The sequence below is a fragment of the Mesoplodon densirostris genome, chromosome 9 (assembly GCF_025265405.1).
Source record: "Mesoplodon densirostris isolate mMesDen1 chromosome 9, mMesDen1 primary haplotype, whole genome shotgun sequence".
Taxonomy (NCBI): domain Eukaryota; kingdom Metazoa; phylum Chordata; class Mammalia; order Artiodactyla; family Ziphiidae; genus Mesoplodon; species Mesoplodon densirostris.
This window is the reverse complement of record NC_082669.1, coordinates 102,612,101-102,684,189: the sequence shown is the minus strand read 5'-3', so window position 1 is coordinate 102,684,189 and position 72,089 is coordinate 102,612,101. Positions and strand designations below refer to the sequence as shown.

Here is a 72,089-nt window from a genome sequence, read left to right as displayed (position 1 = left end):
ACAACATATTTTATATAATTTAATACAACTAATTAGTTCAATTTAGTCAGTTATGATTTTTTTTGTTTAAATAAAGAAAATGTGTCCATTTAAGCTTAAACCTATTTGACCTCTGTATTGGGATTCTAAACAGTCTTGGATGGGACAAGTGAAAGCCCTGAATAAAGAAGCAGAACACATAACTGTGGGTCCCACATATTTATATACCTGCAGATATGTTTCTTTCATGCTGATCAAAAGAAATTAGTCATACCTTTATAAAGCTGAACTGTCCATAGCAATGGCACTTTCAGTTAAAGAAAGAGTTCTCTGATTCATGACTCAAGATGTCTGATGTAGACAGACAGTGAGTGTATCCATCTTGAGAAGTAGTATTTGCATCATCCTCATGTACGGAAACAGAGAGCCCAGGGCCCTTTGGGTGGCTGATATCTCAAAGATGAGTTTGACATGCTGAAAGAACAATTAATTTTTTTTTCTCTTTGGGGTCTTGTTAACCTCTTTAGCCTGATATGATTACTTGAATTTTTACTTAATCAAGTCCAATTTTTTAAACTCAGTTTCTCAAACATGTGCAACCTAACATTCACTTTTGGTGACATTTTATTATGGTTTCATCCTGTGAATTCTCACCTTCTTTATATTTCTAGTCCCCTGTTACTAAGACTAGGGTTTTCTTTTGCAGTAAAATTCCCTCTGTCTGGCAAGTCTCCACAGTGCAGTCCCTACAGCCAATTCTAGAGGAACCAACCCTGGGATGAGAGGAGACATAGATCCTAACTCCAATTCACTCCCTAAGTGCTGAAGGTCTTTGCATAAACCATGAATTGCCTTACATCTTAATTTATCTGTTATTAAAAGGAAAAGCATAGTAGGTGTAGCAAACCCTTCAGAAGTAATTGAGACAGATGGCTTTAAAGCAATTAATAATTTATCTTTTCTTGTCTGGAAATGTAATACGTTAATACTCCCACCATCTGTTGGTTAATACTAATACCTAACTAAAGATTTTATAATTCTGGGCTTTTTCCTTTAGTGTCTTTGTCTCTTTATATCAGTACTAAACCTGGGAGAAGTCTGTTGAAAAATATTATACCCAAGCCTCATGCTTTCTGCAAAGCAGACTTATTTTACTATATAATTTGCTATGATACTTAGAATAAGAAGATTTCACCAGTCATGTTTCATATCCCTAATCCAAAGTCCCTAATAAGTCACATAATTTCACACTCCCACATGCTGTTGATGCCTCTCAAATATTAATCCGTGTCTAACCAAATAAACATCTCTGTTACCATCTATGTCTAAGTGGATCTAAAGAGTTTTCCCTTCCAACAAAGGGATGGACCATGTAGAACAGAAACTCCCAAATTCCTTGGGCTCCAGGCTCCTAAGTCATCTGGGACTAACTGTGATCATGAGGAACACTACTGGGAGGAAGCTGACAAGAGCTCCAAAAACAGCTCCAACACAGACCTGACGAGCTTTGGCAGCAGTTGCGCTGGCCAACGTCGGGCCAACAGACTCCCCTCAGGAGCCCCACGCATTAGAATGTTAACTGCTGCCCCCATTCCCAATTCACAAGAGCAGAGCCTCCATGCTGCCTTCTCCCCGTGGAAGGCTGTTCTCCATCCTTCTCCCACCAACATCTTCGTTATAGCCTTAAGTCACTCTAAAAAGAGACGCAGCTTACTGAGGCTTTAGTATGTTCTCCTATAACCCAAATCAAACTTCAGCCTTCAATGCCCCAATCTAGGGAGAAGTGACGCGGCTGCATCTAATTCTAGTGTAAATACCATTTCTCCCCTTTTGGATCCAGATGCCCTTATTTCTTCTCCTAGAGACAGGAGAGATGTACCTCAGTCCCCTGATGTACGTGCAGTCTCATGGGCTTCTGTGAGCATTGGGAGTATAATGGACATCCTAGTACATTTCTCATAGTACTACGAGCTCAGAAAATAGACATCAGCATTAAATAGACAGATTTTAAAATCCAGCTCTACAGAAAGTTGATAAAGGGAGCTTCAGCAACTACTGAAAAAAAAATGGAAAAGCAATAAGGTCACCCAAAATCCTTAACACAGAAGGGTGAAACTTACACCTCTTTAAACATTTTTTCAGGTTTATTGATGTATAATTAACAAAATTGTAAAATATTTGATGTGCATAAAGTAATTATTTGATATATGTATACATTGTGAAGTGATTCATACTTATTTTTTAAATTAAATTTTGTATTTTAAAATCACTGTGTATTAAATAATACAGAAGTATCACTTGTACCCTTTTCTAGTTTCCCCCAATGGTAATATCTTGTAATTTATAAATTTATAGCTTTACATTTAAGTCCATGGCCCATTTAGGTTAATTTTTTAAATAAGCTGTAAGACCTATGGAGCTGCTTTTTTTTTCTTTTGTCTATGGATGGATGGCCAATTGCTCCAGTACCATTTGTAGTAAAGTCTATCTTTCTCCATTAAATTGCTTTGGACCATTGTCAAAAATTAGTAGGGTACATACATGTATTTATTTCTGGGTCCCCTATTGTGTTCCACTGATCTATGCATCTATCCCACATAGATGGGATACCACATAGTCTTTATTACTGTCGATATATAATAAACCTTAAAACTGGATAGATTGATTCCCCCCTAATTTTATATTCCTTTTTCAAAATTGTTTCACTATTCTACTTCCTTTGCCCTTCTATATAAATTTTAAAACAGTCTTCTGTATACGTACAAAAAAAACTTGGGCTTTTGATAGGAATTGTGTTAAGCCTGTATATAAATTTGTGGAGAATTCAAATCTTTACTGAGTCTCCCAATCTGTGAACAAAGTATCTCTCCATTTATTTAAATCATTTTTATTTCTTTTATTTGCAACATGTAGCTTTAAGCATATAAATTCTGTATATTTTGTCAGATTTACATAAAATTATTTCATTTTTGAGCTCTTGTAATTGGTATTGTATTTTTAATTTCAGTGTTCACATATTTATTGTTAGTATATAGAAATACAATGGATTTTTGCTTATCTTATATCCTGTGGCCTTGAAGAATTTACTTACTCTAGGAGATTTTCATAGATTTCTTGGGATTTTCTAGGTAGACAATAGAAACTGTCTATTAGGGACAGTTTTATTTCATCGTTTCCAATCTGCATGCCTTCATTTTCTTTCTTACTTTACTGTATGGCTGGAGTGCCTAGCACTATGTTGAATAAGAATGTTGAGAGCAGATATTACCACCCTATTCCTGATCTTAGGAGGAAATCATTCATTTATTATTTAGTATAGTGTTAGCTGTGGGCTTTTTGTAAATGCTGTTTGTCAAGTTGAGGAAGTTCCCCTCTATTCCTATTTTTTGAGGATTTCTATTATGAATATATGTTGAGTTTCATCAAATGTTTTTCTGCATTAGTTGATGATTATGTAATTTTTCTTTCTTAGTCTATAAATATTGTCTATACATCGATTTATTTTCAAATATTGAACCAGACTTACATTCCTGAAGTAAACTCCACTATGCTGTATATTTCTTTTTATATATTGATGTATGCTATTTGCTAATACATTGTTAAGAATGTTTACATCTATTTTCAAGAGATATATTGGTTTGTGGTTTTATGTGTCATCTTTTTTATGGTTTTGGTATCAGGATAATACTAGCTTCATAAAATGAATTTGGAAGTGCTTCTTTCTTCTAATTCTGGAAACTATCAGGCAGAATTCGTGTTAATTCTTCTCTGTCTGGTAGAATTTTCCAGTAAAACCATATGGGCCTGGAGAGTTATTTGGGGGGAGTTTTTACATTATGAATTCAATTTTCTTAACAATAAGAAGATTAAAAGGAGGAGGGTACCTCACTACAGCCAGGTAGGGGTGAAAGTCTAGGCTCTCCACATAGCTTCCACTGATGCCCAGGTGGAGAGGTGGCTCACTGCTGGCTGGCATGGAGGAAAATCTTGGCACCCTACTTGGTCATCTCTACTACAACCCCAACGGGAGCTCTGCAGAAGGCCCTTGCCTGAGACTTGGGAACAAAGGATGAGCCTAAGACTGAGAATCAGAACGAGAGAAAAGAAACCTCTACCCCCATCAAAACTATGTGCTGGGGCTTCCCTGGTGGCGCAGTGGTTGAGAGTCCGCCTGCCGATGCAGGGGACACAGGTTCGTGCCCCGGTCCGGGAAGATCCCACATGCCGCGGAGCGGCTGGGCTCGTGAGCCATGGCTGCTGAGCCTGCGCATCTGGAGCCTGTCCTCTGCAACGGGAGAGGCCACAACAGAGAGAGGCCCGCGTACAGCAAAAAATTTAAAAAATAATAATAAAAACAACTATGTGCTGGAAGGCAATGGAGTGGCAATTGTAAAGTGCTGACAAAAAAAGAAAAGCTGTCAACCCAAATTTCAGAGAAAATATCTTTCAAAGATCAAGAAGAAATAGAAGTTCATCAGAAAAAACAAAAACAGAACTTATGGCTAGAAAACCCACACTACAAAAACGTTCTTGGAAATTTGTCAGACAAAGGGAACATAATACCAGACAGAAATTTGGATACACACAAAGACAAGAAAAGTGCTAAAATGATAAAATTGAGGATAAACATTAAACTAATTTTTAGAAAGTTTTAACAGACGACTGTATAGTAGAGAGTCTAAAGCAGAGTCCACTCAGTGTTATCTCATGCGAAGGAACAGGAGCAGCATGTGGTCTTCAGCCTCTACAGACCAGACCACCGCAGTCAGATCCAGACTGGAGATTCAGTGTGCTTCTAATATAGTTTGCTTTTAATTTGGTGTATCCCTGACCTAATACCTAAATGGTACAAAGAATATTTTTAAAAATTAGGATGCAAGTGGGAGAAAAGTAGTCGTATGAACGTTTAATGGATAATTGATGATTTAAGGAACTATTGTTAAATTTTATTAAGTGTAATAATAGTATTTTCGTAATAAATTTAACAAGTCTCTATCTTTTAGAGGTACATAAGGAAATAGTGCTTCAGAATAATTGAAGGAAGGAAAAATGGTGGTGTTATATATAAAACAAGATTGGCCATGATTTGATCATTGTTGAAGCTGACTGTTGTACACACATAAACACAGAGATTCATTACTATTTCTTCTCTTTCATAGATTTTTTAAATTTTGTATTTAAAATTTCTTTAATCCTATCAAGAGCCAATCATTTTAATGTAAAAATAATGAGTAACTCCTTATATATTAATGACATAAAATGGATTCCAAGATACATTGAAGAGTAAAAAAAAGTAAGATATAAAGCAGTTTGTATATGTACAAATTGTGTTAAAAGGGCTATTTGTATATACATACATACATACAAACTGTGTTCGCTTTGGAAGAAGACTACAGTGAATGTGTAGAAAAGATTTATGTTTTATAATATACCCTTTTGTACTATCAGAAAATTTTGTCAGCCCCAAGTAATTCAAAAGAAAATAATATGTTCTAAAAATCAATTTTCAAAATCGTGGCTCTATCCCCTACTAGCAGTGTGGCATTAAGGACGTTTCTTAACCTCTCTGGGCCTCAGGTGCCTCTTCTATAAAGTAGGGATAATAAAAGTGTTTTCCCCAAAAGGCAATGTACTAAATGAGTTAACAGTGAAAAGTGCTTCCAACCACGGCTCATAAGAACTCAAAACTCATCATTTTACTTATATTCTTCAGAAAAATAAATAAGGAAATGGTCTAATGCTTAAGAGATACAGAAGTTTCACCATGTAGCCCATTACCCAGGTAGAAGAGTCTATTGAAAAATTAAGATATTTCCAGCTGGGAAACAATATTTTGTGAGGGTTTTTGGTTGTATACACTGTAATCCAATGGCTCTCAACTGGGGGTGATTTTGCTCCCCAAAGGGCTTGCTTTGCGGACAACCTTCAAGGATGCCTTTATGGTTATTAAATTCTGAATCTGATTTTTATCCTCAAACATTTTTAGCGTCCAACTTTAAAAAACAAGTTTTTTCTTAATGGTTTTATTGTTTAGAATTTCCTCTTCTGTTGCTCCTGTATTGACAGCTCTCTCTCTCCTCTCGCCTACAGACCCAGAATGTCTTTCATACGCAGCTACTAATTAGGAATGCCTGTAGCCTCCAGGTGGCCAGGAGGAATTTAATTTATTGGCACTGGCTGAGAAAATACCTCCCTGAAAAAACATAATGTCTGCAAAATGAAAAAGAGAAAAACAGAAGTCAACAGATAGACTCTGTGGTACTCTGTGGTACGTGGTATTATGTTTCTACATAGGTAATGCCCACTCTCAACATTTCTGTTTTCTCAGAACGAACATTGGTTGACCCTCTGAGTGAAGTGAAACAAGCAGTGAAGCTGGGTAAGGGTAAAGATATCATGGGACAGATGGTGGACAAAAGTCACAAGTACTGTGACCACAATACCAGTCACAGAAATAAGGATTTAGCATCTTCACATACTTTCTTCCTGGATGTGTCCTGTGTGCATCTGTATATTTGACTCATCTTCTTCTTTCATCTCCCTCCCCCTCTCTTACATACAGCGTGTGCTCATGGTGCCGCATTTTCCACATTATCCCACCAATTACAGAATATCCAGAGAGGATTTTTACATTCTAGAGAATGTGAAAACTTGGTAAATAACAGGAGTGGTACAATGACTGGGTTTTTTTCTTCTTTCCAATTATCTGTTTAAATGCCATAAGAGAAGAAAGAAAAAGAGCAAGTTTCCTTTTTTGTTTGCCCATCTGATTTTTCTTTAAAAAGCTTGGGCCCAGGCTATAACCACAGGGAGGAGACCGTCAAAGAAATGTTACAAAGATTAACCCTTGAAACTTCAAGGCACCAATCTCAGTTCACTGTCTTGCGGTGACCTGAATGCACCAACAGGACAGCTTTGCCCTATAAATGGATGACTCACCACAGATAATCACGAAAGTGACTTCAAGCTACGTCAGCAACTGCCTCTCGGATAGTTTTCAATGCCTGCCTTCTGTCCCCGCCAGAGTCAATCTCCTAGCTTAAGCAGCGAGGGCTAATTGAAAAGATACATTTGGTGTGTTTTTCTATCTACCTTCATTATCTGGAAAAACCTTCAGTATTTCCTGCTCTCAATCTCCTCAATCTTTTTGTCCCATCCACCTGAAACCCAGAACACAGCTTTAGATTCACAGAGGCGTGCCTTTCCTAAAATCATGAAAACACCCATGACTAGTTCTTTCCAGTCCTAAAAGCCTTTTGATTTTTTTTTCTACAGGCAGACCTCATTTTACTGAGCTTCCCAGTTACTGCATTTTTTACAAATGTAAGTTTTGGTGGCAGCCCTGCATCAAGCAAATCTATTGACGCCATTCTTCCAACAGCAATTGCTCACTTTGTGTCTCTGTGTCACATTTTGGTAATTCTTGCAGTATTTCAAAATTGTTCACTATTACTGTATTTGTTATGGGGATCAGTGATCAGTGATCTTTGATGTTCCTATTGCAAAAGATTATGACTCGCTGAAGACTCAGATGATGGTGAGCAATTTTTAAGCAATAAAGTATTTTTTAATTAAGGTATGTAATTTTTTTAGACATAGTGCTATTGCACACTTAATAGACTACAGTATAGGGTAAACATTATCTTTTATGTGCACTGGAAACCAAAAAATTCATGTGACTTCCTTTATTTCAATGTTCACTTTATTGTGGTGGTCTGGAGCTGAACATGCAATATTCCCAAGATATGCCTGTATTCATTTTTTTTAATTGTTTATTTTCTGTCTCTTCTCAATAGAGCAGGGACTTTTGCTTGTTCAATAATGTTTTTCTAGGGCCATAACAGTGAAACTGTGCAAAAATCAAAATTGTTGTTAGGGTGCATGTGGCTGTAAAGGGGTGGCATGAGGAAGCTTTGTGGTGATGGAACAGTTCTGTACCTTGATTGTGGTGGTTACACAAATGTACACATGTGATACAAACAGCACAGAGGGCTTCCTGGTGGCGCAGTGGTTAAGAATCTGCCTGCCAATGCGGGAGACACGGGTTTGAGCCCTGGTCTGGGAAGATCCCACATGCCGCGGAGCAACTAAGCCTCCACTCTAGAGCCCGCAAGCCACAACTACTGAGCCCATGTGCCACAACTACTGAAGCCCACGCGCCTAGAGCCCAGTGCTCCGCAACAAGACAAGCCACCACAATGAGAAGTCCTCGCACCACAACAAAGAGTAGCCCCCCTCACCACAACTAGAGAAAGCCCGTGCGCAGCAACAAAGACCCAACACAGCCAAAAAAAAAGCACAGAATTACTTATACTGTACATACACACAAATAAGTGAATATAAAACCGGTGAAATCTGAACAAGCTCAGTGGATTGTACCAATGTCTGTTTCCTGGCTGTGATACTGTAATATAATTATACAAGATGTTACCATTAGGGAAAACTAGGTGAAGGGTACACAGAAACTCTCTGTACATCTTTTTACAACTTCCTATGAATCTACAATTATTTCAAAAAATTTTTTTTAATAATTGTTGAACGATTTAATTAATTAATTAAACCCGATTTGCAACTATGCTTTTAAAAATAGGAAAAGGAAGAAAATATTTAAGGTTAAGAGTAGCTTTCTTTGGATCTTGTAATGATGGGAGGTTTATTTTTATCTTTCTACCTATCAGTTTAAATTCTTAATGGAAATATTTCACTTTCGGCTTTCATTTTTGGTCCACACCTTTATTTTTCCTTTAGATATTCTTTCAGTCTCCTACCACAGAAGGAGGCCTTTAAATAATCTTTGAAATTTAAAGATATCAACCTTCCCTCACCCACAGCCCCTAAACTGAGCCCCAAATTTGCACTAAGGTGAAAGACCATCCACGGAACATGGTGAACCACATGGATAATTAGGGAAGCTGTTAACTATCATCTCTTTAGACAGCCTTTTTAAACTGTTTTCCTTCCTCTGCCACTGCAGTCATCGATTTGTCTTGTTGGTATTTGAAGATCACTGAAAGAACAGGTTTGATTTTGTGTTAGTGTGACTGAAGGAAATATTTTCTGCTTGCCCCATCCCTGAAACAGAGAAATTCTGAGGGCAGGTAGAAGCACGGTGTTCCTAATGCCCTTGGAGAGCCCACGCCCGTGACTAATCCTTTCCATTCCTAGAAGGCAGCTCAGCTTTTTCATTGTATGTATGTATTTTAATGCAAAACAACCTTCTTCCTTCTCCTGTATGCTCCTTTACCTCAAAGCCCCTTGGTGATAATTTTCAAAACCCTGTTGGAACTCGCCACCTCCAGCTGTGCAGAATGTGTCTGACAGCACTTCTTGATCCGTTAAAAGAAGAGAAATCACAGTTTAATAAGATTAAAATATTTTTAATAGTTTTGTAATTTCTTTGCACCCAGGTTTATGAGTTTCTTTAAGCACAGGAGCCCCATGAGCTGTGTCCATAAATCTTGTTGAATCAGAAGTGTCTCCACAGAGAACGCCGGCTCCTCGGGCCTCCAGTGAAGCCCGGCGGGAACAAAAGAGGCTTCTATGGATAATAACTCTCCTTTTTAACTCTCTTTTCCTACTTTTTAAAACTGCAGGCTGTTTATCTATCTCTTCATCACTTCTTTGACAATGAACCTCCTTCTAAGCACATTCTGAGTGGGAAGAGTAAGAACAAAAGAGGGAGCTTTTACCTCTAAGAGTTTCAGGAATACGGCAATTTAGCTTAACAGGTGTCAAGGACGAGAGGACAGATGGAAAGTTCCTTGGGTGGGGGTGGGGAGGAAGGCAGTCTTTGAGCACTCACGTGGTTGGAATCTCGGATCTTTGTAAATGTGTGGAACGTAGGAAGGTGTGTCTCTGGGTTAGAGGCTGCGAGCCCAAAGTGGGCAAAAGTTTTCTTGATGATTATGTTTCTACTGTACTCCACTTGTGTTACTCTTGTGCCTTATTTCTCATCTCAGAATTTCACAGTCCTGACATAACCCTTTTTTCCCCCTAAGGCATGAAAACTGAGGTCCAGAGAAGAAAATGGACAGCACCACATAAGGAATTAAGGATGGAGCACAGGCAGGCGTTCCCAAGTTTGCTCCCTTCCATCTGCTCTTTCTGCTACATAACCCCTGGAGCTGAGTATACCCACCCCCCTGTTTACACATGTTGGAGGCACTGGAGATGGCAATCCGCCACCCAGCACTAATACACGTGGCACCCAGACCCGGGTGCAGCCTCCACTCATGATGGTGGATGTGGACACAGCTTTCCCCTCCCGCCTACTTTTGCCATCTCACTTTCTTCCTATCCTCCCGTCAAGTCCTTCTCCTCTTTTGAAAATCAAAATTGCATTTTACGTATGATTCCCTAACAACCTAATTTAGACAAATAATTCTAACACATATATTTTGTTTTTTATACAATAAAAGGATTTATCTAATTAGACTTCCTTATAAAGCGTATAAACTTGAAGAAATATACTATCTGCACATTAATTTGTATGTTCAAAGTGAGATATTAGAAACCAACGGTACAATGTTTCTACATATGAACTGTTCTAGACTGAAGCAGACTAAAGAGATAATGACAGTTAAATGCAACATCTGTTGCCATTTTACATATTCCTTTGTCTTTTATATTTCTAATAAAATGATAGGTGGTTTTCTCTACATTTTAAAGTACCCAATATCAAAAGAACGTACCGTCTTCTAGGCAGAGGAGTGAATCGTGATGGAGACATTATTGCCTGGGCATATGTAAATTTAACCATCTGAAATACAGGCCTTAATTGTCTTGCCATCTTTGTTGAGTTTTTCACATAGGTAATAACACAAGCAGTTGAATTTTAAATTTAATTTGGAAGCCTAACTGTAGTTAAATTTTCTTCAGAGATATTGCTCTGAAATTCAACTTTCAATAAAAAGTTTAATTGAAATGAAGTGTTTGTATATAGAATAACACTTAAGTAAAGGTGTGGAGTATAAATTGATCATAAATGAAGCAAGTGTTCATAACAAGAAAAACTCACAAACTCCCACATTTTCTTGTAAAGCAACAACCAAGTGCTTTACAGGACCTAATACAGGTAGATTTGCACAGATAGAGATGCATTTCATTTTGTCATCAAGATGCACGCAAAACCATTTCCAGCCACACATTCTAGGTAATTCCATTTAGAAGCATAGGTAGTGCCAAATCCTTCAGAGGAGATAGTGGAATCTCCAAAGGTCAGGGAGGTTTGTGATCAATAATGAATTGGGCCGGTCTCTGATCCAAATGCCCGACATCTATTTAACAAAATCATCCAACTGACTATTAAGACACTTTGTTTAACTTCAGTACTAAAGTGAAATCCCTACAGGAGAGTAAAGTTTGTGATCTCATGCCCATCCATTCTTCATGAATAACAAAAATTGAGATGTCCTTTCCACCTGAATCCTCCCCCAGCCAAGGTGGGGTTTGCTGCATCTCAGTCCTCTCTACCTTTAGAAGCAAAGAGCCACCATCAGTTCAACCTGTCACCTTGTCCATCATACTCCGAGACTTAAACTTGGGTCTAAGATGCAGTCTCAGCTGTTCTATCTTGAGTCTCATACTTCTCCCTGGCTTTGGCTTCCTCCTCTTCCATTTCAATTACACATTAGCAAAAAGAACCCCAAATGGCTCTGTGCCTGGTTACGCCAGTGAGTCAGTCAGTTGTTTGACTCTAAATGCCTCCTGTCTGTGCCTTAGCTGAACCAGGTCACATTTTTAGGGACTTTATTATTGCCTTACAGAAAACTCTATATAATCTCATTGCATAATTAAATTTTTTTGCCTATTGCCTGATAGACAGTTAGAAATCTGGTATACATTTTCTCAGTCCTCTCTATTTTACAGATCTGTAGTCTGACTTACATACGATCTCATTTGCTTAGCATTTCTTCTTAGAACACTTCTGTGGAGAGTGGGAATTCTGAAATTTTGCTGGATTGTGACTTTGTTTCTGGGATCTTTGAGTAAAGAGTATTCACAGAATTGTAGATCTTAGCACTGAGGGGCCTTCAGAGATGATGTGGTCCTGCCCCTGACTTCAGGTAAGATCTTACTAGCCTCACCTGAAGCCAAGAGAGCTCAAGAGACCTGCCTAGGGTCTCATAGAACAGATGGGGGATCAAAGGCAGAAGGAAGTTAGGATTTACCCAATAAAATTAGGACATTTGGGGGACTTCTCTGGTGGCGCAGTGGTTAAGAATCCGCCTGCCAATGCAGGGGACATGGGTTCGAGCCCTGGTCCGGGAAGATCCCACATGCCGCAGAGCAACTAAGCCCGTGTGCCACAACTACTGAGCCTATGCTCTAGAGCTGGCAAGCTCTACTTGAAGCCCGCACGCCTAGAGCCCGTGCTCTGCAACAAAGAGTAGCCCCTGCTTGCCGCACAACTAGAGAAAGCCCGAGCACAGCAACGAAGGCCCAAACACAGCCAAAACTAACTAACTAAATAAAAATTTCAAAAAATTAGGACACTTGGTCACTTCCATTGTATGCAAGTGTCCATGGTTCTTGGTATCAAACCCTCAACTTCCTAAGAACCAAGGGCATTTCTATACAAAAACTATGCTTGCTCACTGCTGTCCCCCAAAGCCAGTTACAATTAGATGCTTCCTCAAGACTTAGCTATAAAAGGAACAATAATTATGATAATAACAGGTTGATGCCATTTTTCTATTTTCCTACTGGTTTTCTTTCTAGTTCTGAGAATTGCAAAATGACAGCGAGGGATGTATTTCAAGCTGGAAAAGTGACGAAGAGGGAACAGAAACAAATCCTCACCAGGAAATAAAAGACAAGTAAAGGACAGGGCTTCCCTGGTGGCGCAGTGGTTGAGAGTCCGCCTGCCGATGCAGGGGATGCGGGTTCATGCCCCGGTCCGGGAAGATCCCCCATGCCACGGAGCGGCTGGGCCCGTGAGCCATGGCCGCTGAGCCTGCGCGTCCTGCGCGTCCGGAGCCTGTGCTCCGCAACGGGAGAGGCCACAACAGTGAGAGGCCCGCGTACCGCAAAAAAAAAAAAAAAAAAAAAAGACAAGTAAAGGACAAAGTGAGCTTCGGTGCCTCTCGGGACAAATCCCCGCTTTGGGCAGAAGGCCAGGCCCACGGGGAGGATGCTGAAGACCCGGCCCGAGGGAGCGAGCTGAGGGCAAAGGGGCGGGAAAGGGTGACCTTCATTTTCAATCCCGCTGGACTGCCGGGAGGCAGAAGCAAAACCTCCGTCGCAGAGCAGCAGCAGGAACCGGACACATTAGACAGAGGACATATCACTGTGTGCTTGGAATTTCCATTCGCTTCATTCTCCTACCAGGCGCCCAGCAACACGGCAAACAGACTGGCCTGCTCACGGGTAACTGTCCTCGGCACCGGCACCCGCTCCTCCCAAGAAAACCGAGGTCTGAATCCAGAGCCCCACACCATGACTTCGTTTGCACAGAGCCTCTCCGGGGAGACAGAGGCGGCGGCTACATCCCCCATCACACCTCACTGCACAGCTTCACAAATGTCCCCTTCAAGTATCTGGGCCGTTTTTAAGCAATGTTCTGCCCCAGAAGTGTCACCAGGGAAGCCCATTAACTATTTCCTGGCAATAAAAATAAAATCTGGGTAATAAAATAAAGCCTAACCTTTTTTTTTTCCTTGTGCTTAGTCGGGTTTCACTTGCACACAGAGGGGCTACGTGCTAAGGCCCCGCACCCGGCTCTTCCGACCGGAGTTCCTAGGGCAGAACGGCTGCCGCTGGAACCTCGCCTCAGGCGGGCGTGTGCAGAAGAGAGGCGAACGACACTGGATCCAAGATGGCGACCGGGGCCCGTGTGCAGAGAGGCTGCACGTGACGGTGCAATCCAAGATGGCGACCGGGGCCCGTGTGCAGAGAGGCTGCACGTGACGGTGCAATCCAAGATGGCGACCGGGGCCCGTGTGCAGAGAGGCTGCACAGGACACTGCAATTCAAGATGGCTGCAGCGGGCGTGTGCAGAGATTGCCGTGCCCGGCACTGTCATTTGCAGTCGTGAGCAGCAGATATATCAACTGCAAATCTGATTTTAAGCTAGTAAATCTTCCTAACGTCCCCATACACTAGCTGATATTTCAAAATATGCCTCTCTCTCATTTTAGGCTCCACATGTGTTGGACTCCGGGAAGGAGAGAAAGTAGAGAAAAGCCCATTAGGCCACACATGTTTCAAACTATACCAAAACGGATTTCAGTCAACATGTGGAAATACTACATAATGTTTAGAAAAGAAGATATTCAGTCCATTGGAAGTCCAGATGGGTACATTTATGTTGAGCTGAAATACATAAAACGTTTCTAGAGGATAATTTGGCACTATGTATCAAAAATCTTCTAAAGCCTATGTCTTTTGGCTCATTACTTCTGCTTCAAGGAATCCATCCTATAATCAGAATGCAGATCAAGATGTAAGTAAAACAGATGTTTTTAACTAGACTATTTTGACTAGCAAATTTCTGGAATAACGTAATTTCAAAATGGAAAATAATTAAGTATAATTTCAGTAAATGAGTTGAACTGTTATACAGCTATTAAAAGAATATGTTTAAAGAATATTTAATGACATGGTAAAATGTCCGAAATATAAATCATGGCGAAAAGAATACAACACAGAACTGTATACAATACACACGATAATTTCAATTTTATAAATATCTGAATATACATAAATCTAAGATAGATACCTATATAGATATAGATAAATTAAAATTGATTAGAATGTTAACCACAATTATCTCTAATATTGGGAATACATATAGGTAAATATTTTTGTTCTCTGATTTTTGGTATTTTCCCAATTTTCTGTAATGAACATGTGGTAGTTTTATAATCATGAAAAATATGTTATTTTAGTATTTTATAAATAAACAAAAATATTGACAAAGCTTTATTCATGTCTAGATTCTATAAAGTTAACATAGCTTTGGTAGTAAACCTGGCAAAGTTAGAACAAGACCAATTTGTCCCCAATTGGTATTCCACAGAACTCTGTCCCTAGATATCCCAGAAAAAAAGAGTTTCATTTCTAAATAAATATAAACAGCTTAATAAATGTATAACAGCTTAATGAAAACAGAATTTACTATAACCAAGTACATACATTCCTCCAATGTAAGAAGTTAAAATCTAGAAATCTACTGGATCACTAAGAAAAAAAAAAGAAGAAATTCAATAAGATGCTTCACCCATTCCAGATTTTATATATTTGGGTACACTAAGAAATAAAAAGATATTTCCTCAACCTGATAAATATTATATCAATTTTAAATCAATAACTAATATCATTCTTGATAGTTTCTTTTAAAAAAATCAGTAGCATTCCTTCAGACTAGCAATGACCAGTCAGAAAATGTAATGAAAACACACACACACACACACACACACACACACACACACACACACACAAAATTTTAGTTGGAAAAAAAGCAGGATATAAATAGGATTTATACCCTGAAGCCAAACCCTCACATAATCACAGTGTTTGCATACCCAGGTTTGGGTTTGACCTCTTCAGCCCTGCTGCACCTGCCATTGGAAATGCATCAGTCACGTTGGTAGGTTGCACCATTTCTAAGGGACGTTTTTTAGTTAATCCAGATGGGTATCTAACTTAGTGAGCATGTTAATTTTTCTATCCATAAGCAAATAAAAACATAGAGGTTTGGGGTTTTGTTTTGTTTTTGGCAACAGGAGAGGTTGAGGGCAGAGGATACCTTCTAGATAAAGAGGGTCACTGTGAACATGGATTGACCATTACTAGACCAGACATGGAGACCCTAGAGTGTGATGGGTTCGGGGAAGAACTTGCAGTTAGCTTAAGGGATGTGGGTGGGTTGAGAAAACAGGCTTCCCTTACATCCAAGGGTCTGTTTGAGTCTCCTGCCTTTCAGAACACACAAGTCTAGGTCAGCTTCCAGCCCCTCTAGGACTTGCTGGCCTAGTATTCAGGCCCTGGTTTAAAGGGATGTGGGTAGAGCAGCTGGCTGGCTCAAGATGGATGGATGGGTTGGGAGGCTTCCCCTGCCCCAAGCTCTGTTGAGGCAGACCCCTAGTGTCTTCAGGATCTGGGAACTTTCTCCAGGAATGGCCAGCCTAAATCTGACTTGCCCAGGGTCACATGCCTAAAATCCAGGCCCTAAATCTGAGGGAATGGGGGCCTGGGAAGAAGCTAGCTAGAGGAAAATGAGTGGATTTGGAGGCTCCCATGCCCCCAGGCTCTGGTAGTGCCATCATCAGTAACTTCTATAAGCCAAGGAATGTCTGAGAGTGCCTCTCCAAGCATATCCCAGCCTGAGCCTGGACCAAAAAGTGTCAAGACTTTTTTTTTTTTTTTTTTTTTTGATTCTGCTTTAAAATAGATTGTTTTTCTTCCCTTAGAAGGATGTTAGGTTATTTTTTTTCTTTCTTCAAAACACCTTATTTGAATTTCTAAATGGGATTTAAAGAGAGACAGACAGAGAGCAAAAGAAAGAGACTGCAGATTTAGGGTAGAGAGACTATTTGAGAGACTAGGAGAAAAATGACCCATAAAACTTTTTTAAGTTAATGTAAAAAGTGTGATCACTTGAGAATTCTATTAAAGAAAGTAGATGAAATCCTTCCAGAAATGTGGTGCTTAGCATAAATGCTTACTTCTGTTAGATGGCAGCTGTAGGAATTTCCAAGTAAAGATGGCAGGAGGCCAGATCACAACATTCCCTTCCATCAATATGTAATGAAATTAATTTAAAGAAAGGTGTAAGAGCACAAAAGAAATATTTCTTATCATACAGCACAGAAGGAATGGGGGCACAACCTCATTTCATAAACTTCTGAAAGTGAATATAATTTAATAATAAATGCATGGCCCTTGCTATATACCAGGCTCTCTCTAGCCATGTCTTATATAAAAATGGGTATTTGAAGCCAGCTTCCAGATCCTGCCTCTACAAAAAATTAGATTTTGGTTCAGCCTGGAATAATGTTTAAACACTACCCTCACTCATGTTGCTAACAGCCCCAGCAGAGGCTGAGAAATTGTGCTGAGGGAAGGTGAGTGTATAAAATGCTAAGAATTCTCACTGCTATCATCCAGTCCTGAGACAGTGGAATGACATGGTGCATAGCCCTGGAAAAAGTCAGAGTACAATCTTTCAGGTGTAGAAACTTCTCTCTTCATCACGGTCTTGGCAGAGAACAGGGAAACCTGCAGCACTCATGGTTTCCCAGGGTTCAACAGTATCATGCCATGAGTAGAGGACACACCCAGTCCAGTGGAGAAAACCCTGGCACAGAACACTTAACATTATTTCAGATGTTCTTGTTGTAGATAAACATTTACCTGAGCAATTCTTCATCTTCTTTGTTGAATTCAAGTTAGCTTAAAAGTAATACTGTTATGGAATGAACGTGTCCCCCAGAATTCATATGTTGAAATCTTAAACCCTAATGTAATGGAGGTCATTAGGTCATGAGGTTGAAGCCCTCAAGAATGGGATTAGTGCCCTAGGAAGGGGATGAAGAAATCTGAGCTCTCTTTCTCTGCCATGTGAGAACATCAAGAAGACACCATCTATGAACCAGGAAGAGGGTTCTTGCCAGACATCAAATCTGCTGGCAACTTGATCTTGGATTTCCCAGCCTCCAGTACTATGAGAGATAAATATTTCTTGTTTAATTTACCCAGTCTATATTTTTGTTATAACAGCCCAAACTATCAAGACAGATACCTTTTAAATTAAAAATAGTATGTACAGTATGATCCTCTTTATGTTTTTCCTTTTTTCCCCATCGATTTATGCATTGTATTGCTTTCATAAAAATGAGGAAGTCATTATCCTAAAAAAAAAAAGATAGCACTTAACCTTTCATTTAAAAAAAATTCTTCAGCTTAATCAGTCTTCCTCCAGTTTTCTCCCATCCTCCCACTGTTCCTAATTTGATTATATTTATTTCTCAGTGAAGTTCCTACTTAAGACTGAGCAAACTTGATTTCCAAACACAAAATCTTCCAAACTTGAGCTTTAAAAATTTTCTTCTTTGCGTTGGTGTTTGTAATAATTCCATTTTAAACATCTATTTTAGTCCCTATAAAGGTCCACAGGGAGGGACGTATGAGGAGATGAGGAAGAAAATGGGGAGAGAAGGAAGCAACCATAAAGACTCTCCTGTAGCAGATTCCCTTGGGGTTTTATCCCAGACTAGGGTGAAGAGTTACAATCAGTGTACTGAAATCTCCCTCTTCCACACTGGAAGTCCGTTTGCTGTACAACATAGATCTCTAATGGGTGGTGAGGAGAAAAAAAGCAGGAGGAAACACATGGAGTAAGGCCTGTCCTGAGTTCACCCTTCGCTTCTGTGAATAAAGAGGAGCCCCTGTGAGCGGCTTGTATTCACGAGTTAACAGGAGTGACCAGCAGCAGAGCCATGTAGAGGCTGGGAGCAGTGCGGAGGGCATAGGGGGTGTACATAGTGCTGGTCAGCAAGTTCCAAGTGAATAACCCAGGAGAAGGTGGGGGCCGTATTAGTCAGAGTTCTCCAGAGAAACAGAACCAACAGGATAGATGGATGAATAGATAGATAGATAGATAGGGAGAGATTTATTGATATTATCAGGAATTGGCTCCCACAGTTTTGGAGGCTGGCAAGTCTCAAAATCTGCAGGGTGAGTCTGCAAGCTGCAGGCCCAGGACAGCAGATGGTGTAACTCCAGTCTGAAGGTCAACAGGCACACCACTCAGGAAGAGCCCATGGTTCAGCTGGAGTTTGCAGGCGGGACAAAAGGCCACGTCCCAGTTTGAAGGCAGGAAGAATTCCCTCTTACTCAGGGGAGGGTTAGCCTTCGTGTTCATAGCACGACCTCTGCTCCCTTCTCCCACACCTCCTTTCGTCGAAACCCCAGCATGTCATGGGTCCCCTCACTTCCCTGCAAAGTCTGATCTCCCTCAGAGCTACCGTACCAGGCCTGACCTGGGATTGGAGGGCAGACAACGGGGTTCACTTCTCAGAGGTTTCCGGAAGTGAGCAACCCGGCAACCCAGGCACAGAGGGGTAGGTTCTGACTACAAAGTCCTGAAGGTGAAAGGAAAAGCCAGTGTTTGTGCAGTTGAGTGGGGCATCCTGGGGGACCCGGTGGATGCAGATGGGTGTCGAGGGATTACAGACTGAGTGTTGCTAAAAGACCCGGATTCCTTGGCCTTGAGCCTTCTCTCTTTCTCGTTCTCTCCGCCAAGACAGCTGCATTTCTCTCTTGCCATATCCCTCCTCCTCTCAAAAACTGACCGTCAGAAGGCAAGCACATGCCTGCGCGCCCACACTCTCTTCCCAGACACAGCAGCAGAGCCCACCATTTTCAGCTGGGGTTGTTTTTGCTGTGCAACTGGTCACAGAGTTTCAGAGCTAAAACATCTCCTCCAGTCTCCATCTTTATCAAAAAAGGAATACTGAAACACAGGCAGCAGAAAGGGTGAGCACAGGTGGAGATGCAGCATGCCCTTGACATTCAGATGTCTAATTAGGCTCCAGTGGTTTCAGTACAAAATCCCTGAGGCCAAGATCACCGGCCCAGTCCTTTAGGCTTTGCTGGGAGAGAGAGAGAGAGAGAGAGAGAGAGAGAGAGAGAGAGAGAGAGAGAGAGAGAGTGTGTGTGTGTGTGTGTGTGTGTGTGTGTGTGTGTGTGTGTGTGTGTGTGTGTGTGTGTGTGTGTGTGTGTGTGTGTGTGTGTGTGTGTGTGTTGGGGGCTGGCAGGAGACAAGGCCAGTGCAGCCTGTGAACCTCCTCCAGCCTGCAAACACAAGCAGACCACGTGGACTTCAGCCAGCAAATTCCCTGCCAGTGGGGACAGTTCCTCTCCTCCCCCCCGCTGCCTCCCCCCACCCCCGGGCCCCTCTCCCCTCCTCCTCTGACGTCAGTCTGCTCTTTGCAGAATGGCTCTGGGCCTGGGGAGGAAAGGAGGGAGAGAGGAGCCCACGAAGACTGGGAACTTGCCTGACAGCCCCTGGGAGTTTAGAACGTCCTTCTCACACATGTCACATGTATGTCAACAACTCTGAGAAGCAGCAGACTTTTCAGCAGCAGTAGATCAACGCAAGTGTTCTGGTGGTAAGATGTTCTACCCACAACACTTTCTACCCGTAAAAAACTAAATTATCTGGGGGACAAAGATGAACAATGTAAAAGGGAGAAGAGGAACAGAAAGACCAAAGGAAATGAGCATAAAAAGGGCAGTAGATGGGCTTCCCTGGTGGCGCAGTGGTTGAGAGTCCCCCTGCTGATGCAGGGGACACGGGTTCGTGCCCCGGTCCGGGAGGATCCCGCGTGCCGCGGAGCGGCTGGGCCCGTGAGCCATGGCCGTTGATCCTGCGCGTCCAGAGTCTGTGCTCCGCGGCCGGAGAGGCCACAACAGTGAGAGGCCCACGTACCGCTAAAAAAAAAAAAAAAAAAAGGGCAGTGGATTTAGAACTGAGGGAGGCCTGCTGGGTCCAGGACACAAAGGAACTAACAGGTCAAACTCACTCAGAAACAAATGAAAGAGGAGAAGCGGAGAATGGGATGTGATGACAGAAACAGAGATCCAAGGGATGAGATTGTTGGCTTTGAAGATGGAGCAAGGGGCCCAAGCCAAAGAATTCGGGCAGCCTCTTGAAGCTGGAAAAGGCAAGGAAATGGATTCTCCCCTAGAGCCTCCAGAAGGAACTGGGAGCCCTGCTTACACCCTGATGTACCCAGTGACATGCTCACTCGCTGGACTTCTGACCTACAGAGCTGCAAGATAGCAAATGTGATGTTTCAAGGCACCAAGTTCGTGGTCACTTGTTAGGGCACCCATAGGAAAGGAATGCACTCCCCAAGCTGGTAAGTAGAAGATGTGGCAGTGGCTTCAGAGTCCAGGCTTTCAACAGCTACACCTTTCTGTCTCTCCCGCACACCCAATATCTGTCACTATTTGTTGGTCAGCAAAAAATTTTAACACCTTCCTGTTTTATTTGGTTTATAAAACAATACATGTGATATTTTTTTTTTTTTTTTTTTTTTTTTTTTTTTTTTTTTTTTTTTTTGCTGTACGCGGGCCTCTCACTGCTGTGGCCTCTCCCGTTGCGGAGCACAGGCTCCGGACACACAGGCCCCGCGGCCATGGCTCGCGGGCCCAGCCGCTCCGCGGCACGTGGGATCCTCCGGGATCGGGGCACGAACCCGCGTCCCCTGCATCGGCAGGCGGACTCCCAACCACTGCGCCACCAGGGAGGCCCACATGTGATATTTTTTTAAATTCAGTGGTTATGAAGATACGTATCAATAGCCAACTTCTTCATTCTTAGCCATTCGCCGTATATAAGCACCGTGAGATTGTTTTCTTCTTATATAAGCATGTAACCAAACCCTCCATTTTAAGGCAACTTCATTCTTTTAATTCAAAATATGTCTAGGACCCATAGACTTAACTCGTCCTTGGAAATAATTGTGCATTATACTATATGAAAATATATTACTATTTTCAACCGTTCACTTGTTCATAGTCTGACGGATTTCTTTTTCGATAAATTGCCCTCCTGCACTCCCGTCTGCATCCTGGATTTAAGGCTGCATCTTCGTGCAAAAACTGACACAAAGCGGGGCCTCTGCGATTGGGGCGGCCGGCCAGGCTCCGCCCCCACCAGCGCGGCCACCAATCAGATCCCGGGACCGCCCCCCTCTTAGCCACCCCCAACCGCCATCCTTTCTACATCCCAGTCCTCAGTCAGCTGCGCAGTCCCTTTTCGCCTGAGGAGCTCCTACCCGTTGGAACCGCCGCCGCCCCCTCCTAGCCGATGTTCTCTGCCCCAACCCGCGCTGCAGGGAATAGAGGGGCTAAGGGTGAGTGTGGGCCCGCGGTGGGTTCTGGACAGGAGAGGCCTGGCGGTGACACAGGCCACGGTCCGGAGCGCGGGTGGCCGGGCGGGGAGACGTGCGACGTGGGCAATGCGCATGCCCGGGACGTGCGGTTGTGAGGGGTCCGGGAGGCGTGAGGGCTGCCGTGGGGCCTCTGAGGTACCCAAGGGGAGGCAGCAAGGTGAGTGCCACAGAGGATTGCTTGCTGTTTATTTCTCGGCTCCTTGTCTGGTGTCTCCCGGCAGCTCCATCTCTGTTCCCTTCTTGCTTCGTTGTTACTCACCCTTGCTGGTCTGGAGGCGCGGGACCCCCTGTTTTCTTGTGCTTTTTTGTGCTCCGCAGGGAGCCGTCGAGATTTCAGCTGAAAGGAACCGTGGAGGCGATGTCATTTCACCTCCCAGGGACTTGCTCTTGAATTCTTTGGGGGTGGCTTGCTTCTGCAGAGCCCGAAGGGTGAAAGTGCTTTCCTCCCCAAGTGCTTTACGCGTCCTCCGGTTCTGAGTGTGTCTGCGGTGGGGGAGTGAGGGGCAAGGTGCGGGAGAGTGGGTGCGGGGCGTCGGGCGGACTCTTCAGTCTGCAGTGCCTTTGGCCTGAGGCAGTCAGGCTTGGATTGAACAGTTCCCAGGTAAACAGACCCGAGCTGGCCACTGACTTGGCTCAACCCGAAATGGAGGGAGAAGGCCTTATGTATAGGAGAAAAAAATTTACGTATCAGATAATCATGGAAACTTCTTGGAGGACGTGCAGGTCTAACTAGACATAAAGGACAGAACGTATGGCTAGATGACCATCCATCCATCCATCCATCCTTCTGTACCCCAAAATATTTATTTGTGAATTGACTTCAGTACTTTCTTTTTTTCTTTGATTTTTTAAAATTTATTAATAAAAGGTATATACGCTAATAAAGTGAGTGCCTGACCATCTCCTAGGTCAAGAAATAGGACATAGCAGTACCCTAGAAGCCCCTTTGTATCCTAGGTCATGCCCATCCTTCTCCCTTCCCTGAGAGAGAACATCTATCCTGATTTTTTGTATTAATCATGCCTTTGCTTTCCTTTAGAATTTTACCATTTGTGTGTGTATTCCAAAAACATATATATGTGTTGGCTTTCCCTATTTTTTACTTTAGTATTAATGGCATTGTACCATACGTATTAAGGGAGTTGTATTTTGTCAAATGCTTTTTCTGCATCTGCTGAGATGATTTTATCCTTCATTTTGTTAATGTGGTAGCACATTTATTGATTTGCAGATGTTGAACCATCCTTGCATCCCTGGAATAAATCCCACCTGTTCATGGTGTATGATTTTTTTAATGTACTGTTGAATTCACTTTGGTAATATTTTGTTGAGGATTTTTAAATCTATATTCATGAGGGATGTTGGTCTGTAATTTCCTTTCTTATAGTCTCCTTGTCTGACTTTGGTGTCAGGGTATGGGTAAGGCTCAAACAATGCAATAAATTTAAAACCATTTATCTTCATTAACCCCCATCTTGCAGCTGTGCTATTGTTATTGTATGTTTATTATGCTTTTATATCCCACAAGACGTATTTGTTTATTTAAATATCAATATTGATATTTGCCCAGGTATTTACTCTTTCCAGTTTCCAGTATTCTCAATTCCTTCCTATAGTTATGTACTCCCATCTGGGATCATTTTTCTTAATTTTGAGGTACTGCTTTTTATACTGTAATGCTAGCAGATTCTCTCAGCTTTTATCTAAAATTGTCTTTATTTTGCCTTCATTTTTTGAGGGACATTTTTGTTGTGCATAGAGTTTTAGGTTGGAAGATTGTCTTTTTTTTTTTTTTAAACCAATACCACTGTGTTCTGGTTTCTATCATTTTCTTTTGAAAAGCCAGATGTATTATTGTTCCTCTAAATGGAAAGTATCCTTTATTTCTCGCTGACTTTTAGATTTCCTCTCTGAATTTGTTTCTTAGCATTTGACTATAATGTGCCTAGGTGTAGTTTTCTTTGTATTCATTCTGCTTAGGGAATGAGGAGGGTTTTTTTGTTTGTTTGTTTGTTTTTTGTGGTACGCGGGCCTCTCTCTGCTGTGGCCTCTCCCGTTGCGGAGCACAGGCTCCGGACACGCAGGCTCAGCAGCCATGGCTCACGGGCCCAGCTGCTCCGCGGCATGTGGGATCTTCCCGGACCGGGGCATGAACCCGTGTCCCCTGCATCGGCAGGCGGACTCTCAACCACTGTGCCACCAGAGAAGCCCGAGGGTTTTTTTTTTTAATTTGAGTTTTGATGTTTTTCATCTCTTGAGAATTTTCAATAATTAATTATTAGCATATTGCTCCTGTTTCACTGTCTCTCCTCTTCTTCTGGGAGTCTAATTACACATATGTCAAGACGTTTTACTATGTCTCATAATTCTTATTATAGTTTTACTGTATCCTTTCATCTCCTTATGCATCCTTTCTTTCCTCTGTGTGTTACTTTTAGATACTTTCTACTGATTCTTGTTGCAGCTTATCAATTCTTCGGTCATTTGTGTCTAATATGGTATTACAACCAACTATTGAATTCCTGATTTCAAGGATTATGTTTTATTTCTAAAATTTCCATTTTAATATTTTATGTTTGAATTCTATACTGGAATTCTCCAGCCTGTTTCTGTTATTTTTGAACACATTAATCACTGTTATTTTAAAATCAATCCCTGTCTAAGAATTCAAATGTCTGAACCACTTGTCTGTTTCTATTTTTTGTTGTTCTTCTTGAGTTCTTGATAATTCATCCTTATTTTTAAGCCTCCTTCTAAATTTTTGATTGGATGCAGGACATCATGAATGAAAAATCAGAAAGTTCTGGTTGATGTTAGTGTTTATCAAAGAGGATTTTTCTGGTGTGGGGGACAGATAAAGTACCAGAAGATTACTTTAATACTATCAGAGATTAGCTTTAAGCTTTCTTAGAATTGGCCCCTTTCAGGTTTTTCCTTTATCCAAGAGCATAGACCTTACTTCTCAGGCATTATTTTTATTCATATGCCATGGTTTTTCTCATGTCTCAACTGAAAGCAGATGGTGTTGATAAAAATCAGTTACTTTGGTGGGACTTGACCTCCATATTTCCATAATAGTACAGCTACTGAAATGACTGCTCAATTGATTGGCATTTTAGCCATTATTTTCTGCAAGTTTTTTCGGTCTCTCCCTGTGCATGCATAGTTTAGGAGTCAGCCATTGACTTAAGGGGAATTTGTACATAGATTTTTAGATTCACTTCTCTGAGATTTCTTCTTGTCTGAAATTTCACTCCTTTGAGTTTTAACTGGTTTGGTAATCTTGAAACAGTAAGGCTGACACTTCCTGCTTGGCCTCAGTTATCCTGCATTGTGAACTGGAAAATGCCCTAAAAGAAGAAGCCACAGGGAATGAGCAGTTCATGTCCTGTGTTTTCCTTCCCTCAGGATTGTAGCTTCTCTCATCCTGCTTATATTGTTTGCTCTTGGAAGTCTTCCCTTGTTTCCTACATTTTATCCAACTTTTATTGCTGTTTTTAGTGGAAGCATTGTTCTAAAAAAGGTATTTTCTCAATGACAGAATTGGAAGTCTCTCACCATTTTGTCTTACATCTCAGATTATTTATCTAAGATTATTTTATTTCTTCTTGAGATATATCCTTTAGAATTTCTGTTAAAGCAGACCTTTTGGTAATAAATTCTCAATATTTGTGGGTCTGAAAGTAACATTGAAGACTCTTATAATAGAAAGTAGGGGACTTCCCTGGCAGTCCAGTGGTTAAGACTCTGTGCTTCCAATGCAGGGGACGCAGCTTCCATCCCTGGTGGGGGAGCTAAGATCCCACATGCCTCGGTGCAACCAAAAAGTAAAAAGTAGTTTAAAGAAGGTAGTGCTGCGGTGGCGCTAGGGATGAGAAAGCAGTGAGGGTAGCTTTTGGGTCATTTCCAGACTATTAAGGGTGGTGCTGCTTTGAACATTCTAGTACATGTCTTTTGGTGACATGTGTATGCATTTCTGTTGGATATATACTTAAGAGTGGTATTACTGAATAGTCTTATTTTTTATTTCAAAATAATTTTTGTAACATTTTAAAAATACAAAATATCTAAAGAAAAAATTACTGGTCAACCCTTCCCACTTCCTGAGGTAGCCAAATATATCCTTATTTTTCCTGTTAGATAAACAGAAACATACAAAAGTAGGATCATTAATTTTTCACTGAAAATATATGTTGAGAGCATTCCTCAAGGTTTGACTTGAGCTCATCTTAAAAACTGCATAACATTTTGGCGTATGGACTGTTAATAACTTCTTCATTCATTCCTATGTTGCTGAGTATCTACAGAACTTAATATCTCAAAACTTATTTCAGTGCTTTCAGGATTTCATGGCAGTCTCTATTACTCAGGGCAGAAACTGGAAAGTAAAACAGAACCTCTAGGGGAAGTAGAAATAAGAAAGGATACAGGGGGCTTCCCTGGTGGTGCAGTGGTTGAGGGTCCGTCTGCCGATGCAGGGGACACGGGTTCGTGCCCCGGTCCGGGAAGATCCCACATGCCTCGGAGCGGCTGGGCCCGTGAGCCATGGCCGCTGAGCCTGCGCATCCGGAGCACAGCAACGGGAGAGGCCACAACAGTGAGAGGCCCGTGTACCGCAAGAAAAAAAAAAAAGAAAGGATACAGGATTTATAATTGAGCTAGTAAGGTAGAGTCTGAAACAGAGAAAGAGAGGATAGAACCAGTTGAAATTTTGGGAGACACAGAAAACAAAAGGCCTAAGGGAGAAAATTAAAAGAGCACGAAGATGAGGAGAAAACTTACAATACAGAAAATTTGTAATTTGGTCAGTTTTCTATGTCACGGTCCTATTTGTTTCATAGAGGAGTGATCCTAGGATTGCTTTCCTCACCCCACAATCATCTGTCTTGTCCATTCAACCATCAGTTGGACATCATGGAGCACCTGTTTACGGCCACATTAAGTGGAGAATCTGGAAAAGAATGAAAGAGTTCTTGGCTTGTGCTTGCTCTAGTTTGGGGAGTTGTAATGAAACCCTGAAGTAGTACAAGGTGTGGTACTCTATCCACTTTATCTTGAATCCACATTCCTTTGGAAGGTCCAGCCTGGACACTGTTTTGTGCTAGGGGAGAAAGCGTTAAAATTGCCTCTTCCTGAGGATAGTTTGGTCTGGGGACATCTTCTTCTTAGGTACCCAGTGTATAGGGACCAGGGTGGTGATGAGTGAGGGGTGAGGAAACAGGACAGTATACAGAGGTCCCACAGATCTTGTAGGCCTTTGGGGCCAGCCGTAAAAAGGGGCTGTGGTTTTCACCCTGGTTTCTAATGTTGAGCTCACCAAGCTAGATGAGCAGACACCTGGTTCAAGACAATATGTGGTCAGGCATAAAGCCAGATCCTGGCTCAAAAGTCAAGCGTTGCATCCCACTCTTTCTTGATTAAAATGAGTCAGGACTAGGAACGAAATTCAAGAAACCCATACACAGGGAGAAATCATATTTATAGAAGGGTCACTACCGGCTGCTTGAGCAAGGAGATTTTATCTATTCTTAGTTGATTAAATCTATTTTTATCACAAAATAATATATATTACCGTTGAAACGTTAATGAGGTGTGTGAAGAAAAAATACAAGTAATCTTCTCTTTATTGTCCGATTCTTATAGTTTGATGTATGTCTTCCATAAACTTTGTGTTTATATAAGCAGATAAAAATATTTTCAAATTTATATGTACAAAAATGCAAAATCTCCGTCTTACTACCACGTTAAATGTTTATTAAAATATATATATATAGTAAGACAGGAATAAAGACACAGACCTACTAGAGAATGGACTTGAGGATATGGGGAGGGGGAAGGGTAAGCTGTGACAAAGTGAGAGAGAGGCATGGACATTATATACACTACCAAACGTAAAATAGATAGCTAAGGGGAAGCAGCCGCATAGCACAGGGAGATCAGCTCGGTGCTTTGTGACCACCTAGAGGGGTGGGATAGGGAGGGTGGGAGGGAGGGAGACGCAAGAGGGAAGAGATATGGGAACATATGTATACGTATAACTGATTCACTTTGTTATAAAGCAGAAACTAACACCATTGTAAAGCAATTATACTCCAATAGGTGTAAAAAAAATAATAAAAAATAAACACCTTTAATAGCTGTGATAAAAATAAGTAAGTAAATAAATAAATATAGCCAAACTCCTGGCAAATATATGTAGATTTAACACATCCTTAGAAATAGTTGTATTATTTTATATAAAGAACTATCACTATCCACCAACTCGTTTGCTCGTAAATAGTCTCATGGATTTCTTTTTCCGCAAACTGCCCTGCAGCACTGCCGGGGCGGGGGCGGGGGTTCTCCGTCCTGGATTTGCTGGGGGCATCTGCGGGCAGAAACTGACACAAAGCGGGGCCTCTGCGGTTTGGGGGCTGCCGGCCAGGCTCCGCCCCCACCGCTGCGTCAGCCAATCAGCTCCCGGGACGGCCGCCTTCTCCCTCCCCCACCCCCGCCGCCGCTCACCTCTACCCGCAGCGTCCACCAACCACCTCCACCAATTTTCAAATCCCGGGCTGTGTGCTCCTTCTCCCTGTCACGTCTCTGCAGAGGAGTCCCTTCCCCCTTTGAAGTAGTGGGTGTGCATATTGCTGGACCACGGGTGAGTCTTGTACAAAGGTGGTTTCTGGGACCAGAGCAGGCTACGGAGCACCAACCGAGTTCCCTGCGGCCGGGCTGGGAGAGGGAGGGACGCGGCCAGGGTCCCAGGGGAGTGGGCCCAGCGGGACTGAGAAAGTGGTCGGGTTTTGGGTCTGAGACCAATTGGGCCTAAGGAGGCAGATATCTCTCAAAGAGGATTCCCTGAGGTTTCTCCATGTCTGTTTCTGGCTCTGCTTTTTTTTCCTACCACTCTGGCTTTTATTTCTTTAGTTCTTTATTTCTTCTCCTCCAGGAAGGTAACCATCAAAAGTCTAATGCATTCTTTCCCTTTCTAAACATTTTTCATAATAAAATCTGTCAAAGCTACAGATAAGTACAGAAAATAATACAACATTTATCAGGTGTTGACATTTTATCACCTTTCCTTCAGCTCCCTCTTTCTCTCTCAACGTCACTCCCCCTCTCTCCCTCTGTGTGTGTGTCTCCTTCTTTTTAAGAAACAAAATCTGACATTTAAAACCTTTTCTCCACCAAGTCTCATGCCACCGTCCTGAGAGGTAAGTTAGGTTGTATCCCTCCCATGTATATTTTTGTCCTATTTTTTATTTTTATGTATGCAGTATATGCATTTTTGTTTTGAATTTTAAATTTTTCATGAAACAGTGTTTCAGGTTTTACCTTGGTGCTACTAGTCTTGGCATTTCAGACCCAAAAGGGTCTTAGCAAGCAAGTCACCAGCCCTCTTTGTTTAGAAGAGGACCCTGACCCCTGGAGAAGATAAAAGACATCTTCACCATCACTCCTTCACCGGGCAGGATCCTGAATTCAGGTCCTCTTGATTTCTGTTCTTGGCATTTCCTCTATGTAAACCCTGCCAGTGAGCTCACCTGCCCACATGCTTCTATTGAATTATTGTTCATATGATTCAATTTGGGGAAAGAGGATTGAAGGGAGATGGAGAAAGGAAATATGACTTGGGTTTGGACCAAAATCCTAGTCAAGATGAAAAAGTATGCATTTTCTTGAAACATATTTATTAAATCTTAGGATGACCGGAATATTTATTTTATTTAACAAGCAGTCATACAGTCTTACGGTACATGCCAGACATTGATCTAAGAACTTTGTATTCACTCACCAGCTTAATCTGAAGAACAGAGGAATTAAGTAACTTGTGCAAAGTCACTCAGCCCATAACGTATAGCACTAAGATCTGAATCCAGGTTATCTGGTAACAGTCTGAGTTCCTAACCATTATCCTACATTATACTACCGTAGCACCTGAGCTAGGTGAAATCACCACACAAAGTAGGAACTTGCAATTCAGAGAAGGGAGGAGCATCTGTCAACTGGTCATCAGAAAGGACTTTAGGAAAGAAAGAGGATTTGAAAAGTACACAGAAGAATAAGTTTTAGCCACCTATTGTTTGCTTGAAATATAATATATTCTTAATTTACAAAACAACACAAATAACAGTGCAAATAATGCAGCGCTATATAAAAGTTGCCCTGCGCTATTCCTCAAATTAAACAATATTAGCAGGTAGAGTAGAGATGTAGCTATCCTTTCACCCACCATAATACAAATATATGGAGGGATGCTTTTTATTATAAAAATGAAAGCGTATTCAACAATTTCTTCAATTTTTATTTTCCCCTAGGCAATATGTCAAGTACATTCCTCCAACGAAATGGAGATCTAACCTCTTCCTTAGAATGGAATAATAGTCTGTAGACTGTGTCCTATGGTTTGTTCAGCCATTTCCTTTACTAATGACTAGTCAGAGAAGTTTTGTCTTGAATTAGACGGCCGTCCCCACTGCCAGAATGGGGGCCAGCGCAATGCCGAGCCGACAGGGCCGGCGACACAAAGAAGTGCTGTCCCCTGCCAAGCGCCGCCCCTTGGGGTCGCGGTCCCGCCCAGGAGGAAGCGGGGAGGAGGAGACTAGTCCGGAACCCCACCCCCACCCCCGCTCCGTCTCCGCCCAGCTCGCTCGCCCTGCGCCGCTTGCAGGGACGCCCCTTCCCCGCAGAACCTTGCGTCTCCCTCTGGCCCCAGCCCTCCTTCTTCCAGCTGCCGCCTTGGAAGTTGCAGGGCAGCCTGGTGAGTGGCCCTCTCCGAATGCCCCGCAGGCTGGACCAGGGGCGGGTGGCCGTGGACTGAGCTCGGGTAGGGAGAGGGCGGTGCCGGAGGCCGAGGGGGCGCGAGGGGGGCGCGGGCGGACCTGCGGGCCCCGGCGAGTGGCAGGGTTGCCGGTTCCCAGATAGGGGCACAGTCCCTCGCTGTTGTGTCCGCCTTCCTTTGAGAGACTGTTCTGTGTTCTCCGGCTCTGCATCCCTCCCGCCGCATTGCTCCTCCTCTTGGGGTTCTAACCTCTGTTTGTTTAATTGCTTTGTGTTGTCGAGTTACGCACAAACATGGCCTAGAGAAACAGCATCTAATGCGCAGCTTTCTCGGGTGAGACTACCGTAGCCCAGGGAGGTGTCAGGGCTTGCTCAGGGGCGCACAGGGAGCTGGTGATAGAGCATCACTTCTGTCCTACTGCCCTTTGATCTTTGCAAACACTCTCTGGGACTGAGATCCCTCGCCCACTTGCATTGCCCCCACGGAGACTAGGGGATGTGTGTGTGTGTCTAAGAGGGGCCGATGGTCTGTGTACCTCCAACCCACCCAGACCTCCGTGCCAGCGGGCCTGGAGAATTCCCTGCCAACGCACGCAAGCTTTTCCGCTGTCTTCCCTCCTCTCACCCCTCCCTCTGCTGCTTCCCCCCACCTCAGCCCCCTCTCCGCTCCTCTGACGTCACCGACATGCTCTTTGCAGACTGGCTCTGGGCCTGGGGAGGAAAGTCTGGCCTGGTGAGGGCCTGGAGAGGAAAGGAGGGAGGGGGATCCCACACCAGCACTTAGTCCTGACAGCCCCTCGGAGTCAAGGCCGGCCCTCTCCCACATTGTCCATTTGATAGGACACCCTCTGAAGCCGGATGATCAACAGCGAGGAAGAGGCAACACCTGGCTTTTTTTTTTTTTTTTTTTTAACTCAAGTCTCACTCATGGGCTCATACTCCTACATTATGCTATCTTCTTGGGATTTACCTAGTGAGAAAAGTGAGCAAATATGAGTGAGAGAAAGACAGAGAGCCCAAGGGGAAGTTAGGAATTAAGAAGGGAGCGCATCAAGATTAAACTAGAGGAATAGAAAAAGCAAAGTTCTGAATCATGCGTATTTTTATGGGGATGGGGGGAGGAATTGATTCTGGAGGGCCACAAGAGGGCCTTCAAAGATGTTAGTAACGGTCTGTTTTTTAATCTGGGTGATTGGTGTATGGAAGTTTGTTTAATTTTTTAATTGTTTTATTATTTTACCATCCAAATTCTTCCACGTGCATTACATATTCTTTTAAATGTATGAATTAAACCATTTTAAGTGAAAAATAAATAAGATTGGGCTGGTATGAACCCACCCCAATTCTGGCTACTATTAACAGAAGATGGTGGACACTGGAAAAGATACTGGACGTATAAGGAAAAATAAACAAAGCGTTCGTGGAAAAAAATGCATGAAGACGAGAAGACCTATAGGATTGGGTGTCTGTGGTATGGATCATTTTTCAAGGCCCGAGTAGCTATAGGCTGAAGAATTGATCCCAGGTTTGCCCTAACATCCACATCCATGATTCAGTCGTCCATCCGTGGAGCACCTCCTCATTCTTGTGGGGAATCCAGATATATAAAACACGTCCCCTGACCTCAGATACTTACTCTACTTTGGGGATTTCAAACCAAGCTACAGTGCAGGATGTGGTGCCATATCCAAGGCAGGCCCACTACCCTTCTTCCCTTCTAGATTCGTCTCTTAAAGGGAGACCCCGTTTAGGTACCATGGGGCCTCTTTGTGGAAGGGGTAAGGGATCTGTAAAGCTCTCTCCCTGAGTTACAGGTCGTGCCTGAGGTGCCTTCTACTCCCAAAGTGCCTTGGGTTCCATTAGTTAGTGGGCCTGGGGAGAGAAAGCAGGATCCACAGAAGGAGAACCAAGGATGAAGAACTTAAGGGGAGAAATAAGAGATGACCCCAGGCTATGTCCATCTGTGCTCACCAAGCTAGGAGGGCAAACAGGGTTTCAGGCACAAAGAAGAAGCATTTGGTTGAAAAATCAAGTGTGGGAGTCATTGATAGCTGGTTAAAGTGGGGACAGAGCCAGCTACAAAGTTCAGGGAACCTCCACAGAGGAGGAATTCACATTTACTGGTGGACAAATGCACAACTTGGGAGATGAAGGAAGACATTTTAAAATGAGTGAGACAGGATCAGTTGATGAATCCAGCCATGTATATATTTAATCATTTAATGTGTTTACTTGATTGAATTTATATTACCTGTGCTTTTTTTTTTTTTTTTTTTTTTTGCGGTACACGGGCCTCTCACTGCTGTGGCCTCTCCCGTTGCAGAGCACAGGCTCCGGACGCGCAGGCTCAGCGGCCATGGCTCACGGGCCCAGCCGCTCCGAGGCATGTGGGATCTTCCCGGACCGGGGCATGAACCCGTGTCCCCTGCATCGGCAGGCGGACTCTCAACCACTGGGCCACCAGGGAAGCCCAACCTGTGCTATTTTTAATTGTAATAGAAATATATGCAACAATTCAAAGGATTGTTGTGCAGACTTATATAAAGAGAAAGAATACTGGTCACCTCTTCCTTTCCTATGCAGTCAGTGTTAGCTTGTTGAAATGTGGCCTCCATAGTATTCTGTTTATATAAAATCCTAGTAACAGGCTTATGTATCAGTGCTAGATTTCCTGGGTTTGAATGAAGGATCCACTTACCAACTATGTGACTTAAGCAAATAACAAATTCTCTGGCCATCTGGTTTTTTGTTTTGTTTGTTTTTTGGTCTTGCACATTTTTAAAATTGGGATAGTGACAGTACATACCTCATAGGTTTATTGTCAGGATTAAATAATGTATGTAAAGCGCTTATAATGATGCCTGCAACCTGGTAAGCACTATATTGTCGTCACTACTACTAAAATTACTAGTACTACTGTTGTTAGTATCTTCATCCATACAAAGGTGGGTTTTTGTCCTACATATTATAGCAGTTTGAAATTTTCACTTCAGATATATCTAGGGCATTCTTCTAGGTAGAAGAAAAATAGATCTAACACTGTTCTTTATAAAAGCCTCGTGATATTCTATAATACAGATTATCATGCTTTTCTCAAGCATTCTCCTTCTCAAAGCTTGTCTTGCCACACTCAGAGCCTTGCTATCAGACTAAGGCTGACAGGGCAGCCTCACTCACGGTGCAGGAACAAGGAAAACCGGCAGAGAGAAGGGCGCTCAGGTGGTTCCACCCAAACCCCACTCACCTCAGGCCACCCGTCAAGCCCAGGAACCAGGTGGGAGACTCAGCAGAAAAAGCACCCCTCGTGTGGAAAAAAGGGAACACTCTTGCACTGCTGGTGGGAATGTGAATTGGCACAGCCATTATGGAGAACGGTATGGAGGTTCCTTAAAAAACTACAAATAGAACTACCATATGACCCAGCAATCCCACTACTGGGCATATACCCTGAGAACACCATAATTCAAAAAGAGACATGTACCAAAATGTTCATAGCAGCCCTATTTACAATAGCCCGGAGATGGAAACAACCTAAATGTCCATCATCGGATGAATGGATAAAGAAGATGTGGCACATGTATACAATGGAATATTACTCAGCCATAAAAAGAAACGAAACTGAGCTATTTGTAATGAGGTGGATGGACCTAGAGTCTGTCATACAGAGTGAAGTAAGTCAGAAAGAGAAAGACAAATACTGTATGCTGACACATATATATGGAATTTAAGAAAAAAAAAATGTCATGAAGAACATAGGGGTAAGACAGGAATAAAGACACAGACCTACTAGAGAATGGACTTGAGGATATGGGGAGGGGGAAGGGTAAGCTGTGACAAAGCGAAAGAGCGGCATGGACATATATACACTACCAAACGTAAGGTAGATAGCTAGTGGGAAGCAGCCGCATAGCACAGGGAGATCAGCTCGGTGCTTTGTGACCGCCTGGAGGGGTGGGATAGGGAGGGTGGGAGGGAGACGCAAAAGGGAGGGGATATGGGAACATATGTATATGTATAACTGATTAAATTTGTTATAAAGCAGAAAAAAAATTAAAAATAAATAAAAAGAAAAAGCACCCCTCTTCTCCCTTGTCCCCTACTTTTCAAATCTCCAGGCCACCTGTCCATCCCTTTGTCACTTCTCTACAGATATTTCTTCTCCCATGAACTAGCTCAGAGTACAGCTAGTGAGACAGAACTACGAGTTCCCTGCTCTAGGTGTGTTTGGAGAATCAACGCGGGGGGCAGCATGGCAGTTGTTTACAGCATGTGTATGGGTGGCCGCCTGGGGGCTGTGCCCCAGGGTCTCAGGTTCGGTGCCATGGCGTATCCGGGGAATACATGGAAGTTGGGTAGCTGTGACTTTGGGTTAGAGATCCTGTACCCACGGGAGTCAAAAATGGTTCTAGGAAATATTGTTTGTCATCTGTCTTATCTCCCTGCCTAGGTTTTCACGTATCTATCTCCATTTGTAGTTTTGTTTGGCAGTGACCATCCTTGTGCATGTATCTTTAATACTGCTGTTCTTATTTTTGTAAGAAAGGTTATTAGTAGGCTTGCTCATCTTAAGGTGGGCACACCTTTGAAACTGAGTTGCCACTGTCAGATTGCTTTCAGATTCTCAGTCCTTCTAACAGATTGTGCTAGTGTTTCCAAGCCTTGGGACATTGGACATTATTATCTTTACCTTCCTCTCCTCCTCTTCCTCCTCCTCCTCTTCCTATTTCTTTTTTGCCCCCTTCTTTCTGGACGATCTTACGGGCAACGTACATTGTATTTAAATTGCCTGATTAGTGAGATTGAGCCTATTTTCATAGATTAATTAAGTTTCCTTTTCTGTGAATATTTTCTCTTAGAAAGGTGGGATTTCAGTGGCTTGAAAGATGTGGGAGAGGGAACAGGAAGAAAGAGAATGTAAAGAGAATCTAAAATGAAAGGAGGGCATGTCCAAGAAGGCCAAGTATCCTGGAAGCTGCAAGAGATATGCTGGAAAGTAAGAAGCAGCCAGCCCTGGAGGCCTTAAACCCCAAGAGGAAGCTCAGATTTTCCCCTGTGGGCAAAGGCGAAGCTCTGGGCGGTTCTTTTCTGGGAAATAATACAATCAGTGGCTGTAGAAGAATAAAGGCGAGAACAGATGCTGGTGACTTAGAAGCTGGGTCCATTTAGTCCAGGAATGAATCACTGAGGACCCAAACTAGGTTAACGGCAGTGTGACTGGAAACCATGAAGGACGAACGACACTGTGACCAGCTGGATATGGATCAGAGAGAGGAGGGACACAACTGTGACTCCTTGCCATTTGCTGTCCTGGCTATTTGTGGACCCCAGGAGGAGCCAGGGACGTGACAGATTCTTATTAACCAACTGTCTACTGATTGTATCTTCTCAGTAGTTCTCTGGGGTGGAGGTTACCCTCTTTAACAACTAGGGACCTCGAGCTTATGTTTTTACCCAAGAGGAGCTAATTTGGAGGGAAAAGAATAACTTTAAGACTTTTTAGTTTTAGAGACAGTTACAAATGGCAGAGTGTGCTTTCAGTAAGGGTCTTGAGTTTATTACTTACGTCAGGACCAGGGCCTTTGCATCTGTGGCCTGGGGAAGGCACAGAGAAGGCCTCTGCCAAGGGCCCATAGAAATCCTTGAGAACTAAATAATCATCAGTATTAGTACTGGCTCCAAAATATGAAACCTGTAAAATCAGAGTCAATAAATGCTTAATCCAGTGGTGGTAAAATCTAACATTAGGTTAGATTTGTTTTCACTTTATAATAATTCCCTATCTTGCACATACTTAAATAGCTTATTCTTAACCTAGTAATTTTAAGCAAAGATATATATATAATAATTGAACATGTATATGTATCTACATATCTATAGATCCATATATAATACATAATGGAAAGGCACTTAACCTATGCTACTCCTTTAATCTTCAGAACAATCCTATGTGGTAGATAGTATTATCCCTACTTAATGAACGAGGAAGCTAAGCTCAGCCTAACTCCAGAGCCTAAGCTCATAATTGCTTTGCTGTAATACCTTGAGTGAGCATATTCTTTCACAGGGAAAAAAGCAGTAAGGGCCAGAGATAAACATTTTCAGAAGAGGGAATAGAAGGATAGGAATGAAGTGGTTTGAGAGGTTACACATGATGAGGTTGGCTCAGGCCATAAGGTTAGAGGTGGTAATAGCCTCAAGGACCAGGAGAGCAGCATTGTCCAGACCCACTGAGTGGTCAGTGAGGCCTGGATGTCCTGACTGTTAAACACGTCTGTCCTTGAGGGAAGTGCTTCAGTGAAGTGCATATAGAGCAGTTCAGACTGCAGAGAGACCTTAAGCGGGGAGCTCGTGGTGAAGAAGCAGAGGCCTTTTGTGAGTACGCATCCACAGACATGCGCACCGTTCTCTGCTATGTCCAGGTGCAAGTGAGAATCTGCCGTAAGTTCATAAATTGTTACCTCTGCTTCTGATTGTCTGGGACCTGGACTCAAGCCAGAGGACTTCTGCTTTCCTCTTACCCAGCCTATGACTGTGACCAAAGAACCCTCTATGAGGACCCAGACTTTTCAGACTGAAATTCTGGCCCCAAGCTGAGATTAATACGATCAGTGTGGAAGCCGAATGGGGAGAAGTGGGGGTGGGGAGATAGCGTGCTACACCACTGCGTTGGTTTCCACTGGTTACCACAGCAAAGTACCACAAACTGGGTAGCTTACAACAACAGAAATGTATTCTCTAACACAACGGTCCCCAGCCTTTTTGGCACCAGGGACCGGTTTCGTGGAAGACAATTTTTCCACGGACGGGTGGCGGGGGTGGCGGGGATGGTTCAGGCGGTGATTGGAGAGATGGGGAGCAATGGGGAGCGGGAGATGAAGCTTCACCGCCGCTCACCTCCTGCTGTGCGGCTCAGTTCCTTACAGGCTGCAGACCAGTAATGGTCCACGGCCCAGGGGTTGGGGACCCCTGCTCTAACAGTTCTGGAGGCTTAGAAGTGTGAAATCCAAGTGTTGACAGGTTTGGTTGTTTCTGGAAGTTCTGAAGGAGAATGTGTTCCCTGCCTCTCTCCTGCCTTCTGGTGTGGGCCAGCAATCCTTGGCATTCCTCGGGCTCATAGAGACATCACCCCAGTCTCTGCCCACATGTTCTCGTAGCCTGTGTGTCTCTCCCCTGTGTACCTGTGTTTGTGTCCAAATATCCTCTTCTTACCAGGACACTAGTCATTAGGTTAGAGCCCACTCAAATCCAGTGTGACCACACCTTAACTTGGTTACATCTGCAAAGACCCTATTTCCAAGTAAGATCACTCTCACAGGTGCTGGGAATTAGTACTTAAATATATGTCTTTGGAGACGCAATTCTGCCCGAATTCTTCACTTCTGTTTGCTTCCTTCTGTGATGCAAAATGTCGAGCTTGTTTAGTCTGACCATGAGAATGTTAGCAGACAGGGCACAACAGGGCCTCCTGGATTGGAGACACTGACGACCCTGATGAGTGCTTGAGTCTGTTCACAGTGTCGGTCTCATCTGCTTAATGGGAAGAATTGCCCCATCTAGTGGAGGAGTGAACTCTTGGCTTGTTTGTTTGTTTATCCATTCTTCACCAGGCTGAGTCTTTGCTTTCTTCTCTGCAGAAGCCGATCCAGCCATGGCGACTCCGTCTGCTGCCTTTGAGGCCCTTATGAATGGAGTGACAAGCTGGGATGTCCCCGAAGATGCCATCCCATGTGAACTGCTTCTAATTGGAGAGGCCTCCTTCCCAGTGATGGTGAATGACATGGGCCAGGTCCTCATTGCTGCCTCTTCCTATGGCCGAGGCCGCCTGGTGGTGGTGTCCCACGAGGACTACCTGGTGGAGGCCCAGCTCACTCCTTTTCTCCTCAATGCAGTGGGCTGGCTTTGCTCTTCCCCTGGGGCTCCGGTTGGTGTACACCCATCCCTGGCACCTCTGGCCAAAATCCTTGAGGGCTCTGGTGTAGAGGCAAAGGTTGAACCAGAAGTGAAAGACTCCCTGGGGGTTTACTGTATTGATGCCTACAACGAAACCATGACTGAAAAGTTGGTCAGGTTCATGAAACGTGGAGGGGGCTTGCTGATCGGAGGCCAAGCCTGGGATTGGGCCAACCAGGGCGACGATGAAAGGGTTCTGTTCATGTTCCCTGGGAACCTTGTGACCAGCGTGGCCGGCGTGTACTTCACCGACAATAAAGGGGACACGAGTTTCTTTAAAGTCTCTAAGAAGATGCCCAAGATCCCAGTCTTAGTGAGGTGAGTGCGTTACCCCAGTGGGGAGTTGGTCCCAGGTTAAAAAGCAGAAGGTGGTTCTTGTCTTCAGGCTACTCCCAGGCTAACAGAAGAGAATTTGGCACTCAACGTGGATTTGCCGTAAATCAACCAGAGTATTAAAATACCCTGAGGCGCAGGAGGGGCAGGATCCCCGCCCAGATCACTTAGCTCTTTGAGGGGAGAAACATCTTAGTGACCATTATGTCCCCCAGCATCTTGTTGAGTAAAATATATTGCTGAATCCCAGGGTTCACATGACTAATCCAGGAAGGTGGCAGGTGAAGGTTGCCTGCAACTGAAGTGTAAGGAAAAGGAAGACGGACATGAGGGGTCCAGTAAGACAAAGTCTAGAGAGCTGTGCGAAAGGTTTTGAAATGTCCAGCCAGATCGGGTTAGGATGGAAGTAAAAACTAGAGGATTTAGAAGTTGAGATACCAGAAAGATGGTATAAGTTCTATGTGCTAGATCTTAAATCTAGGAGTCAGAGATGATTTTTATCTCTGGAAGCAAAAGACCTGCTGATGGAGGATGAAGGAGGCAGCTGATGGGTTCCGAGACAGGCTACACAGAAAGTTCTTTGAGGGCTTTGCCCAGCCTGATCCCTTCACATTGTGCTCCAGCACCTCATATGGTGTTGAACATGGAGCAGGTTAGTAGGTGCTCAGTAAACATGTGTTGGATGGATGATTAGATGGGTGAAGAGAGAGATGAGAAGCTGGAGTAGTCCCAGAAGTAGAAAAGTCACACCAGGCCACGCCCTATATTGTGCATGAAAACTCTCAGCATCCTTGGAGCAAAGAGCATTGGTATTTCTGTCCAGTGGGAGCAGAATGAGGTAGAACTGAGTGAGGAGGGTACACCAGGGTTAGTACAGAGGCTTAGGGGATGAGCTGTGGCCTCTCCTTGGCATGGAACTCCTAGAACGCCCCACAGCTCCATTCTCATATGTGCAATGAGGAGAGAGTTGTTCAGAGGTACAATGATTGATCAGGTTGATCAAACTTCAGCTTACTAGTGATCTTCATTCTGAGGAACAGGAAGGTAAAACTTGGGCATAATTCTATTTCTTAACAACGTAATCCCCTTTAGTTGCCTTAAAAGATGTTTTTCTCTATCAAAATCATACCTCTTTTTTCTTTGGCTATGCCTATATCATCTCATTATCACTGAATCTGAATTTTTTTCTTTTTGGTTAAATCATGTGAGTGTGTGTGTGTGTGTGCATGCGTGCACGTGGGAAATCAACTTGAAGGCTAATGCAGGAGGAAAAATCAGACTTAATAAGGGAAGTGCATAGAATCTCCTGTGTAGATTATGGGTTATTAGCATCGGTTATTCACTAGGTAAGACTGCATTGCAACTCTTGACTCTGTGCTTGTGCAGGTAGGTATATCATAGAATTACTTATATGTTATGAGGGTCATTTTTTGACTTGTGGATGGATTGAAGATGGCAGCAATGATTTCCTAAGTTAATTGGCTGAGATGAAATGAAGAGACGGAAAAGGTACAAGAGAATATATGTCTGTGTGTGTGTCACATATATACATTTCTTATCTACATTAAAAAATGCCTATGCATAGGTTGAGATGAGTAGGGAAAAAGAGAAAAGAAAAACCTCTCCTCCTCACCCCAGTTTCCTTAATATTAGCTCTCAAGCACCCAGTATGTGTGTTCCATCCAACCCTCCTTCCCTCTCCCTTGCTCATCCCTTATTTCCTTCCTTCTACAAAGTAATATAATCACAGAGCTCAAAAAATGAAAACAATGCTGAAAGGTCAACATCAACCTATCTTTCTCCCACCTCCGGTTGTGGTCATTACCAAACTATACATTTATTCAAATTCATTAATTATAAACCTAAATTGTGTGGATTTTACTTTATGTAAATTAAATCTCAACTGTTGAAAATATATTTGTTAAAATAGGACTTTAAAAAATAAATAATCTGAGATATAATCAGATTCGTGTATAAGGGTTGCAATTCAGCATTACTTGTTATTGGGAAGAGTAGAAATTAGAGAACACTATACAATGGATTATTAACTAACCATTAAACATACTATGTTTCCAAGAATGTTTAAGGACAAGGGAAGGCTCTTTGGGGATACTATTAAGTGAAATAAAATAGGATACTAATTGTGGTTCAATATGTTCCCAATTTTGTTAAAAATATACAGAGCTATGTGTAAAAATATAACATAAGAAGAAAGCCCAAAATATCAGTAATAGGTAGATCTCTTGATTGTGGAATACTAATAGATGATTTTCAGTTATAAACTTTAATTTTCAAACTTCCTATCAAGTTTTTTAAGAAGGCATATATTTCATTACCTTGCTTCACATGCAATTCAGAAATCACATTTAAAATCTTCCACATCTTTATGACACACAAATGCTTTTTTATTTAATAAGCAAAAAATATTTTTAAAATTCTAACTCTCTTAATAGATCACTTTTTTTCCACTTTCCTTTCTAATATTTCTGAAACATGTATACACACATGCACATGCAGTGTTGCCAGCACAGTTGACCCTTGAACAACTTGAGGGTTTGGGTCATCCCTCTACACAGCTGAAAATCTAAGTATAACTTATAGTTGGCCCCCTGTATCTTCGGTTCCATAGCCTCAGATTCAACCAACTGCAAAACGTGCAGTACTGTGGTATTTAGTATTGAAAAAAAACCCTGTGTAGAAGTAGACCTGTACAGTTCAAACCCATGTTGTTCATGGGTCAACTGTACTTTTGAATTATGATTCTTCTTCATTGGATACTCTTTTAGATTACCTTTTCAACATTGCTGGGTCTCTTTTTTTTTTTTTTTTTTTTTTGCGGTATGCGGGCCTCTCACTGCTGTGGCCTCCCCCGTTGCGGAGCACAGGCTCCGGACGCGCAGGCTCAGCGGCCATGGCTCACGGGCCCAGCCGCTCCGCGGCACATGGGATCCTCCCAGACCGGGGCACGAACCCGTATCCCCTGCATCGGCAGGCGGACTCTCAACCACTTGCGCCACCAGGGAGGCCCGGGTCTCTTATTTTTTATTTTCATTTTAAAATTATTAAATTGTAAACCCACAATACAACTCTCTTTTCACCTTTGGACATTATTTTCCCCACTCATTCATAATTTTGCTCCCTTGTCATCTTAGTATACATGCTATTTTGAATTCTGCTCATAAACTTTTTCATTCTATGTAATCGTTAAAATTATACTTGATTCATTTTATGCAAATGCCAGTGTATATACCTCATTTATTTAATCATTTGTCTACTGTTGAAGATTTGGATCTTTCTTTAGTCTTCTTGTAATTATGTAATACTGTATAACATATCATCAGCGCATTTTCAGCAATACTAGACACCAACATGCTTCTATTAGAATTCAAGAAGGAAGATTATTTCCATCACAGGCTGTCAGGTTCCCATTGAAAGTCCCTGTGAGTTTAGTTACTCTGCCCAAATATCTTGTTATTTATTTTTAAACCCACATTTGAACATGCGAGTGTGAATTAAGATAGCTTTAACCTTGCTACTTGTGCATTTCTTACTAAATTAAATTCTAAATAAGATATTAGGATGAACCTTCTAAGAATAAACTGTCCAGGCCTTATCAAGATGAATCAAATTTTTATCAGAAGTTGTTACTACTTTTATGATGGAAAAATAAAACCCTAAATAATAAAACCAGATGATCTACTTTTAGCCTGGTGAGAATACCTGCAGATATCAGGACACAAGTCTCATAGTCACTGCCCTCACTTCCTGTCTGGAAAGCACCATGATCTGCACTTAGAGCACTAGCCACCATGTTGTCTGTAAGACCACACCGCCTGTACTCTGTTCCCTGAGCAATTTCTAATCTTCCATTCGCTTATCCTCGGAGGTCTCCACTGTATCTCCAGATCTGAGGGCAATGGCTATTGTACTTTAAATGCAGAACCAGTCCCACCTTCTTTCTATTAAGTATTTCATTTGAACAAACACTGGATCCATTGTCATAAACACAGCCTCATTTCAAGACTCAGGATTCTAGTAAGAGATTTCATATCTACTGGGAAAAGCACAGATTTTAGTGGAGGCCAAATTTAATTAGTTCCCAAGCTCTGTCTGGTGCTTACTCTAAAACCTTGAGCCATAAGTAAGCCTCATCTCTAAAGTAGGATTAATAATGACTACCTTTAAGGGTGGTTGTGAGGATTAAATGAATTAAGAAACATGTTCAAAGTACCTCAAACACTTTAATTATTTTGACATCCGCCTTCAGGCTGTGGTAATGTAAGCGTATGAGGTCATGAATATCATTTCCAAACGTTGAAAATTACTTGGCAGCCATCATCATGCTGCTTTGCCCCAAGTCATGTACGTTTCTCCAGTTGTATAAGCTATTGATATTTTAACTGGTATTTTTCCTACTTCAGCATCATGATGGATTGCCATGTTTTACCCTCTTTCTACATTTAACAAAACGGGGACTAGACACTGAACAGGCTTTACCAGTAAAGGGACTGGATGCTGATTAAACATATCATTAGATAACTGATCTGAGGGAGGTTTGGGGAGAATCAACCACAATAGTTTAATCTGTTTTTTGGATAAGAAGGCCCTTGTCTCATTTTAACACAAATCTCAGGCTTCTGTTAAGAGTTCTAGTTCTATGTGTGTTCATTCATCCATTCATTTAGCCAGCAATTTATTCGGTATATGCTATGTCTCGGGCTTTCTTATTTCAAAAAAATGATTTCCAAAGATCTGAGAATTAGAAGAGCAGAAACATCTCCAATAACCAGGCCTAGAGGAAATCACAAAAACCAAGTAACTGTTGTAGGAAGAGGGCTTGTGATATCAAGGTTCGGTAGAACCTGGAAACCTGGGCTTGCTGCCAGCAACTGCACACCGTGACCTTAGCGTGTGCTTTCAACTGTCTTTCTCCCTCTAAATGGGAAGTGCTGGAGTAGAAGGTCCTTGCCCTCATTTCAGCCATTACTCCATTGAGACTGGTTTTCAGTCTTCAGTAATCCCTGTATATTCACGGTCATCAGAGATGCGGAGAAAAGCATGTCGAACAGTGGTCATGCTCTGAAATGTCCACATACTCCAAATTCTTGGCTTGAAAACACCCCTGTGAAACCTGAATTGGCAAACGTTATATAAATTGATGCCATATGTATATATCTACACACACATATATATGTATATAGACATTTCTACTTCATTTTGAGAGATGGCCAAGGGATATTATATAGAAGACTTTTGAATTTCAGATTGTGAAGATTTCAGGATTTTGAAAATTGACTACTTGAAATGAGCCGAAATGAAACAAGAAAACTGCCAAATTCCTGAAGATAATCAACATGTATATGACTCCCCAAGTAGTTTGGAAAACAAAAATATCTGAACAGATATTAATAAGCTTATTTGTAACAAGGATCCATAAGTCTTTGGAGGTCATTGCTAGGATAGATAGAATGCTAACTGCAGATGTTGGTCAGGGTCATGGCCCTGCGAGATGGGGTGAGCATACCTACCTAACTCTGAGCGTCTTACTACAGTCCTAGCCATGTATAGTAGAATTGTATTAACTGGTTCTCACAAAATAAATTAGAAGTTTTTAGAGAGTGAATTCAAGTGGGAAGATAGGCCACTTTAGAAGAGAAATTGCTAAGTCACAATTCAGTTTTCTTTTCCTTTTTATGCACATTTTCCTTTTTTCAATTTCAAAATATATGCTTACTGGAAAAAAGAGAAATAGTCCCAAAGTATACAAAGTAAAAAGTGAAAGATCTTCGTCCTCCACCTCTGCCTCTTACTAATTCTTCCCAGAGGTGATCACTGCTTAGAGTTTGGACTGTATCTTGTTTGATGCTAACTCTACATGAACTGTTTCAGAAGATAAGAGGGGAGAAAAATGTTTGTAACTTATTAAAACATTATTTCTCTGATGCTAAAACCAGAAAAAGACATTGCAAGACAAGAAAACTACAGAACAATGTCCCTCATGAACATAGATACAAAAATTCTTAAGTATTGTTAGTAGACTACAATATATAGAAAGGATACTACATCATGACCAAGTAAGGCTTATTCTAGGAATGCTTGGCTGGTTTAACATTCAAATATCAAATTAATTATTCTGTTAATACAGAATAAATGAGAAAAACCATATATATTCAATAGATGTACACACACAAAAAAACCTTTGACAAAATTCATTGTCAAATCATGACAAAATTTCAGCTAACTAGAAATAAAAGGGAACTTCTTCAGTGTGATGAGTCCTCTTTGAAAAACCTATAGCTAAGAACATACTTAATGGTGAAATACCCTGAGACTGAGAACAAGGCAAGGAAGGATAGCTGTTTTCACAAATGATGATTAATCCCTGTTCTTTTGTTTTCTTGATCTTCTCTTTCACATATGTGCAGTTACAGATTCTTCTGTTCTCTTGGGTTTCTGATCAGTCTGATTTCATTTGATTTATATTTCCTATAAATTCCTCCTGTCCCAGCTTGCTGATTGCACCCTTCTTGAAATATAGTGAATCTAGTGCTATCATGATTTTACTGTCTTTTTTTAATAACTTTAGTTTCATTTCAGAACAGAGGGAAAAGAAAAGTAAAAATCCAATTCAGGTTTTTTTATGAAACAATTATTTATCTCCCCCTGCACATAAGCCATGGCTGTCAGAAATAACAGGCAGGTCTCTGACGATGCTTCCGGTTCAGCAGGGAGCATCTAGGGTCCTGCTAGTGACGCAGTGTCTGGGTCTCAACTTTGCACATTCAGTATTGCTCATCTTGTCGTAACAGGCTAATGTACAAACCTTGATACCAATGTAAATCACCTCTTCACTGACTACACTCGTAAAACAATTAATTGCATGAAATTTATTAACAGAACTCGTGATAAGAACTAAACCACAAAGCACCGAGCTGATCTCCCCGTGCTATGCTGCTGCTTCCCACCAGCCAACTCTTTGACTTTCAGTGGTATATATATAGTCGATGCTACTCTCACTTCACCCCAGCTTCCCCATCCCACTCCAAGCCCTCAAGTCCATTCTCTACATCTGTGTCATTATTCCTGTCCTGCCCCTAGGTTCTTCTTAACCTTTTTCTTCTTTTTTTTTTTAGATTCCATATATATGCATTAGCATACGGTATTTGTTTTTCTCTTTCTGACTTACTCTGTATGACAGACTCTAGGTCCATCCACCTCACTACAAATAACTCTGTTTCGTTTCTTTTTATGGCTGAGTAATATTACATTGTATATATGTGCCACATCTTCAATAAAGATCTATTAAAAAATAAAAGAACTAAAACATTTTCTATTTAATTTTGTATGCATAAAGTACTTAAATTTAAAAACGAATGTTTTTTGCTTTAGAATCAGCAAATTAAAGATATACTAAGATGTTGCTAGAGAAATATAAATGTCACAAAAAAATAGAAGATTTTGGTTGTCCTGGCCAGTGAGTTCTTTCTTTAGGCAGATGATCCTGGGAAGTACTATTATTATCACACGGTTGTTTGGTGAATTTGGAATCAGAGCAAGAACAGCTAGTTGAATGATTTTAATGGCTAGTGCTTCAAGGAGGTGGAGAGTCATCTTGTAGGGTGATACCTTTATCTTCAGGAAAGGTTTGTACCTGCTAAGAGGACTATAGTTTCCCCATCAGTTAATTACAGCTCTGCCAGAGTATAACACAAATACTGTAAATATGCCACCTACCTGACCCCCATTTTTCAGTGTTTCCTCACAACTGCCTCTGACCATACGGTTGCCAGAGATTTACCTAACGAGAGTGACTTAACCAGCTCTGGGATCTCGAGCTTAGAGATCACTCTGCCTCTTACCCCCTCATAATCCCACTACCTGGGGCTGCATCCCCCATTTTGGGGGTTATAGGTGTCCTGAGGTCTTATAGGAGTTTGTTACCCTTAAATAGGAACAGTTGGTGATGAGAAAAACCTTATAGCACGGATGTATATCACTCCTGTTGGGCCGACAATGAATGTGTGGGATTCTGGGTGTAGGCAGTCAATCCTCTTGGGTTCACCTAACAGGAGGGTCCCACTAGAGTTGAGGCCGGTCAGCTCCCTGCCCGACCTTTTGAGATAATAGTGATTCTTCACTAGTGCCACTGACTGACTCAGCTCTCGGTTGACTTTATTTGTAGAAAATTAGATGCATGAAATTATAAACAAGCCTCCTTACAAGAATGAAACCATGATTTTCCATTCAGTTCTTTGTATAGTGCTTAAAAGGCTGAAACAAACAAACACTTAAATCCAGAATATTTAAGATACAGTATTGGGTATACCCAGCAGGACTTCTTGCGAGATTTCCTTTGGAGGGTTTGTACGCAGAGAATGAGCAGAGCAGAATTAATGCTGAGTGCCTCTGTCTTCCCTCCAGCAAGTCTCCCTACCCAGTGCCCACTTTGTTCTCCCAGTTCCCTTGTAAGAGCTAAAAATGGTATTAGTAAGTCTGACGCTTGCTATATGCTGGGTGCTGTTCTGAATGCTTTGTAACAGAGAACACGTGTGTCTTTTGCAGTTGTGAAGATGACCTCTCCGAGGACAGAGATGAGCTCCTGCACGGGATTTCTGAGCTGGACATCAGCAACTCGGACTGCTTCCCGTCCCAGCTGCTAGTGCACGGGGCTTTAGCCTTTCCCCTGGGGCTAGATTCCTACCATGGCTGTGTCATAGCGGCTGCCCGCTACGGCCGGGGCCGGGTGGTCGTGACTGGCCACAAGGTCCTTTTGACCGTTGGTAAACTGGGCCCCTTTCTGCTCAATGCTGTGCGCTGGCTGGATGCAGGCCGCAGAGGCAAGGTCGTGGTGCAGACAGAGCTGAGGACTCTGAGCGGGCTGCTTGCAGTGGGGGGCATAGACAGCAGCATTGAGCCCAGTCTGCCCAGCGAGGCCAGTGTCTATTGCTTGGAGCCCATGAGTGATGTGGGAGTCAAGGAGCTGCAGGAGTTTGTAGCAGAGGGCGGGGGCCTGTTTGTTGGAGCCCAAGCCTGGTGGTGGGCGTTCAAGAACCCAGGAGTGTCCCCTTTGGCTCGGTTCCCAGGAAACCTCCTCCTCAACCCCTTTGGCATTAGCATCACCAGCCAAAGCCTCAACCCTGGGCCCTTTCGTACTCCTAAGGCAGGGATAAGGACCTATCATTTCCGTTCCACCCTGGCCGAGTTCCAGGTTATAATGGGCAGGAAGAGAGGGAACGTGGAAAAGGGCTGGTTGGCAAAGCTGGGACCGGATGGCGCAGCTTTCCTGCAGCTCCCCGCAGAAGAGATCCCTGCCTACATGTCGGTGCATCGGCTCCTAAGGAAGCTGCTAAGTCGCTATCGGCTCCCAGTAGCGACCCGAGAGACCCCTGTCATCAGCGACTGCTGCAGGGGTGCTATGCTCTCCCTGGCCACTGGGCTGGCCCACTCTGGAAGTGACCTCTCTCTGTTAGTGCCAGAAATTGAAGATATGTACAGCAGCTTCTACCTGCGCCCCTCGGAATCTCCTATCACTGTTGAGGTCAACTGCAACAATCCAGGTAAGGAATGAGGGGTGGGAGCCTGGCGTGTGGGAACTGGGGGGCGGTGGGTCGTGATGACTTGAGCAGCTCAGCTCCAGATCTGATCACCCCCAGGAGGCCATCTCCATCCTCTGCCGTGCACTCTCAAGGAGATGGGGGTTGGGGTTTTAGGTGATGTTTGGAAGAGCAGAGCCAGGGCAGCATGGAGGCAGGAAGATGTGCAGAGCTCAGGAAGGGGCTCTGGAAGCTGGGTGGCGGTGGAATCGTGGCGGAAGGGTAACGTCTCCTCTTCCTTGGCTTTTGGCAGGCACCAGGTATTGCTGGATGAGCACCGCGCTCTACATACCCGGGAGGCAAATTATACAGGTCTCGCTGCCTGAAGCTGCTATCTCTGCTGACCTGAAGGTGAGGCATGCCTATCTTACCACAGAACATGGAAGCCAAATACGGAAGCCAAATGCTCTTGCTTTCATAGTGGGCATCTGACCTGACCTTCCTACAAAACCAACTGGCACTACAGGGCATGTACTTCCACCCCCTTTAGTTGCTTAGGATGAAGCAACTAAGGTGCAGAACAGCTAACTGATTGATTTAAATGTATGGATTTGATACATTTCAGCGCCCAGAACTCAAACCTAACCAACCTCTGGCTCAAATTTTGTGCTTTTAACTTATGTCATAGAGTGGGGAATAGGAGAGGTACCAGATGGCTGGTGCCCTAGCACACAGTCCAATAAATCTTAGTCCACGTTCCATCCCGTGTACATTTCACATCAAAGCCCGAGGTCCTTCTGACTCCAGCTTCTTCCCTGTGACACCAGACACTGTTCCTAGCTTGCCCAGTCCACGTCAGCTCTGTCACTTTCACATACGCACACCGTATTCACGACATTAAGCTGCCGTCCTGCTCTCTCCCCCTTGTGGGTCATCACGATGGTTAGCGTCTGTTTTGTGCCCGTATCTGTCCTGGAACTTGTTTAGCATAAAGCCGGGAGAACAGTCCCAGGATGCCTCGAAGGACAGGGGTGACTCCACAGGCGCAGGAGTAGGGGCCTGGGAGGACAGTCCTCCACTACAGCAACCGGTCACGTGTTCTCCCACTGGGCCTTCTCTCAGGTCAAAAGTCAGGATCCCCTCTGCCCTTGCCCAAAGCCAGAATCACCACGGGGGAATAGGCAGCCTAGGATTCTGGCTGTTACAGACCCCCCATGTGTGGGAGTCGCCCACCTCAGAATTAGCATCTGGGCCACACCTGGTGCCCCTACATCAGCGTCTCAGCATGACCCTTTGTGGAGCTGTTTGACCCGCCCTGAGAGTGAATTCACACGATCTGGTCCATACGACCTTGAGGGATGATACAATTTCATGGGTTTAGCGCACAGGGCTTATGAACGGTGGGATGCCTGGAGCTGCCTAGGGTCATGGCCCCGTGACCCTTCCTGTCCCCATGTCCTGGGCGCTCTCCCCTTCGGCTCATGCATGCCCCAGGGTCACTACGTGGGGGATCTCTCTGCTCCAGGTACAGATTGGCTGCCACACCGATGACCTGACCAGGGCCAGCAAGCTGTTCCGAGTCCCCCTTGTGGTTAACCGCTGCTGCCTGGACAAGCCCACCAAGGCGGTCACCTGCCTCTGGGGGGGCCTCCTGTACATCATTGTGCCTCAGGGCAGCAAGCTGGGCTCCGTGCCCATCACGGTCAAGGGAGCTGTGCACGCTCCCTACTACAGGCTAGGTGAGTGGACGCCCTGGAGCGAACCCGAGGGACAGGGAGAGCTGGGGGCGAGGAGGTCATCTGGGGCTGCCTGGTGTGGGAAGAGGGAGATTCGGGTTGGTGGAGGGAAGGGAGGGAAGCTTCCTTATAGTCAGCCTTGAGGCTGAGGGGATAAAGACCAAACCGTATCACATCCATGGGACCTTTGTAGAAGAAGGATAGAGCAGGTACGTGGTTGTTCATGGCATTGGTGTTCTCCTGCTAGGGTTCAAGTTGAACGTGTTAGTGTCAGGGATTTGGGGAACCAAGTTTCAAGTGCTGTGGCCTGTCTTCCAGGGGAGACATCCCAGGAGGAATGGAAGAGGCGTATCCAGGAGAATCCAGGTCCCTGGGGAGAGCTGGCTACAGACAACATCATCTTGACGGTGCCAACCGCAAACCTTCGCACTGTGGAGAACCCTGAGCCGCTGCTACGCCTCTGGGACGAGGTGATGCAGGCCGTGGCCCGGCTGGGGGCTGAGCCTTTCCCCCTGCGTCTGCCTCAGAGGATCGTTGCCGACGTGCAGATCTCAGTCGGTGGGTGCCTGGGGCGAACCTGTGTGCATGCTGCCCCCTCTTAGGGCCTTCCTTCTTGAAACAGCCATGCAGTGGGCAGCCAGCAGGGTAGAAATGTTCTTATGGCAAGACATATAAAATGTAATCCTTGCTATTTAAATGGAAAGGGAAAAAATGCGTCAAAAAGAAAAAGACTCACTGTGTCCCCCAACAAAACATTGGAAACTATCTAAGTGCCCAACAGTTACGGAGTGGTTCAGTAATGTATTATGTAATGTGTATACCTTCAGTGGACATTAAGGAAGACGTTTAAAGTGATATTTTGATGGCATAAGGAAATATGATGAGGTTATGTGACACATAAAAGCAGGCTGCAGAACTATACGTACACAGTATGTTAAAATATGTAACAGTTTTAGTCAAGAGATGTTATCAAACAGTGGGAATGGTGCAGAAAATACATGCTGGGTTTTCACAGACTTCCATCAGGGGACTTCGAGGAGTAGATAAAATCGACCGAGGGCCATTTCCTAGGTCACAGGTGTTGGGAGAAAGCACTGAATAAAGAGATCTTTGCCAGCAGGTCAAGAGGCCTGAAAAATGAAGGGTGTATAGAAATTAAAGAACCAAGGAAATCTCTCTGGACCTTAGTTTTCTTGGCTTATGCAGATGATCACTATGAGGTAGTGTGTCGACGTGGGTCACTATGAGGTAGTGTCGACGTGGGCAATTCCATGTCTAAATACTGAGAACCACGAGTTCTTAATTTTGAGAAAAGAGTATAATGATGGGTTCACACAGAGCACCCTCAGAGAAACAGAAAAATTGAATAGTAACATGAACGGCGATCTGTAACCTGCCTCGGCTCCCATAGCCAGTCAGAGCGGCGATGAAAGCATTATTACAGAATAAGAGGATAAGGACGAAGGCCCAGGAGGGTCCGGGTTTTGCCTTTCTGAGCATTACAGGGTTCTGGAAGTCATGGGGTCGGTGGGGACTGGGTGTTTGGGGAGATACAATAGAGAGAATAATTTTGTTAGATGGGTGGGGAGCGCTCTAACCCTCTTTTCCCCCTCCTGCATTTCCCAGGCTGGATGCACGCAGGCTACCCCATCATGTGTCACCTGGAGTCGGTGCAGGAGCTCATCAGTGAGAAACTCATCAGAACCAAGGGGCTGTGGGGCCCTGTGCACGAGCTGGGCCGCAACCAGCAGCGGCAGGAGTGGGAGTTCCCCCCGCACACCACCGAGGCCACGTGCAACCTGTGGTGTGTCTATGTGCACGAGACGGTCCTGGGCATCCCTCGAGGACGAGCCAATATTGCTCTGTGGCCCCCAGTTCGGGAGAAGAGAGTCAGAATCTACCTGGGCAAGGGTCCCAATGTGAAAAACTGGAACGCGTGGACGGCCCTGGAAACGTACTTACAGGTGCTGGGCCAGCGCCGGGGGTGGTGGGAGCCCCGCAGTGGGGACCCTGAGCAGATGGTGGCATGGTGCCGGGGGACCCTCCCGCTGACCCGCCTCCCGCACCAGGCGGGGGAGGTCCTGACAGCGCCCAGGTGTGACGGTGCTAGTCGAGGATGCTTCTCAGGGCATCACTTTGCATGGCCCTAAGGTGGACTTAATTACCTCAGCCCCACCCTTCACCCCAGGACTCTGAAGAGATTTTTGAGAGTAGACAGTACTGAGAAAGGTTAAAAATTGGTAGAGGCAAATGTGATACTACAAATATAGTTGCTGTCACTGGCTTTAAACCTAGACATACCTGAGACTGAAGCCAAACTGCACTGTTTAAATAGCTCCCTAAAGCCGAACACACACCGACTTGCGCGCGTGTGCACACACACACACACACACACACACACACACACTATGTGGGAAAGGAGCTGTTTTTTCCCTAGGTGAGTAAACCGTCTTCTTATTATGACTTGGCTGTGCCTCAGTTTCCACCTTAGAAGCAAGCCAGGTTTCCTCACTGGACTGGACATGGGGGTGGCCTTTGCCTTTTAGTTATCACACAACACCCCAGTTCCAGCCCCCCGGTCCCTGCATCAGTTCCCAGCTCACTGTGGAGAGCTTCATCACCTTGGATTCTGGAACTCAGTCTCAGGCCAGCCACACTCTATTCTGGCCCTTCCTCCTGCTGGAGTTCTCACTGCAGATTCCCTCCGCCACAAAGATGACGGTGACACTGCTAGGAGACTGCTTTAACCTTGTCATCGGGACAGAAGTTCCTCCTCTGTGAAACCAAGTCGAGGGTGGAACTGCTTCCCTGGTGGCACAGTGGTTAAGAATCCACGTGCCAATGCAGGGGACACGGGTTCGAGCCCTGGTCCAGGAAGATCCCACATGCCACAGAGCAACTAAGCCCGTGCACCGCAACTATTGAGCCTGCGCTCTAGAGCCCGTGCTCCACAACAAGAGAAGCCACCGCAGTGAGAAGCCCTCACACCACAGCAAAGAGTAGCCCCCGCTCGCCGCAACTAGAGAAAGCCCGCGCACAGCAACAGAGACCCAGCACAGCCAAAAATAAATAAATTAACATGGGCTGTTTCCAACAGCCTCGGGATGGCTGCCTTTTCCCGAAATTACGCCTTACTCTTAATTCTAGCTACCTAGACTATACATTGTCTTCTGCTTCTACTGGACTCACCTTTTTTTCCCAAAGGCCGTTTTTGGTCGCCTTGCAAGTTGACATAGACCTACAGTTAGTGTGGATTATGTCAGGATACGGCTGGGAGTTCCCTAATTGTTGGGGTTTAACTTAGCAACTATGAAAAACAGTGGATTTTTTCCACTTCAACCAATTTTAAATCCTCGTGTAATATCCTATGACTACTTTCATGGTCTAGTGAGATAGATGAATAATGATATTGGTGGTAAATCCTGATCCTAATCACTGCAGTTTTTACCACAGCTGTCTTGAGCGTCTGCTTTGTGTTGAGCCCTGTGCTGGCTCAGAGGCCCTTCTCATCGTCAGAACATGAGAGTAGCACTTGAGGCTGGCAGGTAAAACAGCAGAGGGTCAGTGATAGATATGAAACTGGTGTTTAAGGGGTGAAATGCATTAACTCAGAGTGTTTGTTGGGTCTCTTGTAGATCAGATGTCTCATCCTCCTCCTTCTCTTACCAGCTCCAGGAGGCCTTTGGGTGGGAGCCGTTCATCCGTCTCTTCACTGAGTATAGGAACCAGACCAACTTGCCCACAGACAATGTCGACAAAATGAATCTGTGGGTGAAGATGTTCTCCCACCAAGTGCAGAAGAACCTGGCTCCGTTCTTTGAGGCCTGGGCCTGGCCGATCCAGAAGGAAGTGGCAACCAGCCTGGCCTATCTGCCTGAGTGGAAGGAAAATATTATGAAATTGTACCTCCTCACACAGATGTAAGGAGTGCCTAGCGAGGTGGCAGGTAGAGAGGTTTGGGGAGTTAGGCAGAGATGGGGATCCACTCCTCGACCTCTGTCTCTTAGGTTCTAGCCTTGCCCTCTCAAGCTCACTGCCCCTAGATCTTAGTCATATCTCTGGGCAGTGGGTTCAGAACATAGAAAAAAGTGGAATCATAATTCCTCAGGAGCAAAGCCTTCCGTTTATGAGCTCATTCCTCTGCTCTCAGCCATCAGATGCCCTCCTGACCCTGTGCTGGGCCAGTGCTGAGAGCTTTGGCCCCTGCTCCTATGCCAGCCCTTGGTTCACCATCATGGGCCATAGCCCATAGAGGGCGGCTCTCACCCTGAGGACTCCCTGGGCTTTTATTTTTGATCATTTCCCCAAAAACCTGACGATAGAACCCAACTGATACTAATTTACCATGATATTCAGACAGCTCCCCGATGACTAATACATTTTATGTCTTGGGTAGTTTTCCAGAAGCTGTCTGGTGTATTACGAAGAGCCCATAACTAGGGTTTTAGCTCTTGGGAAAGTCGTTTTATCTCTGAACTCCCATTTCTTTGTGTGTAAGGTGAGGGCAAAGATCCCTGCCTCACAGGGTTGTGGGTGGAAGACTCAGACCGGTAATTCTGAGGAGTGTGGATACCGGGCATGCACTCTAAGGGGTGGTTTTATTTCGTGATGGTCCACAGAGTAGTGAGTTTCCTACTCCCCATTCTCTTCCCACAGCCCAGGGGTTAATTAAGGTCATCATCTCTCACAGTTGACTTACCACATCCAGGTTCTGGTTCTTTGACCAGTTAGTTATATGACTCTGGGCAAGCTCCTCAACTTCTCTGTGACTCAATTTCCTCATCTATAAAATGGGATCTATTTCATAGGACTATTGTGAGGATTAAATTTTAGCACCTCTAAAAGTGACAGTACCTGGCATTTAGTAGGTACTGAGAAATTGTCAGCTGCCGCTGTTACTGTCAGATTAACTATCATTTTAGATCAGGACTGCACTTTCAGATGGCATTTACAGATGCAGTGAATTAATCCTATCCCATCCTACACTTTTATACACTGACTCTGAAAGGATTCTGGTATATTGCCCTATGATCTAAAGGAAGGTTTATTTATAGTGGGGTTTTAAAAGCTGCTTGGGGTTTGGTCTCCTTCAATTCCACCTTTCAGGTAAAATCCCTTCTTTGATTAAGAGTGGAAGTTGCTTGAAAACCAGAACAATTCTATGAGGATGTTCATCCTTAGCAAACAAGGAGCATCTGGCTGAGTGATGGTGTTTGTATTTCCGTAGTGACACAGATTCCTGTCGCTGTTTGGCAGATAAAGTCCGTGCACAAATAGAATCTTTACACTGGAACAAGATAACTGGATCCAACTGACCCAAACTGCATTTAATTACAGTACATTGAGAGATTTTTTTTAACTTTGCTTCCAATCTTACTCAGAACCTCCCAATTCTTTGTAGTTTCAGCTAGAGTTGGGGCTCCAGGATTAATGCTGTGTACATCCAGCCACTTTTCCTTTAGCTCACTTCTTTTGATTTAGTTGCTTTAATGCACTGTTTTATTTGCTTAATTGGGAATTGGATGGATGCATAGACAATAAGATTTGACCTAGACAATGTTTTTCTTTCGATTCTTTCATTGTGTCATTTCTTAATACTAGAATTATTTTCCCTTATTTCATGAGTATCTATCATCCAAGTACTTTAAACATAGGTGTTAAATATTCATTCAGCATTGAAAATAATTGCTATTAACTAGTGGGTTGTTGAGTATGTGCCAGGTATATAGATTGTTTCATTTAATCTTCACAGTAACCTTATGGAATGGAAACTTAACAGCTCCCATTTTTCAAATGAGTGAACTGAATTTTATGGAGATTGAGTAAATTACCTAAGCCTTTATTGGTAGTAAGTGATAGATCTGGGATCTGAACCCAGGCATTCTGAATACAAATGAGTATTAGTAACTACAGTGCTTTGAACAAGCAAATAAATGAGTAAGTGAAGAAATGAACCAGCAAATAGAAGGAACTTTATGTCCCTCCTTGCCAGCACTTTGGCTGTTTTTACTTAGCTTTCATCTAATTTTATCAGAACAGAAAGTCCTTTTGTTTACCCCAAATGCCAGTTCAAAGGCAGACTTTGAGGTAGGCACCTGAAGTGCTTCCCAATGGACAGTGCTGGGATGATCCCTTTAGTATGGTCCCAGTCCTCTGGGTTCTGGGATCTTCGGGTTTCAGTCCTTATCTCCAGGGCACCATGAAAGCATTCTACTAGCTTATTGGATTTTGAACGATGGGCTCTTTTGGTAAAGTGTCTGACTCCCAAAAGTCTCAGACACTATGTTTTCAGAAAGGAAATTAGATCCTCAGTCATTTAGAACAATTTTTATCTCCATTCTTGCCCTCCTTACTCCATTTTCAGCAGTACAGCCCCGGGGACTTTTTAAAAATATCGAGTTATCCATGTCACTCCCCTTTCTAAAAGCTTCCAATGGGACTTTGAATTTAAGATGATGAACTGAACATGTAAGTTTACTTCCCTCCCTCCCCAGGCCCCACTGAAACCGAAGTCGAGAAATGTAAAAGAGAATTGACACATCTCAGCAAAGAAAACTGAAGGAATTTGGTTGTAAGTGAAGAAGATCTCAACACATTTCTGGAAGAGAGAAAGTGGAAGAAGTGATAATGACAGTGTGCAGCTCCTCTCAGACGGAATATAAGCTGATCTGAACACGTAACCCCAAAGAGATGTGGGCACCTGAAGTCTGTCTGCTCAAGAATTATGTCAGTTGTGAAATTGAACCCCATCTCATTCTGCCCCAACCTTTGCACAGAATGCAGGCAACCTACCACTGGTCTCTGTTAAGTCTGTTGACGTTGTTGTTGTTTATTGTTGTTTGTTTAAAGGATTTAAATAAACTGCTTGAGGAGAGGTAGGAGTTGGTGCTTCAAAATAAATTCCTCTTTTGTGGAAAAAAGTCAGCCCCTAGCAGCTAGTTAGTTCTCTACAGATGGCTGAGATCCCTACTCAAGTAACCAAGTGCGTTCAGTCACAGAAAGGCTTACTGGAGAAGCAGACAGACCACACAATGGCAGAGGGAACCCACAGCAACTCCTATAAAAACAGTTACACTGATTCTTCAATGCAAATGGTCAGCTGGGAATTCCCAGACATTGAGCCTTAGGGGTAGGGGTTGGGGGAGGGACCAGGGGAGCAGCATGTGAGAAAAATAAACAATCAGAATCAGGAGATTTGAAAAATATAACAAACTCTAGGGGAAACAGTTAACATGGAAGAAAATGACTTAAATATCTTCGGAGACATCTAAGGTGCATTTGTAAGATAAAAACAGGATACAACAAAGAAAGGGAAAACCCTGAAAATAAGAGGAGCCCTTAAATTGAAATAGGACTGCCAAAAATATTTAGTAGACAGGCTGTAAAATAAGGTTGAGGGAATCTCCATCGATACAGAGCAAAAAGAAATAGAAAATATAAAGAGAGGAAAGAGACATAGACAATATCTAACTGTTAGGAGTTTCTGGAAGAGAGAACACAATGTGAAGAAAAAAAAACAAGTCTCCAAATTGAGAGGACCCTATACAACCTACATCTAGACATAATCTTGTGAAATTTTGGAATATTAAGGATAGAGCAAAGATATTGAAAGTGCCAAGAGAAAAAAATAAGGTCATCATAATTAGCTCAACTAAAAAGGGATGAGAAATGGACTGGGAGCAGATTTTTCATCAACACAATGCTAGAAGCCAATAGAGAAGTGTCTTCACATGAAAAATCTTTGTACCCAGAATTCCATAGCAAGCCAAACTCGAGAGTCAAGTCGAAAGAAATTTTCTGACATGCAAGTTTTCAGAAAGTCTACCCTCTTAGCACCTGGAAAGGAAGTTCTCTGTCACCTACTGAGGAAGTTCTCCAGCAAAATGAGAATGAAAATCGGGAAAGAGAAAGAAATGGAATCCAGAAAACAGTGGACCTCACCCAGGATGGCTGACTCCAGAGTGACCATTATCCAATAGGATAGCTCACTCCAGAGTGACAGTTATCCAACAGGAAGGCTCATTCCAGAGTGACAGTTATCCAGTAGGATGGCTCACTCTAGAGTGACAGTTACCCAAGAGACCCATTTCAGATGAGAGTACACAGTCTCAGGCTCTCGGGAGAATATGCATTCTGTGCCATAGATATTATCCTTGAGAAGCTGGAATGTTTGAGAATATGGAGGAGATACATTCTTTAGTAAACGAGAACAAAACAAAAATGTCAAATTCAGGTTCAATTATGAGACAATAATAAAAACTCATGGAATGTAAGAAGAGACTCATTTTGACATTGGCAATAGGTACATTTCATTTCAAGTGACACAGGAAACATGACATTGGATATGTTTGGAAGAAAATATCCTAGCTTCTACTTAGCTCCCAGTAAACAGTATTTACAAAGCCAAAATAATGTAGATACTATTTATTGGTATTCAGTATTCTGATCAGCCTATAGGTAAAACATGAAAGGCTTAATCTTTTATTCAGAAATAAAATGGAAAGTAATCCTGAAAAGGAAAAAGAAAGCAGAAAGAGGTTGAGAATTGGTTGGGGGAAGAGAGGTGGAGGGAAGAGTAGAATTACCTATTCAAAATGGGAATGAAAAGATAAAGTCTACAGTTAATGGAACAAGGACTAAAGGATTGTTACTGTTCAAAACTATAAACCAATAGAAGTATTAAAAATGACATCTGTCAAAACTTTGGAAAAGGATAGGCAAATGAAAGGTGGGAATAGTGTAAGTTAAATCCTTATCTTTTGTAATGGGGGATTATTAAAGATTGTCTAAAGTTAATAAGTCAAGAAATTATTGTTCAAACATTATTTAATGTTAGGAAGTTAGAATATCTAAAAATAGAAATTGTTAAATGCATTGCCTCTAGGGCATGGGACTAGGGTTAAAAGGGTGGGGTGGGAAACTGTTTTTCATTTTAAGTCCTGTACTATTTAATTTTTTACCTTGTGCATGTATTACTTTGAAAAATTTTTAATAAAAACCCTTCAATGGCTTCATATTGACTAAGATACAGTCCAATCAAAACACTTAAAGTGGCTTATAAGGCCCTCAAGTATTTGATTCCACCCAGTGCGTCCAAGGCTCATCACATCCCCCATTACTCTCTAGTTCTAACCACACTAAATACCCTCCAGCTATTCACACTTCCCCTTCCTCTTGTTTCTACATGTGTTCCACAGAAAACAAATCCTGTCCCGATCTCACCATGTGTCTGCTGATTAAGCTTACTGTCTAGCAGGTTTTCAATATCTGTTGAGTGAATGTATGTGTCAACAGGGCGTTCATGAAAATCACCAACTAGTGTTCTTCCCCAAGAAGGCACATGATGTTTGTCTCTATTCCAGGAGCATTTCAAGACCATGATGTAAGCTTTCCTGAACTATTCATTTGACAGTTTTGCTAAGTTTTAGTCATATACGAGACCAGGTGATGGCAGAGGATTTCTATCCATCTGTTAGTCTCTTTGGTTATGTTCTTTGCCAAACTGCCTCAATGTCATAATCGATTTTCAGCTATTTTTTCCCTGTAGCTGGGAGAAACAGCCAGCTTTCTAGTGGACATCTTCAGGCTCCCAAGTTTCATGTGTCCTGCTATGCCTAGTTTCTTGGTGGCTCTTCCTTCTTCATTAATTTACTCTCTTCTATTGTCTACCTTCCAAGGCCAACTGGAGCTCTCTAATGCGTACTGATTGACCTTACTGCCAATCTTCAACAACTACATTTATTGGAAATCTTTCCTATCTCCTCTTAAGATCACTCTCTGATTTACCTAGTCCCTAAACCAATGTCCCCACCCAATGTCACAACCTCACCTAATATATGTACTTAACAGGCCAGTAAGTAATCAAATACTGCCCTAGATATTGACTATTCCTGCTGACAAGAGTAACACACCCTTCTTCCAAGACTAATTCACACCTATGTTCTTTACTCCTTCAAAGATTTTGGACCCCTACTTGGCTTCCATTTTGAAACAGATTTCTTTCATTGACCCACATAATTGGAGTCAGTCTTCCAAGTGTGGTAGAGAAGGGGTGGAGGTTATCCTTAACTTCTCAGACATCTAGCTACAGATACACAAAAACAATTCCACATCTAATTCGAGACAGTTACAGAAATGTTACTTATTTGGATTCTTGTGATTGAAATGTTGTAAAGAGAAGCGTTTCTTTGATAGGAAAGCTTGAGCAGTTTATTTCCAATGTTCTAGTGTCATGTTAGGTGGTTGGTTTCATAGGTGCTCATTATACTAGAAATAAATAGAATAAATGAATGAGTAAATTAAAAACAAGGTATGCATTGACCAGTGATGACAGTGTCAGGAGCCAAGGATTATGTTAATACAAATATGTGCACCTGAGGGCCATCAGAAAGTTAATCCTGTTCATCAGCACTATGTAAGAACCCATATAATTAGTTAAGAGATATGTACGTGGAGGTACTAAAAATTTCGTTGCATGAACTGCCTAAATTTGGACATAATAGGCATTTTCACAGATTGCCAAATTTATTTAGTATAATTTGAGAACTGAGATAGTGCTGAAAGGGTAGGAGGGAGGGCAAAATGATCAAATGTACAGTATAAAAACAAGCCAAGGGCCTCCCTGGTGGCGCAGTGGTTAAGAGTCCGCCTGCCGATGCAGGGGATACGGGTTCGTGCCCCGGTCTGGGAGGATCCCATATGCCGCGGAGCGGCTGGGCCCGTGAGCCATGGCCGCTGGGCCTGCGCATCCGGAGCCTGTGCTCCGCAACGGGAGAGGCCACAACAGTGAGAGGCCCGCATACCGCAAAAAGAAAAAAAAAAAAAAAAAAAAAAAAAAACAAGCCAAGTGGTTGGGAAGAGGCCCCAGAGACAGAGAGAGAAGACCCCTCTCCGCTTCTCAACAATATAGCAGGCTCTACCTATGCCTAGTCCTCTCATCTGTCAAGTGTCTGATTTAAACAGGAGCCAAGAACCTGAAAAGATCATAAGCTCATTCCTCACCCTTTGTCAAGGTTAACAGAGACAGGAGAGGAAACTCCAACTTTTTTTTTAATAGTTTCTCCTTTTCTTGCTATCTGTGTAGCCCTGGAACCAAACTGTTACAAAGCAAACAATAACAAGCCTTAGTTAAGGCTTTTGACATTTAATCACAGGATGACTGGCACTATAAGCTTATTTATTGATGACGAACTTAATCAAAACTTAGAGCAGACTTAAATCTCAGGTCCTCATAGGGAAACTTTCAGATAAACTATAAAAGGGCAAAGATCTGACTCATATCAGAAGTGTTTGAGTGACCTTTGGATAAAACCTAGTGGACCTCTGGTACTGGATAAAGAAGGGCCTTTGATAGGGTGGGGAGGAGAGAATATCCTCAGGTATAGCCGGTGATGGTGTTAATGCCCTCCAGTCAAAGACCATCAGGAACACACCTGTAGTTGAACAAGTTGGATGTATTACTTATCACAGCTGGGGGAAATGCACACCATAGGGAACTGTGGGAGTCTCAGTAAAAGAGTGTTAGAAAGAACCTGTTAAAAGATTTGGGCTTGGGTAGGTAGTTTAAGGGAGGGTCTAAGGAAGCAAGGCTTTGTTCTGGATTGGATGCTCTCAAGAAGCAGTGGCACTTCTATGACTGAGTTTCTCAATAAATCCCATCTCTAAGGAGGGCTGACTAAAGTGAGCTTAAAGCTGAAATTGGCTTTTTTTAAAAAAGCAGCAGTTACAACCAGAGCAGACCTATTAGGTACTTAGCCTTACAGTGGGACCAGAGCCCAAGAATATCTGTTTGTTCACCGCGTTGTCCCTAGAGCCCAGCACAGTGCCTGGCCCAAAGGAGAAAGATCCCCAAAATGTGATGAATGAATGAGTACATAAATGACTGACTGAACAACATACAAATGAACAGAGCATAGACCCCCTTGACTCCAGTTGGCTTCCACTGCCCTTAAGGTAAAGTCTAGGTTCTGTTTTATTTTGCTTAACTTCACTCAGGTACAGAGAACTGAGTTCATTTTCATCATCAAGGCTCAGCTCTGTTTCATTCATTCATTCACTTATTCATTCCTTTGTATTCCTGTTCCCCACTCCCATCCCCCTTCCTCCACAATAGGCATCCTAAAGAAAAAAAAAAGAAGAAAAAAAAAAAGCAGCAGTTACTCACTTTAGACAAGAGAGAGATGTGTCTGGTATTTTGTGGTTGCCCAGAGATCTTGTTTCCATCTAACTTTATTTATCATAGTCTCAGAGTGACCTTGTCTGATGTCAATGTTCTGTGAAATTTTTATGTCCGACAGGGCAAACATGGCCATGTTCTAGCTGTGAGTGTCAGACAACTTCCTGAGTGTCAGGGGCTGCTTTTTTTTTTTTCTTTCCTAATGCAAAAGAATAGAGAAAGAGCCTTTGTTTCTCTTACAGAAAATTCAAAACTGTTCTTCTCTTGACTGAGCATAAGGGATAAGTTAGAAAAAATTAATATCACAATTAATATCACAAGAGATATCCTGGGAAAGGATGGTTCCCTAATGATCCCCTAGACTTGGTGGAAGTCTTGATTATAAACCAAAATGAAGTTGGGACCATGCTCAATACTCAAGGGGTACTCACTTATCGTCTGAAACATGCTCACTCCTTAAATGTAGATTCTGGGCCATTCCTAGGAGGAATAGAAAGCAGTCATGAGAGTAGCAGTTTGCTTTTACCTAGGAGGGATAACAATATACCTTTACAATTCATGTAAATTCATTTGCTAACTGCTATAATTGGGGCACACAGAAGGAATTGAAATTTAAAACAGAAACTGGAAGATGCTTTTCCATTAGATAAAGCTTGGATGAAAGTGTAGCAGAAACCATTTCCCCAGTGCTCAAACTTCCCTTGCTAAACTTAGAATCTCTGTTGGGATAGGAGATTAAGGTAGTAAAGGTCCATGGCCTCACCCAGATTTTCAATATTTTTTTAGCACTAAACTAGATGAAGCCACTAGAGAAACACTTCTCCAAGTTAAATTAAAAACCTTCTTGTTTTGTTTGTTTGTTTGTTTTTGCAGTGCACGGGCCTCTCACTGTTGTGGCCTCTCCTGTTGCAGAGAACAGGCTCCAGATGCGCAGGCTCAGCAGCCATGGCTCATGGGCCTAGCCACTCTGCGGCATATGGGATCTTCCCGGACCGGGGCACGAACCTGTGTCCCCTAGCGTCGGCAGGCGGACTCTCAACCACTGCACCACCAGGGAAGCCCAACCTTCTTGTCCTCTTTTAAGAAACATTCATAACATGTTTCTTAAACATTCATAAAACCAGTATAAAATTTTGGTTTCTGAAAGATGCATTTCCCACATTTGGGCATCCTCTTCTAGTCTAGCCATCAAGTCACCTAAAAATTCATTAAATAAACATGTATTGAACACCAACAGCAATGCTAGTTACTGTTACAGGGTCTGGAAATACAAGGTAAACATAATAAAGCTCCTGCCCATGTTCCAGTTAAAACATAAAAATGAACAAATAAACATATATCAGGTATGTTAAGTCTGGTGAAGTATTATAAAACAAAGGATGGGGAAGAGAGTGTTCTGGGATAGAGGAGTAGACAATGGGTAGTGAGGTCCAAGAAAGCCTCTCTTGATAAGGCGACATTTGAGCAAAATTCTTAAAGGAAATGATGGAGCAAACTCTGCAGATAATTCATGGCAAAGAGAGATAAAATTATATTTGGCATATTGAAAGCAGCAAGACAGACATGAGTTTCATCCCTAGAATAGTCAATAGCTACTTTCTCAGATGTAAGTCTTGACCACAGATTTCTGACCTTAACGTTCTATTAGAGGCCATTAACCTAATTGACACTTGTAACTTTTGAATGTCTGTCCTCAAACTTCAAAGTCAAGCCACATTTCACAATAAATTTTGCAGCTGCTCCCCTCTGAAATTTCTCTGACTAAAAAGAAAGAGGGGCTCATCTCAGTAGTTGTTATGGCCTCTACCAAAGGGATTGAATGGAGACATGACTCTATACTTTTCTATACTAATTTCTGGGCCCCTGTCAATGACCTGATGGATCCAGTAAGTAGAATTTGGAAGCAAATTCATACGGAGAAAATTGATCTGTAAACAACTGACAAAATTTGCATAGCAATGAAAATTTTAGGCTTATATATTGATGCCCATCACGACAAATGTGTAGAGAGTAGTGGGAACCTTAGACTCAGTTATTCCTGGCTTGTAATTCTATATCCACCCTTCCCCCTTTCCCCCACCTGCCCAAGCTGAATGATGTCCATTCGACCTCAGTTCAAATTAAAAGACACTTTGGATCACAAGTCTCAATACATAACGGAAAGACTTTAAAAGGAAGGCCTTCATGTCACAGGAACTTCAGAATAAATTCTGAAATAACATTTGCAGGAAAAAAAATTATGTTGCTGGTCTTTATAAGACTAGGAACTTTGACACACTCCTCCTCTGTAGGAATTTTGTTATGGAGATATTTGACCTTCCACGATTCCCAATCCCCATACAACAGCCCCTCTGGCATCTTGATATTTACAACCCTTGTGGGATTGTGTATGAAGATGTATAAACCACACTGGTGTCGGTGCAATGACAGAAATTTGGATCTGTTGTGTGCTTACCCATTGGGTCTGATATTTCAGAGCTGGAGGAAGAACATCCACTCAGCCTTGGGCTAAGTCAGCTCCACTGGTTCCCAGATGGCTGAAATCTTCAGTACAAAACCAAAGTTTACGTCTGACCTGGAAATGGGAGGAGTTTAGAAATGTAAGAAGCCCCCTCCCTCGTTCATCAATGGAGGGAGAGAGTTTCAGCCTGGATATCTCTGGAGTGGCAGTGATTTTCTCCAAGTCATCTTCCGTGGTTGGAATATTACTGGCTCCTACCATATATATTCCATACACTTATAACCCAAAAAAGAAAATATCACCCCACACTAATTTCACAAATACACCAAAGAAGAATATGAAAACTTTTATAACTTTGAATTAGGGCTGGCCACCTGTCAAGATGGCCAGCAAACTCCAGCTTATTGCTTTAAGTAAACATGCAGGCAGGAACTTGCCCCTGGAAATAGACCATGCTATAATTTGAATAAAGGTTATCATACATGTACTACAGAATGAAAAATGTGGATGAGTCTTCCCTAAATACTCTCAAGTTGAGGACTTTGCTCTTTACTCCCACTACAACACAATTTTAATGAATACACTTGAGCATTTTAATGTTAGGAGATATAATTATAACGGTACTTATATTAGCTGGGTCCTCCAAGAGGCATAAGCCTGATGAGGTCAGGTGTACAAGAGGTTTATTAAGGGAAACACTTGTGAGAGAAAATGGAGAGAGACCCAGAGGAGGCTGGAAGAGCCATCAGACTGTGATGTAGTTTTAACCTTTGTGAAGGAGGGAGTGAACGAGGGAATGGCTTGCATTGTAGGTCTCAGAAGGCTTTGACAAGGCCTCTGGGGAGTCTGTGAGCCAAAGTCATGCACCAAAAAAGTCCCATGTCTCCTTCGTGCCCCCACCATACTTAATCACTGGCCAGCAGAAGCTCCTGGGCCACGTGGCTTTGGCGCCAAGGATTCTAGAGCACAGCAGCTGGGTCGGTCTGTCGGCTGCATACCCACTCCCTGCAGTTGGAGATCTGAGCCGAGCATTTTCATAGCCACAAAAACACTCCTTCTTAAAACAGCTGTAGACACCTGTTCTGGATCATCTTAGTGACTTAATTAACCTCGCCAGTGACTCATACCAGTACAGGCACATAGGTGGATTCATCCCTCTCTATTCCTAAATTAGAGTGTGGCTAATCCTTTCCAGATTCTTGAGGCCCTTTAGGGAAAGACTATATGGGACCACATTAAGTTTAACTCATAACTAAAAATAATTGAAGAAGGAGGCCAGTGACTATTAATGCTAGCCCACAGTTGGAAGGCATGTGTATAAAGTAACCCCTGCATTTGGCTTAGTGAGAAACTGGAATTACTGCAGAGATGTTCCTCTATTTGACAACAATGGACTGATGTAACACCAGTAACAGTGAAACTTCTGATTTGTGTGTGCCAGACACTTATTACATTATTTATAACCCAAACAGAGCCTGTCGCTGCAGTGCAGAGGGTATGGATTAGCATGCTTGGCTTAAGCTAATTCATATCTACCCTTGGAACTGGAAATGGCTTCATTTCTCCCTGAATCTTGTAGGGGAGAGGTAGATTATCTGAACAAAATTGGGATTTGGGGGCTTCCCTGGTGGCGCAGTGGTTGAGAGTCCGCCTGCCGATGCAGGGGACGCGGGTTCGTGCCCCGGTCTGGGAAGGCCCCACATGCCACGGAGCGGCTGGGCCCGTGAGCCATGGCCGCTGAGCCTGCGCGTCCAGAGCCTGTGCTCTGCAACGGGACAGTGAGAGGCCCGTGTACCGCAAAAAAAAAAAAAAATTGGGATTTGGTTAGAAAGGACAAGAGAGGTGAGATAGAAAGTAGATGTTGAGGAGGTAACCTCAGTGTTTCCTACATGGCATTTCTTAAAAACCTTCCTACAAATTGGAGACTACAATCCAAGCTCCTTAGTATACCAGCCAAAGTCCCTTAAAATCTGGCCCAAATGCCTCGTAGAGCTGGCACTATATATACAAGTCCTGTTAACAAGCTTCACTCACAATGAACATCTTCTTTCTCAAACCAAGCTTTTCATACTCACATCTCCATGTTGCAGACTATGACATAGGCTCACTTTGTAATGTCTGCCACGCTCATCTGCCCACAAAGATCATACGTATTTCTCCAAACCGAAGTTTTAGTGTTACCTCTGTAAGGTCTTCTCTGATGTCTTGATGAGAAATCATTGCTTCTTCCTTTCTGTTCCCTTGCACTTAATTTGCAGCCAATTCAGCACCTACATAAATCCATCTGATACTATAGTTGCTTCGTGTCTCCTCTCCTCTCTCGACTTACTCACCACAGTATCACCGTCATCTCCCAGAGTGCCTCACAGAACATGTGCCCCGTGAGAATATGCTGACTTTCATGGACTAGTTTCTGTGTTCTCCTGGGTGGGAGGAAAGGCCTGGGGGTTCACACCTTCACATGAGCAATGATCCTTAGTCACATCCATGCTGGTCACCATCTTTCATTTCCCAGTTTTTTTTTTAATGGACCCTTATGCTGTGCCCTATGTTGCTTTGTTTCCATTCTTCAGCCAACCCTTGCTCTCAAATGGCAGGTACGTTACTGATGGTGGGTCTGCTTCTGCTCTCTGACCCTGGAAAAATCACCTTTGTTTGAAATCCCTTCTTCTATTAGATCAACACTGAAATAGTCTCAGGAGTCTTTTTAGAACAATAGGGTAAAGTAAATATGGTATTTTACCATAAAGACTGAGATTGATGTAGGTAGAAACCGGTTAAAACCTAAGAGCACAAACCCTCAAAAGAGATCTTGAGCTCAACACTGACATGGAACTTGCTTGACCCTCCCTCAGTGTTCGTTTCCCACTTTGCTTCTCAAAGGTCAGTTGTTTGCTGGTATGAGACCAAGAATGCAACTAACTTCACCTCACATTGGGTTTCCATCCTGAAGTATTCGGAAATTCTGATCTGTTTTATTCAAATTGTCTTCCTTGTATATAGGTTTTGCCATGCTCCGTCTTTCTGAAACATGACTGCATTGGGTTCTCTGCCAATCAGGTTTGCACTAATCCTCCAGAGACTTAGTTATTTACTCACCAATTCAACAGACATTTCTTGAACATTCACTATATACTTATTTATTCAACATACATTTATATATTTATTAAGATACTACATTCCAGAAAAGAACCAAAATCAATGGTGGGCAAAAAGGAGACAGACTCTACACTCACACCATGAGAGCCTAGGAGGGAGAACAACCTTAATCAGATGAACACACAAATCAATGTAAAATGACAACCTGGAGCAGAGCTATGTGGTGTAGGTTTATCAGAAGGAGGATTCAGTACAGTCTGGAGGTTAGGACAGTCTTTCCTAAGGAAGTGATGACTGAGCTAAAAAAGAGTCATTTTCGGGGGCTTCCCTGGTGGCGCAGTGGTTGAGGGTCCGCCTGCCGATGCAGGGGACACAGGTTCGTGCCCCGGTCCGGGAAGATCCCACATGCCGCGGAGCGGCTGGGCCCGTGAGCCGTGGCCGCTGAGCCTGCGCGTCCGGAGCCTGTGCTATGCAACGGGAGAGGCCACAGCAGTGAGAGGCCCGCGTACCGCAAAAAAAAAAAAAAAAAGAGTCATTTTCTAGGAGAAGGAAATTGCACTTTGGTAGGAGGGAGTTTTGCACATCGAGCAACCTTAAAGAAACCCCTGGAGGGGAGTTTGGCCAAGATGGTGGAGTAGGAAGACCCTGAGCTCACCTTCTCTAATGGCCACACCAAAACTACACTATTTACAAGGATAGTACAGCAAGGATTGATGAGAAAAACCAGAATCTACCAGGAAAGATCTTCTACAACTAAAGATATAGAGAAGGAACCACAACAAAAAGGGTAGGAGGGACAGAATCATGGTACAGTCAAGACCCATGCTCCCATGCAGGTGACCCACAAACAGGAGAACAATGAAAACTGCAGAGGTTCTCCCCAAGGAGCGAGGGGTCTGGGCCTCACACTGGGACTCCCCCAGCCTTGGGGGTTCTGCACTGGGAAGACAAGCCCCAGAATGTTTGGCTTTGAAGGCTGGCAGGGCTTACTTTTGCCATAGTCAAAGGGCTGTAAGAAATAGAGACTTCACTCTTCAAGGGCACACACAAAATCTTACACACTCCGGGACCCAAGGCAAAAGCAGTAATATGAAAGAAGCCAGGGTCAGACCTGCTTATTGATCTTGGAGAGCCTCTAAAGGAGGCAGAAGGCAACCGGGACTCATTCTGGGGACACAGATGCTGGCAGCAGCCATTTTGGGGTGTTCATCCCACGGTGAAGCACTGGTGTTGGCAAGTGCGATCTGGGGGTCTGTCCTCTAGCTCATTAGAACTGGGACCTGACCCCAGCGACCAGACAGCCAGGCCCAGTCCTGAGACACCCCAGACCAAGTAGCTAGCTGGGTAGAAACACAGACGCAGCAGACAGCAGGCCAGCTACCATAGGACCCCTTGAACCCCCAGTCACCCCAGGACACGCCACTGCCCACCAGAGGGGCCAGAACCCAGCCCCACCTGCCAGTAGGCCAGCACTAGCCCTGGTACCACGGAAGCCCTGCAGCTCCACACAATGGAGTATTACTCAGCCATAGAAAAGCATAAAATCTTGTCACTTTCGACAACATGGATGGACCTAGAGGGTATTATGCTAACTGAAATAAATCAGACAAGACAAATACTGTATGATTTCACTGACATGTGGAATCTAAAAAACAAAACAAAGGAACAAACAAAACTAAACAGAAACAGAGTCATAGACACAGAGGACGAACAGGCGGTTGCCGGGGTTGGGGGTGCGGGGAAGAGGTGAGGGAGATTAAGAGGTACAAACTTTTAGTTACAAACTACATCAGTCAGAGGTATGAAATGTGCAGTGTGAGGAATGTAGTCAATAATTATGTAATATCTTTGTACAGTGGCAGACAACAACTAGACTTATCAAGGGGATCATTTTTAAACGTATAGAAATATCAACTCACTATGTTATGTAACAGAAAACTAATACAGTGTTGTAGCTCAATGATACTTCAAAAACAAACTCCTAGGAAAAGAGATTATATTTGTGGTTACCAGAGGCTGGGTGTGGGAGGAGGGTGAATTGGAGGAAGGTAGTCAAAAGGTACAAACTTCCAGTTATAAGACAAATAAGTTCTAGAGATGTAAGGTGCAACACGATAAAGATAATTTACATGCTGTACCTGATACACAAAAGCTGTTCAGAGAGTAAATCCTAACTGTTCTCATCACAAAGAAAGAATTTTTTTTTCTATTTCTTTAACCTTGCATCTATATGAGACGATGGATGTTCACTAAACTTACTGTAATAATTATTTCCTTATGTATGTAAGTCAGATCATTACGCTGTACACCCTAAACTTATATAGTGCTGTATGTCAATTATAACTCAATAAAACCAAAAGAAAACAGAAAGAAAGAAAAAGAAAAGTTATATTTAAAAAAAGAAGGACTTCCCTGGTAGCTCAGTGGTTAAGAATCCACCTGCCAATGCACGGGACACGGGTTAGAGCCCTGGTCCGGGAAGATCCCACATGCCACGGAGCAACTAAGCCTGTGCACCACAACTACTGAGCCTACGCTGTAGACCCTGCGAGCCACAACTACTGAGCCCGCATGCCACAACTACTGAAGCCCACGTGCCTAGAGCCCGTGCTCCGCAACAAGAGAAGCCACCGCAATGAGAAGCCCACACACCGCAATGAGGAGTAGCCCCTGCTCGCCACAACTAGAGAAAGCCTGCACACAGCAACGAAGACCCAACACAGCCAAAAATAAATAAATAAAATAATTTGTATATATTAAAAAAAGCACTACAGTAGATGAAAAGTATTCTCCGTTCCCAAACACCCTGGAATCACTTATCAGAGGTAACCATGGTTATCAAGTTCTTCACACACACACACACACACAAAGCTGTGTGTCTCTATAAAATCTTTTTCTATATTAAACAAGATAATATTACACACACTAACTAACACATTTTAAACATTAAACTTTTAAACATTTCCATACTAGTACCTGCAGAGTTACTTCATTCCTTTTAACAGTTGAAAAGTGTTCCACTGTATGATGTAGCTTAATTTAACCACTAACTTACTGTTAGAATTTATTGATTAGGTAATTTTGAGTTGTCTTTGCTTAAAGAACAGAAATTTACTTTCTCATGCTCTGGAGACTGGAAGTTCAAGATCAAGGTGCCAGCAGGGGTCAGTTTCCCTGAGGCCTCTCTCCGTGGCTTAGGGATGTCTCCTTCCCACTGTGTCCTCATATGGTTTGTCCTCTCTGTGAGGGCATCCCTAATGTCTCTTCCTCTTCTCACGGGGACACCAGTCATATTAGATCAGGGTCCCACCTCACTGGTCTCATTTTAACTCAATCACAATTCAGTCCATAACAAAAAGCATTTCACAACATATTAAAATAAGTAACAGCACGTCATTCCTGGTTGCCCCCACTCTCAAAGAAAAAAAAAACTGCTTTAAAATCCTGAAAGTATATTTTGGTAAAGATCCAAAAAGAAATAGAGTAATAATTAGCATTATGTTAGTTTAACACCAAAGAGGGAAAATGAAGAGTCAGTCAGCACTACCCAGTGTACGCTTAAGGCAAGGAGGCAGGGGTGGATTGGAGCCTGGACTTGGGAAGGAAATGAAGGGAAGAAGCAGAAGCTGGATTGCGAGGTTTGAACTTCATTCTTGGCAAAGGGGAGGGTGAACTGCAGGAAAGAAATGACATGTTCTATACAGAGAGGCAAGAAACGGAGCTTACCAAAGTATATTTTTATCCAGGAAGAAGTCAAAAAGAGACTTAAAAAATAAAAATACATAAAAGGGAACTCGACAGCAAGATCCTGGAGGAGGTGCTACCTATTTTACAAAGAGAATGGGCTCGAGATCTGGTGAAGGCACTGGCCTTGATAAGCCCCGAGACAGAAGAGAATATGAGTGAAATGTCCACAACATGTTAAAATTCAGTGAGGATGTAAGATTATCTGCTACTTTTAAATAATGCTTATAAAGAGACAGTCACGAACCTTTAAGAAAAAGATACATCCGGTAACTTTATGAACAGTGCGATGATTTACATGTATAACCAGTGTTAGCCCCAAACGGGGGTGGGGGGATTATAAAATAGGGATCTAAAGCCCCCTTCTCCATAACCACTCTCAAGTACGCACGCGTGTCCCCACCCCTACCT

The 72,089-nt window shown here is 43.1% G+C and overlaps 1 protein-coding gene across 3 annotated transcripts; it reads left to right on the top strand.

Annotated features, from left to right (window-relative positions):
• The first annotated feature begins 21,701 nt into the window (after positions 1-21,701).
• On the top strand, positions 21,702-57,080 carry LOC132495673 (TRPM8 channel-associated factor 1). Of its 3 annotated transcripts, none has more exons than XM_060107555.1 (9): positions 21,702-21,845; positions 38,282-38,915; positions 47,493-48,487; positions 48,777-48,874; positions 49,989-50,202; positions 50,518-50,757; positions 51,826-52,163; positions 53,869-54,119; positions 56,694-57,080. In XM_060107555.1, the coding sequence occupies exons 1-9, from the start codon at positions 21,800-21,802 to the stop codon at positions 56,701-56,703; spliced, it is 2,826 nt and encodes a 941-aa protein (XP_059963538.1). In that variant the 5' UTR covers positions 21,702-21,799; the 3' UTR covers positions 56,704-57,080. The 3 variants fall into 3 exon arrangements, with proteins under 3 accessions (XP_059963538.1, XP_059963539.1, XP_059963541.1); XM_060107556.1 differs by having other exon boundaries at positions 53,869-54,145; XM_060107558.1 differs by lacking the exon at positions 21,702-21,845 and adding an exon at positions 30,532-30,627.
• Positions 57,081-72,089: the final 15,009 nt, after the last annotated feature.

Excerpts from the sequence above, each read along its gene's own strand:
- LOC132495673 (XM_060107555.1), top strand. The coding sequence starts at position 21,800 with ATGTTCTCTGCCCCAACCCGCGCTGCAGGGAATAGAGGGGCTAAGG. Across the intron at positions 38,916-47,492 it reads AAGATCCCAGTCTTAGTGAG|TTGTGAAGATGACCTCTCCG; the intron begins GTGAGTGCGTTA and ends TGTCTTTTGCAG. Across the intron at positions 48,488-48,776 it reads GGTCAACTGCAACAATCCAG|GCACCAGGTATTGCTGGATG; the intron begins GTAAGGAATGAG and ends GGCTTTTGGCAG.